This window comes from Meleagris gallopavo, chromosome 1 (assembly GCF_905368555.1).
Source record: "Meleagris gallopavo chromosome 1, MGAL_WU_HG_1.1, whole genome shotgun sequence".
Taxonomy (NCBI): Eukaryota; Metazoa; Chordata; class Aves; order Galliformes; family Phasianidae; genus Meleagris; species Meleagris gallopavo.
Window position 1 is genome coordinate 3,714,400 of NC_139404.1, and position 70,573 is coordinate 3,784,972.

The window sequence follows — 70,573 nt, forward strand, 5'->3', positions numbered from 1 at the left end:
AAGCAAGAGCACACTATGTACAGTCAGATGGAAGGAACGGTGACCCCAGGTGGTTAATTGCTACAAGCACAGTTTGCATGAGAAAGACCCGTAATACAGCATTTAGGCCTTTTAAAGGTCAGAAAAACGGTTGCTGCTTGTGAGAGCAATTAGTTAGGTCAGCTCTGTGAAATAGGTCGGCGTGCTGAGCGATTCCTGGAAAAAACAGCACTGCTTCTGCCAGCAAAAGATATTCAGGTGCCCTAAAGCAGAGCTGGGTGCAGAAAGGCTGGGGGAGGGGAGAGGGAACAAGAGCAGAGGAAAGATGTGTATACAGATAAAAAACCACAAGATTCTTTTTAATAAGGAAAAAAATTACAATTGGCCTTATAATTTAGATGATTTGTAACAGAAATGTGTGACAAGAAAAGAAGGGTAAGTGATGAAAAAACTCAGAAGTGGTGGAAACCTGTTCATTGCAGGGGAGTTGGGCCAGATGATTTTAAGGGTTTTTTCCAACTCAAACGATTCTCTGTTTCTATGAAATCTGGATAATGATGGAGAGAACTAGGAATTTCTTAAGCACTGAGGAAGGTGGGGTTGGTAAAAGAAGATGCTGGTAGTTGAGTGTACTCAAAATGGTCTCCGGGGTTTGGCTGCTCAGAAAGTGCTCTCTTTCAGCAGTGGGCTGAGAGAAAGAGAGACCACCAGATGGTCTCAGTCTCAGAGACAAATGGGGATGGCAAAGCAAGATGTTGCAAACTATTTTTAATTTTAAACAAGGCCGCAAAACCAGGAGATACGAGAGGCAATGGCCTTCAGTTGCACCAGGGGAGGCTCAGGTTGGATGTGAGGAAAAAATTATTATCAGAAAGAGCAAATTGGCAAGGCTGCCCAGTGGAGTGGTGGAGTCACCGTCCCTGGAGGTGTTCAAAAAATGTGTGGATGTGGCACCTAGGAACATTGGGTAGTGGGCATGGCAGGGATGGGTTGAGAGTTGGATTACATGAGCTTAGTGGTCTTTTCCAACCCTAATGATTCTGTGATTCCAAGATGCAGAAAAGGAATGCAGACTCAGTTCCAGCCTTCCTTAGGTCTATGCTTAACAAGGGCCACTTAAAATCCCTCAAAAATGCTCTTAAAAATCTTACTGTTTGAAGTTCTTCTGATCAGTGGAGGCTCTAAGTTCACCTATTCTGCACCTGATGCAGTTGGAAAATAGTAGAATCATTCAGAAACCGGAGAGAAAGCAGAAATTCACAGAGCCCTGTATCAAAATCTCCCTGGAGACACATTTCCTTTATTTCAGCATCTCAAATAAAACAGATTAGTATTAAGTTTTCAGCTGGGCACTGTTTTTTAATAAAACATATGGTGTTGTAAGCAAAGATAGGTCCGCTTAAAGAACTGCTATGATGTTTTTGCAACATAGTCCGTTTTAAAACAGTGGTAAATATCCATAGAACTCACTAGAATAAGCAAGCTCTGTGCTTTATTAATTTAATTCAACAGTTTCTCTGTGACTCATTCTTACCTAAACCCTCTGTTGAAGGGAGTAACATTTCATATGGTCCTTGTCAGGACATGGGGTGCATGAATAGCTAACTAATTGCTGTTAATCTGTATATTTCTTATATTTCCTTGAAAGTATGGTGAGGGAGGTTAATAACCAAAAGTTGTTTTTGTTTGTTTTGCTTTTTACTTGGGAAGAAATATATGGGGAACCTCACCCTTGGCATGGGAAGCAGTGCTACCCTATAACAAACAGATGCAGCTCAGATAGTCTTTGCACTTAAATCACTTTTGGCTTCTTTTACAGATTACTTACTGATTAGTATTTTCACTAAAAGTCATTACAGTGACATGATAAAACAGGCTTTTGCCCCACAGAGATAGCCAGATCAGCTCCAGTTTCTTTCTTTCAGACACGCTTATTTTCTGGCCCAAATCTTTTCTGCGGTGGAAAAGATACACACAAACACAGTATTTTTTGCTCTACCACCACCTCGAAGTATGAAAGTTTTCTCTAAATCTGGAGGATGCTCAGTGTAGAAAGAAGCTTTAGGAATGGAAGAATCTATAAAAAAGCATCTGCTGTCAGCTTTCAGAATTTCAGAATTAAGCCAAATGTGGGAATGTATTCACAGAGATGACAAAAATTACATGTTTGGCACAAAGGACTTTCCTATCCTCCACAACAACATCCAGCTCTGCTGCAAAGCAGAATCACAGAATCATTAAGGTTGGAAAGGACCACTAAGATCATCTAGTCCAACCATCAACCCATCAGTGTGAAAATATGGGGAAATCTTGGTTATGCCACATGTTAGAAATGATCATCAGAAATGTTTCCCCAAGACCTAGTTATGGTGACCAATTTTTTTAATCTACTTTTTATTTCCAATAAAAACGGGGAAGAGCTGACACGTGGCACACAATTTTTGTACCTTAAGTGGATCATATTTGACAAGGTCACAGTTACAGTCAAGAGAGAACTGCACAGTCCAGATAGTTGTTGAAGTTCTTTCTTGAGTCAGCGGAGAAAGTCAACAAGTGCAATTACAGGGTGATTCACCTCTTCTGGACACTGACATCTATATGATGAATCACCCATCCAAACTTCTCTCCATCCCCCCGTCTGCAGACTATTCAACCAGCATAACCAATTTAAACCAACCATGAGCCTCTTACATGGCTACAGCTGGGTGATGTGGATCCATCCCAAAAATCCACACTGAACTTCAAAAGGGAGCTTAAATTGATTATCTATTGGCTATGAACAGTCTCAACTGTCAACCATCCTGGGCATTGTTCATCATACTCTCATTAACTATTTCTTTCACTGATGCCAGTCTCTGTGATGAGGACCATAAAACTGAAGGGAACCTCTGGGGTCTGGTACTCAGCACTGGATAAAATCCATCAACTAACTCACTCTCTTACAAACTGATCATGCTTCATTTCAAAAGTTGGAGTGTATGTGAGTATTGAAAGGAACCTGATGTGCTCCTGCCTCTGTCAGAAGGTATCAGGAGGGTTTCATCCTCCAGAACAAATCCAAGAATCGACATCTCTCCTTTCTCAGTGTTTTGAATACTTCTCACCGTAGCTGTCTCCATGAATATTTATTATACTATGGCTCACGACCAACAAGTTGAGAATATGGGCTTTTTGTTCATATCCACAGAGATAAAGGAAATTCTGCTTTTCTGAAACACAGAATGCTTCTTTGCATCAAAATTCTAACTGTTGGACAAACAGCTTTAAGCTGCCTGTGTAAAACCAGGCCAGGACTAAGAGGCCAGGGTCACATAGTATCCTTGAAGATTCTTCATGTGAAATAATAACAATAATAGTAATAATAGTAATAATAATAGTATTTTTTAAAAAAGCTACCCTCTTCCCTCTCAGCTCAGTGTGTGTAGATCCTAAACCTGAAAGGTTCATGCAGATTCATACATAAAACATAAGCACAACCTAGCTGGGTCAGGCCATTTTCCACTAACATTCATGGATGTTACATTAGTTACAGGCTGCATCTCTGTTCATGGATTTTGGATCTATCTGTGGACAACTATCAACTCTGTAATCCCCATTTGAGCCTGTCAGTACCATTGTCCTCCACAACCTCATCTGGCAGCAAACTGAAGGAGTATTCTATACCAAAAAACAGCTTCCATTTCTTCTGTTTTAAATGGATCTACCCTGTCTTTTCCCTTCTGTTACTGTAGGACTTGGTGGCTCGTTTACTCTCACCTCCATAATGCAGTTAACCTAATTCATCAGCCCCATGTTTTCCCTCTCTTCATGTCAAAACTCCCAGATCTGTGCTGACATTCTTTGTAAGACTGCTCCATCCCTGTGATCATTTAATTGTCCTTCTCTGGACCTTCTCCAATTCCACAAAGTCATTTTTGAGATGCAGTGTTCACAATAGCATAGGCCACCCTACATGTGGCCCCACTGAGGTTTTAGATGGCAACAAAACATTGTTCCCAGCCCATTCCCAGTGATGGAACCTGACATTCTGTTGGCTTTTTTAGCTGTTGGTGGTATTCTCTAAAGTCATCAGATTGGCGTGCAGCAACAGTCAAAACACATTCTATTATTTCCTTGCAGGAATCCAACACCAAGTACATTATTATTAAAATAAAACAATATCTAATGAGCAGATCTGAAGGAGATGCTATTTTTAAACTTTTTTTTCTCCTCAGACTTGGTGTCTGGCTGAGCTTCTGGCTTATAGGAAAAAATTGCGTAAAAATGGATAAGCATACTGAATGGCACTGATTAAATGTCAGAAGAGAATGATGTAGTGAAAGGTGTTTCCCAAGTTATACTGTGAGTCTTCGCCTATTCAGTATTTTCAGGTTTTCTGGACCACGAATATAGATAATACTTGCTGTGTCTGCAGAAGGTACAAAGCCAGGAGAGCACATGAATATATTAAAGAGCAGGAAGAGAATTCAAAATGACCACAATACACTGGACAAAAAAAAAAAAAAAAAAAAAAAAAAAAAAAAAAAAAACTGGTTGCAAATTAGAGAACAGGTGTGAGTAGTACATGTAGACAGAATAAAACATCCTACCTGCAAAACTGAACAGCTGCATCACTGATTAGGTAGCTCTTCTTCTGAAAACAAATTAGGGCTCGCATGTAAAAAGATCAAAATGTAAATGTAATTCTGAAATGTAGAAAACATGCAAGCAGTTCTCTGTTTGATGCTGTGACAATAAAGCCATGGATAGGATGTTGTGCAAGCATGGACCAGCAGAAGACAGCTAAGAGGAAAGCAAAGAGGATGACAAAAAGGTCTGGAAAACATGACCTCGAAGGAAAGACTGGATAACTTGAGACTGAGAGAGGAATGATGATGGAGAAGGGGAAGAAAGGGACAAGATAACAGACCTTGGTAATGGTTGGTAATGATTGATGTGGAGCTGATTCTGCCTGGGCACAGCGTAAATGACCCTTCAATTTTTTTCCAGACCTAGATTCTAGGGTCTGTTAAGGATGCTCCTCCATTTCTGGACACAGCAAGCTACAATCAGCGCTCTCAACCTATAATTTTTACTCAGAGGAAGTCCTTCTGTATTATCATTTACTCTTATTTGCCATCTATCATTCTATGATTCTATGATCTAACCTACCTCTCTGGGCAGTCTCAGAGACCAACTGATTTTTGTACCAACCATTCGTTAGCCCAGAGAAAGTGCTTAGCCTTCCTTTTTACATGAGTCTGTGATTGTACTGGGTCTATACTTGTGTGTAACATAATGACGTTGTTTGCTGAAGTAGAAATCAGACCAAAACTCTGTGTAATATCTGTCTTGGGCACTGGATATGTGATACCCGCCATTATCTAACCAAGAAAAAGAAGGCTTTCCTCCCTAGACACCAAAGATGAAACTCTCCACACTTTTAGAATCTCACAGAGGAAATGTCTATACCCAAGCTGTCTGTCTAGACTCTTCTTTACTGTCAACTCAGACATATAGACTCAACTAGGGCATGACTGTATCTCAGAAAATGTTTTAAATAGGTCAGATGAAACATGCTCTCTAAATACCTGTTTTTCCACATTGAAAAAAAAGAGGATCTAGATGATAAACTCAGACATAAATACTCCATATCTTAGGCATCTGAAATCAGAGGGATGAGTCTGACCTCTGTGTTACTATCCTATCCTACCATTGGGCACTCGCACTGCCACAACCATAAGAGAACCTACCATAGTTGAAGACCACCATTAGAAATCTTCCTTCTGCTCATCATAAGGAAGCTTTCTAATTCTTCTTCAGTTTTAGAAGTGGGGCGAGTGCTTCTCCACAGGAGGCAGTTCGGTTGAGACAGAGTTAATCTCAGCGATATGAATTTTGTTGAGTCAGCCCTGAAGTTGACATCTCATAGGAAGCTGTTACAGATGTCCCAAAAACTGGGGGTAAGTACTACACCATAGAAATAAATGTGAGTGGTTGCATTTCAGTTCTTAGATATTTTTAATCCAGTGCCTATTCCCTGAGAGTGAAAAAATCCATACTGCACAGATTTTGAGGATTCCTTACAGAAATGTAAAAAAGAGCTTTTAAATGCAAATACTAGAGGTAGGAAATGTTTAGAAAAGTTTTTCAGCTAGGCTAAGTTGGAGGTTTCTAAATCTAACCGCTAACCAATAAATGTTAGTGTAAGAGTGAGAAAATCGCTGTGGTCCTGAGGAAGGAAGTAGAGTGAATGTAGGAAGGCCAGGATACATTTTGCATCAGCAAGGCTAAAGAAATAGAAAATAATATGACCTGGTCCTCTGTGAGCATAAATTATTAAAGCTGGCCTATTATTCACTGCAGATTAAGGAGTTGTTCCTTTGTTTCTGCTCCTAATGAGGCCCAGCATTCTTTTATGACGTCCCTTCAAAGAGTCCCCAAGCTTCTTCTTACAGCATCAAGAGCAATCCTTCAAATTATTGCCAGAGTAACCCAGGCTGAGAAAATGCTGCAAAAGTCAGATCTCATGCCTGGGGACATCATTTTAAAGCACTCTTTCCTGTGGATGCTTCAGGGTTTTCTTTTTGGAGTGTATTTATACTGCAGATTTAGCTGTTCTCAAATACTGCAATGACACCAGTATTCAAGGACATGTAGACAAAGATGATCTAAAACAAGGCAATTAAGTGTTGCTCTGGCTAATGAGGGAGAACTGATGCTAGTAAACAGAGCTGTAAGTCTGAAAAGAGACACTTATGTGTAAAATACTAAATAGTTGGCTGGTTTCCTTTCTGCTGGGTTAGATTTCTGTGACCTTACTTTATTGCTGTTACCATAATATTGTTTTCATGGACCGAGCACTATTTGTGCAGTGGAGAAGGTGTGGGGTTGGGATAGCTACTGTGGGATTAGCACATTTGGTCTGAGGATGCCCACCAAAGCTTAACTCTTGGCTTTCAGTTGCCACAAACAAACTCCATCTGCTGCAATTAGTAGTAAAAAATGTCTTGCTAGTTGTGCTGTTCAGGCCTCTGATAGTCAGTGCCCCTCTGGGGCTTGGGAGGACAAGGAAGGAGAAACGTGATCTAGAGAGGATCGAGCTGAATAAGATACATGTTAATGAAGTGCAGGAGGTATTTCCATAACACAACTTTTATCTCATGCCCTGTAGCTGTTCCTTGAAAAAAAAAAACAAACACAAAAACAACAAAACAGCTCTGTATTAGTCTGCTGAACAAAGTCAGTGAAGTCAACAAAATTCCACTTACCCTGAGGAAGTATGACCTTCATAAATAAAAGTTTGCACACTTTATAGCCAGACCTATTACCCTGTTTATGTGACCAAGGAAGGGCCAGCCTGGTGACTGCCGCTGGAGGCTGTAGAGTACTTGCTCATGCATGGCAAATGGCCTCACACTTTCTCCTCTGCACCAGGACAAAGCTCATTGTGACTATAGAGTATTTGGTCCCAAATAAGGGTCCTTGCTCCAGGACTCTGAGCTGAAACGGTGCATGCAATCAGCTTCAAAACTAGTTCCATTTCCCAACTGGATAAGAAATATGCAAACTTTGCTGAAGACCACTTTCCCTCAGCAGCATCCCATCACATCAAATGGTTTCGCGCTTCAAAAGGATACAGCAACACTTACAGAAAGCAAGGGGTCAGATGGAAAAACAACATGTCAGCTCCTTCACTTCTCCTTTGGATGTGCATAAACTCTGTTGGCATCTTAAATTTTCAAGTTCAACCTATTTTAATCACTTCATGATGATAATCACAGGTAGTCCTATTGAGAATAGAGTTCTATGAAGGCAGCATCTGTGCTGCAGGGAACTTGCTTTTGCAAGGGGGTTGGACTAGGTCTGCAGAGGTCCTTTCCAATCCCTACAATTCTGAGATTCTGTGATTAAACAATCTTACCATTAGGCACCCTATCCTAAAGAGCATGCTCCAATCTCCTGCATCTCTTTATTTCTAATTCCCAAAGATGAGCATTTCCTAATCTGGTCAGTTCAACCTGTGATTGTAACTTTCTTTAAACACAGAAATGTTTTGTAATGCAATCTACTTGTTGTTTTTAAGTAAAAGAAAATAACCTTTGAAAGTGAGGATTTTGAGGGCACAGGATTCACCCGTCCTGATGTTACACTGAGGTTGATGCCACTTGAGTTGAAGCAGTGAAGAGAGGACAGGAGTTTCCCAGGACTGCTTTAGTTTGTATTCATCAGATCCTAACTGGTGTTTGCTCACCTGCCTTCGTGACCATCCTCATTACATCTGTAACCTGCATGATGAAAACAGTACCATTAAAAATATATGTATGTATATAATAATAAATCATTAACTGTTTTTATGGATAACAATGGAAAACCCAAAACAATTGATATGACTAATAAAAAAAGCACAGAGAAGACTCCTTGTTTCAGAGTGTTTTGCCAACTTATTTAAATTTAGAAAAGGAAGGTACTCTAGATGCCACGTCAGGTACATGGAGGTCAGATATCACAGGAAGAACAGATATAGGACAATACTAAAATATAAAGCATAGTGAAATGATGGTATCTGCCTGCTTGGCTCTGTGGTATTCATACCATGTCCACCAAAAACAGCATATCTGTATCATCACTCTTAAGTGGAATTTACATTTGCATGAATACACTAAAATAGAAAAATTTCCTTTACAGTTCTTGGTCCAGTCATCAGATCACATAACCTGAACTTTTTCTCACTTTATTGAGAAAAAGACAAATCTTTCTAGTGACAGAGCTCAGAACTGGAGTATTTTCTGCTATCTTCAATGGACAACTGCCCTAGAGATTTTGCTAGTTGAACTCCAGAGAGAGAGGAGAGAACATGGTGGAACTGGGCAAGTACCAAAGACGTAGCTTGCTTTGGCTCTGTACACCTTCTCACCATGGCTCAAATAACTGAGAAAACAGATGAGCTAAGCAAGGGAAAGCTTGTTGAGAATGGCCTGCCACTGAAGGGAGTAAGTGTCAAAAGATAAGCCCAGAAGAGATGGCTAAGAGTGCCTCATACTAATTTTGGTCTCTCTAGCTCTGAATGTGGCCTGGGGAAAGCACTTCTCTGCACTCCCTCTGCCAAAACTCAATAACGTGTTGATAACAACATTTTTAGTAAAAATCGTGACTGTAAGTACAGGGATGTCTCTGTGTTATCCTGTTTAGTGTCATACAGCCTTTGAGCAAAGACAGCACAGTAGAAGTCTTTGTTCAGAGCAGTTCTAATTCTGAATAGCTAGAAAACAACTAAGAAGAGACTTAGTTGAAAAGTTTTCTAACTTAAAATTTAAAAAAAGAGAGAAGAGCTTCATTTGTTTTTGCTTCAGGAAGCTCTCCGCACCAACAGAGAAGAAAGTCCCTTTCTAAAATAACAAGAAATTCATTAGCACTTCTTGTACTGTTTTAAGGTCACCATTATAGATATTTTTGATAACACATCCTTTTACGTGCATGTGGTCTGCTCTGACGGTGGAGATAATGCTGTTTACAAGGTTCTTACCCAAAGAGTGGGTTATTTTTTTTTTTTCTGATGTCTTCCTTGTTTTTCAGGAACAGAAGGATAGAAGATGTTCACGGCTGGCTATGGTTCATTTATGTCTAAGGTCTTGGTTTTCTATAAACTGGAAAAAAGGAGAAAAACAAGAAACGTGGTGAATATTTCCTTCAAAAAGATGGAAGTTCAACATCCAATTTTCCTCATGTTGCCACGCATGATGCCATGGGACCAGATCATTAGGACTTCAGGGTACCCTATCTCTGGCTGCAGTGCTATTTCTTAAGAAAAGCAGGAATTGCTTGGTAGGTCTAAATTCCCCATCAGTGTAATTCAGTATCAGGTCCAATAATCCATTCCAATAATCAGGATATCTCCAAAGGAAGAAGCAAGAAAACTCACCTAAAATGCTGAATAGTCTGCCCTTGCCATCAAGCATGTATTAATTACCAGTCATTAGGATATTTCATAACATAGAGAATTCAAGTTTTTCTCTCTTGCATGGGCTGGCATCCTCTGAATAAACACATAGCACTTTGTACCTCATTACAGCAGTATGTTGTGAATTGTAGAATTACCAGAAACCCCAGGGCACACAAACCTCTTTACGAAATTACTGCTATGAACAAAAATAACTGCTGGGACGTAAAATGGGATATGGAAACTGTCCCAGTAAAAGTGGAAAGTGTTCTTTCATGGAATGTCTCCTGGAGATGATTTGTCTCCTGTCCATAGCTCATGTTTGAAAACTTACCGGATATCTTAATTTTAGAGAGCTATAATTGGATGAGATGAAATACATTGTAATCGTATAAGGTTTCTTACCAGATTTTACACGTCCATATATCCAATATAGACAGTCCTACTCTGAAGGGAGTGTGGGATATATCTGCTAAACAGCAGGGAAATGGTGCCTGGAGCTTGCTGTAGGCCAAAACCCAATAGCAGCACCATTCAGACCAGACTGGTCCATTCCCAGTATCAACAATGAGGATGTTTTAGTATACCTGTTCCTGTTTGGACAGAGAATTTTCACGTGGAGTGGAGTGGAGGCAATCTGGAAGGGTTTGCATTTAAGTCCTCTAGGACTCTCTAAGTCCTCAAGGATAGATTCAAACCAGCTGTCCTTCAACAGATTCTCAATATAACAGCTTCAAAAATCCACTGAAAGCATCAGTGTTATTCACTTGGACACTGGGGCCAAGGATACACCACATCCTTCACACAGGAAGAAAGAGCCATATTAAAAATAAGCAAAAACATGTCCCAGCACAAAAAGGCTCTATATATGGGAAAGAAGTTGAATTTCTGTTTAAAAACTGGCAATCCTTTGCACATTCCAGGTGAGATTTTGGTTCACTGAAAATATCCAACTCTATCCAATGACGTAGGAGGAGTGATCTGAACATCTGCCATGTGCTCCTCTATGGGGAAGGTGTCACCTGGAATCAGGCAGTAGGAAATTCACTGGCATGAGGCTGAGCAAGTGGCTTATTCAGGGAACACAGCAGGTGCTACAATCCACTTGTGCTTTACAATTCCCAAGCTATTTCTAAATAACTAAGCAGTGAGGAGGAGGGGGAATCCTTTTGCACATTTTGTCAATGATCAGAGCGCTGGATAAGTAATACAGGGCAAGCTCAAATGCTAAGTCCTCTCCTTGGTCTCACTTACCTGGAGAAGTATTGCAGTAAAAAAGTCAAGGAAATAATCATAGAAGCATAGAATCACTCAGACTGCAGTGGAGTGTCTATTAAATCTGCTGTTTGATGTAAGATTAGTTAACAGACTCCCTTGATTTTAGAGTTTTATCCAGTTGGGTCTTGAAAACCTTAAAGGATGGATATTCTACAACTTTTCTGGACAATGTATGACAATCCATGACCATCTTGGTGCTCGTCAATGTGATATTAACCCCAAGGAATCCTATTTATACAGAGAGAATCACAATGGATGTCTTCAGGGGTTTCAGAGTATTCTCTTTAAACCTTAATTCTTGGATTTAGCTGTTTTGGACCAAAACCGACTGTTCACAAGAAGTTGATACAAATCTTGCAGCAGGCGGAAGGGTAATCTTACCTATATGTAAATCATCAGTACAGATGCATTTCCAGAGCGATGTCATATCACTCATTAACAGGCCACTTTTCTTAGAATTTAACCTCAAATCCAGAATGATAGTGCAGTTAAAGAAGAAACAGCACCTGTAGATGTGGATGGAGCTTTCGTGCAGGTGTTTCAATGGATGTTGAATGTTAAAGTCTGAGACTCGTTCCATCTTTCGAGGACTCAACTTGAGATCCATTCATATGCAGAGATATTATGCCCAGAATGCTTCAAATGGTTTCCAGTCAGAATCTCAAAATAAAAGGAGATTAATTAGTGTCATTATTGATTGAACCTGCAGTATATTTGAGTACTATTTTAGGATGGAAAATCAAAGGAATTAGATGGTTTTAGAAGGAAATCAGCACTTTCACACAGCAAGAGGTTCACTGAATTTAAACAGTGGCTTTTTCTGGCATAAGATCTTCAAATCTGGAGACAAGTCTATATGTCTAATAGTGAACGATCTCCACTGTAGTACTTAACATCGTTTGACCTTTAAAAAGGAGTGGAAGCTCTTAAATTTTTTTTAAAAATATAACAGTTCAGCCAAGGTTTGTCTCTGATTGTAGGAGGAGAGTAAAAGAAAGACAGTACGACCAGAGAGAAAGCTTTCAATGCAGGCATGCTCAGTCATGGCTGGGAAGGGAGGCAAGCAGCTTGCAAAGCTAATCCCTTCCTTCTCTTCCAAAACCTCCCGCTCTGTTTCTCTTGGCTTCCAAAATCTTTCTGAAAGCTTCTCATTTTAAAGGCGATGAACAATTCAACAAAGGTTATGTATATATATATATATTGTATATAAAAAAAATTTTTCCCCTCTTTATTTTCACAAAAACAAACACTCCTGGAATGCCTCCAATTTTCTTGATGCTCCAGTGGGATTTTAAGCACAGAAGAAACCTGCATCTTTGGCACCAAGAGTTCCTTTATGGCTGACACAGAGGGGAACTGAATAGCTTCCCATCCAAAACCTTTTCCTAGCAGAGCAGCACAACCTTTTTTTTTTTCTTTCGATGACGGCAGACGTCCCATCTGCACTGAGTCTGGTCATGTGTAATATTTTCACTGTTATATTTTCAACATGTTTTCTGAGCTCTTGAAGCTCGAGACAGCGATGCTAGAACAAAACGGTCGTGTCGTCATTTATTGTACTCTTCCCCATCACCAGCCAAACAGAAACACTTCACTGCGCAGTGCCAGTAGCAACACAGCTTTCTATAGCTGTGATAAAAAACATTGAAATTAGTCTTTCAGACACGTTAATCTGTGATGAAATGTTTATCTTTTGGGATATTTCTTATTCATTCTCATAGTGGAACTGAGCCAAAATGTGAAATTAGGTAAAAATGTGAAGCCAATAAAAATTAGGTAAAAATTTTTCCGCAGTTTGGGTCATTTTATACACAGCAAAATATACAGTTTTCTTTGTTCTTTTGTAGGTATTTTCACCTGTTCCCTCAGCAGAAGGAAGAATATGTCAAATGTTTTGTATCACTGTTCTCTATTCTTTCAGGTCATGCCTCCTTGGAGATTTCCCAAACCTGAGCTGATCTTCCTGAGCCAGCATTAAATTCCTACTGGCCTCATATTTCGTTTTGCCATCCAGATAATGCTGAAAGCCACTGGGAAGATGACAGTGACAATCAAGCAGTTCTTTCTTAAAGGAAGAAATAAATAAGCAAAATATGCAGAATAGGTTGAAGGCTCTGCCTGAGCAAACAGCACAACGTGCATTGGGTTCAGCTGCCAGCGAAACCCTCAGCTGGAAAACATAGCTCCATCTCATGGGCTTCACCCACCTTCCGAACCCGACGGACCCCTCTCGAAGCAGCCCTGGTGTTTTTGTGCCCTGCTGCTGTCCCCGTGCTCCCCACCCACACGAACACCCCAAAGCTTGCGATGCACTGCCCTCTAATGTCATTTTAGCATACGAGCAGCTCGTGTCCTTCGAGGATACCTAATAAACAACGCAAAAGATCAACCCCTCCTCCAGGACCTCTTCTCATCCCACAGCACACAGATCCACGCTCCCTTAGAGATCACCATCAGGGTGAAAAAATGAGATCATGCTATTTCCCTTTCCCCCCCCTTTTTTTTTTTTTGGTATATTTTGGATGTTGGATGCTTTCTGGGTCCCCTCCAACTGCCTCTTACCCACTGACATCTGATGTCTTCAAGTTTATACATCGTGCTGTTGCTTCTTAAGGGTGATTGACGCCCAAGAGTGCAGATGGCCGTTCAAAGTACACATGTGTGCTGCATTTATATTATGTTTTCTTCTTCTTCTTTTATTTAGTATTTCCAGCAGCCTGTTTGCTTTCTTGCCTCCCTCAGAGCACTGAGTTGGCATTTCTAGCAAATTATCCACAATGAATGCAGCATCCCTTCAAAGGCAGCAGCTGATTTAGAGCCTGCTGCTGTGTGTGTTTTGTCAGTGCTATTTTCTCTTGCGTGCATTGCTTTGCATTCATTAACATTGGGTCCCATCTGCCATCTCATCACCCAGCCAGCTCTATGCCATCCTTCTGCAACTTTGTGCTTTCAGATTCTGGCTGATTCCACTGTCTCTCCATCACTTTTTTCTCCCGCCTGTAACCTCTCTACATGGGGACCTCTACACTTTGAAGCATGCTGAGATTCCTTTACCTGCCTGCAGTTGCTCCGTGCTTTCCTGAAATTAACAAGGTGGATTTTGTCATCTGCCCATATGCAGATGCATACAAGTATATTGTGGGTATTCCTGCAAAGAGGGACAGATACATTTTGATCCACATCAGATGCACTTTCCAGACTTACTTAACCAAGACTTGTTTCTCTAGCGGCTTATCTGATTCATTGCTTTAGTAGGCAGTTATTTATAGGTGTAATAATTCAGTCGTTGCCCTCCCTGTTGTGACTTGTTCCCAGTCTGCCTAGCATGAATTGAAATTTCCCATTATGATTGCATTTTCTACCTTTGCACACTCTAATCTCTTCCCAATGACTTTCATGCTGTGATATTGCGCTATGCAGTTTCGGTGCAGCGTTTCAATCCACAGTGATTTTTCTCAGTACCTTTTGATGCAATTAACCATTGGATTCCTTCCTTTAACATAGGATACCAGTCTTTTCTCAATGGGATTCTGTCACTGTAAAATCAGCATTCAAGTACCCTGCTGATTTTCTTTCTTTCACAGAGCTACAGAAATGTGCATCATATCATTTCCTTCCTTTAAAAATGCAGGCACTTTTAGGGCAAGGGGAAAATCATAGAATCATAGAACCATAGAATCATAGAATCACAGAACGGCCTGGGTTGAAAAGGACCACAGTGATCATCTAGTTTCACCCCCCCCTGCTGTGTGCAGGGTCACCAACCACCAGGCTGCCTAGAGCCACATCCAGCCTGGCCTTGAATGAATCCAGGAATGGGGCATCCACAACCTCCTTGGACAACCTGTTCCAGTGTGTCACCACCTTCTGTGTGAAAAACTTCCTCCTAAAATCCTAGAATCCTAGAATCCTTAGAGTTGGAAGGAACCTCTGAAGGCCATCTAGTCCAAATCCTAAAAAATGCTTAGGAGATGTTCCTTAAATAAACTGAGGAGCATTTTCTTTCTCACTTTCACTGCTATTATTAAAATAGATCCATCTGGAAATGCACTGCCTAGAAAGGTTTGCTCAGCAGGGGCCAGCAGAAATAGGAGGGGAAGAGTCCAGAACTTGGAAACAACTCTTCTCAAAGCAGCAGCCTTACTATCTGGCATTACTTTTTCATCTAACCGAAAGGAAATAGATTGCACAGTATCACAGATGAAAGCAGTGCTGGAGATAAGGCCTTTCTGATCAATAAAGAGATAGTGCACACAGTATATTGAGGATGAAGTGACAACGATATTCGCTTTGGTGTTTTGCTTTGTTTTGCAGACAGGGCTGCGTGTTTATCTATTTCCACCACTTTGTCATGTGATGCAAGTGGCCACAGTTCTTAGAAATCTCACCTCATCTGATTTGAAACTGACTTTTATGGGCTGGAGATCCATTTGCCCGCTATAAGCCAACAGTCAAAATGAAGGCCCTGAATAATGAGTAAAAGGTTTGGAGGTGAGCTGAATGCCCGAGCAGACAGATTATTCATTCAGTAAGCTACAGATCTTTTAAGAAGTTAGAATGGAGAAATGTGATACCACGTCCCGGGAAACACAGCTCGCACTGGGAACGAATGCAGCCCTGCCCTCTGCCGGCTGAATTCCTAATTCCACTTCAAACTTCAGCGTGACTCCGGTAAGAGTCAATGGCATCTTGTGAAATTGCAGGGACTATCATTCCATGCTCGATTGTTTCCCGAAAACATTACTGGGCAGTCCTAACCAAGTGCCCTGGCCATGCCAGAAGCCCCTAAAACACCGTTTTATTTCTGTCTGTGTAGGATTTTGCATAGGGGACACTACGGTTGGTGGGAGTGGGCTCCACTATCAGGCTTCCAGTTGCAGAGGGATGTCAGGAATGGCCTCAGCCGCAGCGATGGGAGGAGACAGGACTGAGGCTGTCTCTGGAGGGATCACTCTCCAGCACCATACTGGTGTATGCTGGGGCAAAACTGGGAGGGGAAAATGGAGGCAGAGAAGCCTGCAGAGAAGGACCTGGGAGTCTTGATGGATGGAAAGCTTAACATGAGCCAGCAGTGTGTTCTTGCAGCTTGGAAAACAAACGGTATCCTGGGCTCCATCAGAAGAGGGGGTGGCCAGCAGGGACAGAGAGGTGATTGTCCCCCTCTACTCTGCTCTTGTGAGGCCCCATCTGGAGTACTGCGTCCAGGTCTGGAGCCCCCAGTACAGGAAGGACAGGAAGCTGTTGGAGAGGGTCCAGAGGAGAGCCACGAAGATGATCCGGGGACTGGAGCACCTCCCCTACGAAGACAGGCTGAGGGAGCTGGGCTTGTTCAGCCTGGAGAAAAGAAGGCTGACCTCATTGCAGCCTTTCAATACCTAAAGAGAGGGGGAATCAACTCTTGGAAAGGGTAGATAACTGCAGGACAAGGGGAAATGGTTTTCAGTTGAGGGAGGGAAAATTTAAGTTGGATGTCAGGCGGGAAATTCTTTACAGAGAGAGTGGAGAGGTGCTGGAACAGGCTGCCCAGAGAGGTTGCGGATGCCCCGCCCCTGGAGGTGTTCAAGGCCAGACTGGATGGGGCCCTGGGCAGCCTGGTCTAGTACTAAATGTGGAGGTTGGTGGCCCTGCACGTGGCAGGGGGGTTGGAGATTCCTGATCCTTGAGGTCCCTTCTAACCCAAGCCATTCTGTGAGGCGAGGGATGCTTCTCCCTCCTCCAGCCGCCAGGGGACGTTACAACGGCGGCGCCGCCGCGGCGCGGTCGGCTCCCCATTGGCCGAGCGGAACGGGCGGCAGCGCGCAGGCGCAGACGCCGTCAGGGGAACTCGTTCCCGGCTGCCTCAGCGGCCGGCTCATGGCGGCGGCGCGGTGACGGGTGAGCAGCGGGCGGCGGGCCTCGGCCGGTACACCCCGCTTGGGGAGCCCGCTCCGCGTCCTGAGGGTGCGGAGAGTGAAGGCATAGAGGTGGGAGGGGTAAGAGGAGGTCCTCGGCTGCGGGTTGCTCTTCTCAGAGGGGCGTAGGCCTAGGGTGGGGGGGGGGTCGGGCTCCTCAGCCCCGCTGCGCGGCCTGTATGCCTCACGGCTTCGGCCCTCTCCCGCCTGCGGGGAAGGAACAGCGGGCTGTGCGAGGCTGGTTACAGGGCCTGTGTTTGCTGCCTCGGCCCTCGGTATGCTGCAGCCCATCCCCTTCAATTTGGAGGCGCAAAGTCCTTTCCTTTTCTGTCTGTTTATACTTGTTGAGTAACGTACCCCAAGCGTGTGCTATCTGCCCCGGAGTAGCAGAACTCCTGCTTCACTGGAGTAGACAGTGATAGGACAAGGGGGAATGGTTTAAGGCTGAGGAAGGGAAGATTTAGATTGGATTTCTGGGGGAGTTTCTTTACAGAGAGTGGTGAGGTGCTGGAACAGACTGTCCAGAGAGGCTGTGGATGCTCCATCCTTGGAGGTGTTCAAGGCCAGGTTGGATGGGACCTTGGACAGCCTGATCTCGTACCAGATCTGTGTGGTGGCCCTGCCTGTGGCAGGGAGTTGGAACTTGATCCTTCCAACCCAAGCCATTTTGTGATTCACAGACTGCACTTCCCTGCAGCAGTCAGGAATTCATGTTCTAACCTTGTTCTCACCCTGCTTACATCTTGTTCCCTTGTACTGTGTTCCTGTATGTATGGCATTCCTCGTGCCCATATGTGCAATAACCCCCCAATAATCCTGTCTTCTCCAGTATCTTGCAGTGAACTCTGTTCTACCAAGCCCTGGCTGTTCCTATTCCACTGCAAGATAAAACCTCATTTTTGTCTGTTATTTTTGCTGAGCGTGACACCTTTGGGGCTTGCTGTCAGCTCTACCTGAGACTTTTCCCATAGGTTTAAATGCATCTCAGATGTATCTTTAGCAAAGAACACCTATATGCTGAGTTCCCTGTCAGATCTGTGAAAGCAAGATCTTGCTGATGAGTCTGTAGGATTTCACTGCGGTCTGTTCATCAGTAATATTGCAGTAAATTAAACAACTAAAGCTCTTTGCAGGAGAGACTATAGTCCAGGCCTCATAGAGACTAAATAATGGCCCTGCAGGTTATTCCACAGGTGATGGATTTCTCTTTATATTCACATTTTTCCTTCTGCCTTTCATGCTAGAGGAAGCAACACACAAGGTGATATATTTCATTTCACGTTGCTGCTGATGTTGTTTTGCTAATTTTATATAAATGTATGTCTGTGTATTTGCAAGGTCTTTAAGTGTTGTGAAAATACTCTGGCAAATAGAATTACAGTAAGATATCCTTTTTGAACTTACAGAGCGGCAAAAAAGTAGCAGTATTTAAGAAGGTGAATGAAATGTTGATATGTTTGTGCCTATCAATTTTAACATCAGCAGAGAATAATTCTGTCTGGATCTTGAAGTTTTGAGGATTGTGATGCACTTGATGTTGAATTTCATTGTAAATCTCCAAATATTGGTCTGAGGTACAGTGCAACTTCAGAGTTTGAAGTGATTGTTATGTACTGCTAAAAGTGTAAATTTAGGGTGTTTTTAACACCTGTCAACTTTTGAAGAGTACTCGTTGCCTTTGAAGTGGTTATTTTTGCACAGTCTTGTAGGTCCTGTATGTCTGCTACTGTGCAGCGAAAAAAAGTGTTATTGCTTGGAAAATTCTCTCTGGCTTGAAAAGAAAAAAAAAAAAAAAAGAGGATATTTAAAAATATGATGACCAGACATATCCAAAATAGCAGCAGGTTGGCACTGGGCATAGTGACACCATCTGATTTACTTGTTATTGCTGTTGTTTTCTAGTTTTAAATTGAAGAGAAAATGTCACTTTACGATGACTTGGGAGTTGAGACCAGCGATTCCAAAACAGAAGGCTGGTCTAAAAACTTCAAACTACTACAGTCTCAACTGCAGGTGAAGAAGGCAGCTCTGACTCAAGCAAAGGTATGGACTCTTCCTAATTTTGCTTCCTGTTCTTAAATATTCTTTCATGCTCAGATCACTGAGAGTTCATGACCTTATAATACAGATTTGAGATGATTTTGTCCTATTGTCTTTGGGTTTCTAGCAAGGGGCCTCACAAAATGGGTGGGAGGCACAAGATGCCTTTCCTTCAGGTCTGTTCAAGGAAGTCTGGCAATGTGAAAATTGAACAAAGAATTGGTGTGTTTGCTGTGAGCCTCAAATCTTGTTACTAATTGAACCAAAAGCTGATCTTCACATTTAACATTGAAGATAATGAAGTTAATTATTTTTTTTTCTTGTTTAAAGTGTAAGTAAAGGTCGTGCTGCACTTGAAAATTGTCAGTGCTGCTTATTGGTCATTCTTTGTATAGTTGTTACTTATATACCTGCATCATTTTATGCTTTCTGTTTAAAGGGCCTTAGGTGCTAAAGTGCAAATCACTGTGCATTAGAAATTCTTAGAGAAATTGTGTGTGTGCATCAAAGGGAAAAGCAGTACAAGCCAATTCCTTGTGCTTCAACTGCAACAGAGCCTTTTTCTGCTGTATTTATTGTGACAATATTTCACCTCATGGCTTTACACAGTACTGTTATTCTGTTTTGATTCATGCAGGATGTCTGTACGTTCTTTGTGATCTATAAGGACTAGAGTGAGATTACTTAAATACTGGTGCAGATATGAAATGATTACTGAGACATGGCAATTTTTCAGTTGAATTAATGCTGATTTACACTGCTAAAATTGACAGCAGGATTTTGCTGTTAGTTGGAGCAACGTGAGTGAATGAAATTTGAAATGGCTGCTGTGTTAGGTATTTTCTTTGTCTGTATGTGTGCAAATACTCAGGCTGGATGTGACTCTGGCAGCCTGGTCTGGTGGTTGGAGACACATAGCAGGGTGTTGGAACTAGATGATCATTGTGGTTCTTTTCAACCCAGGCCACTCTATGGTTCTATGAAATAGAACAATGGTAATAGAACAGAACAAGTTTGGAAAATGGAGAATATATATCGATACATTTTATTGGATGGGAAAACGTGTCTTTAGAATAGGTTTAAGACCCTTCTTGAAAAAAATCTGCTAGGTTCAACCTGATCTGAAGAGATCCCCTGAGCTTTTAATGTGTGCTTTTCATCCTGGTGCAAAGCATTCATTTATCACTGTGTGTTTTAGTGCATACATAAGCAAAGTCTCTCTTGCTTAAAAAGAGGAAAGTGTGCTATTTTGTTATCTTATAGAAAGGAAACAAAGGATAGGAAACGATTTTTGTAGCTTTTTTAGGCATTTTATGTTTTGGCCATTTTTCAGAGTCAGAGAAGCAAACAAACAACAGTACTTGCTCCAGTGATTGACCTGAAACGAGGGAGTTCTTCTGATGAAAGACAGATCGTGGACACACCACCTCATGTAGCAGCTGGGTTAAAGGTAAGAACAAAACAGATAGGCTCCATCTGTTAACAAATGTTTCTGAATTGGAATACTTTGACAGCCATCTGCATTTAATTTTTAAATGGTCTTTCCGAGTGCTAAAAGAACTGATTGTTTTCCAGAATCGGAACCTCAACTCAGAGGTTCTTAAATTAATGAGCATTTGAGCTTTTTACAGACTTCTATGTGATGCTAATTTTAGGGTAGTATGGTTAGGTTGTGGTTGGACTCAATGATCTTGAAGGTCTTTTCCAACCTGAGTGGTTCTATGATTCTGTACAACGTAAAAGCATCCTGTTGAATGTACAATTAAAATAAACCATTGCTCTTAACATATTTCTTTTGGACAGCTTCAAAATGGTGGTTTGGTCAGGTAAATAATGAAGGTAATTGTAATTGCACCAGTGTTGGAACTGGACTTGTGTAATGATATGAATAGTTATCACTATTAAGTGATGGGTTGTGGTTGGAAGGAACCTTTGGAGGTCATCTGGTCCAACAGCACTACTCAAACAAGGACACACAGAACAGATTGCCCAGGACTATGATTCTATGATCTCAGCTGACAAACATCACTGTTCTCCTTTTTCTCTTTCAAGGATCCCGTACCTAGTGGTTTTTCTGCAGGAGATGTATTGATTCCTTTGGCAGATGAGTATGATCCTATGTTTCCAAATGATTATGAAAAAGTGGTGAAGCGGCAAAGAGAGGAACGACAGAGGCAGCGTGAGCTGGAGAGGCAAAAAGAAATAGAAGAGAGAGAAAAGTAAGGCATTTAACATATGGCATATTGGCAGTTAGGTGAAAAATAGGCTGTTAAATGTACATCTTTTTGGTTTTATCCCCCTGAAGAGTTTCAGGGAATTCCTTTAAGTTTAGCAAATAATATTATTTTTTGATTGTTTCATGTCAGTATACCCTGACATCAGAAATGCCTTTCAACACTCAGAGATAAACCTTTTCTCTTTTTACATGCTTCACACTGACCTGTGAATTCATTTCAGCTTTAAAGGCATAGCTAGCGCTGTCTTTGTGAAGCACAGTTGCCTGTTACTTTATTCCTGTTCTGCATTCAGTTTAAGTATACTTTCTGTATTTATTTCTCTTTTGTCTCTGGCCAAAAGAATACTAATCTTTAAGTAGCTCAGTGCTTCTTCTGTGGAATAAGAAATCTCTTTAATCTTATTAAAGGTTGAATGCAGATTCAAAGTTCTGTTGAAATAGGTGGTAAAACATCTGTCAGCCAGGAAATAAGATTACATTTGCTTATTCTAAGTGAAACTAATAAGCAGTTTCATCGTGGTACGAATCATAAAGTCTGTGGAATTACACTGTTTAAGCACGAGGATTTTTTTTTCTTTTAAAACTGATTAATTATTGCTTCAGATAGCCTTTGGTGGGGAATTTGAAAGGGATTCTCTTCAGTGCGGGATGATTAATTAATGTCTCTGCTACATTCCTGCTGCTTGCATCCAGCACCTCTCCCATTTTAGCCTTTCAGTCAGTGTCATCAATTTGGGCTAGACTTATTCATATGCTTCTTCATTTCCATACTTTATCCTTGATTGATTTGCAGGTGGAAAATGATCTTGTTTTGAATCCATTTCCTGTTTTACAAAAAAAAAAAAAAAAAGGATAAAAGCAAACAAACAACAACAAAAACTAAAAGGATGTTTACTTTCACTTTCATGGAAAACGCATTATAAAATGCTAATCTGATTGGCCAAATGCCATAAAATTCACATGGCAAAGATAGTATCATGGAGTTAAAGCAGAGTTGACTTGAATTGTTTCTTATCCTAACTTGCTGTGTCTCCTAGAAGACGTAAAGACAGACATGAAGCCAGTGGGTTTTCAAGAAGACCGGATCCAGATTCTGATGAAGATGAGGATTACGAAAGGGAGAGAAGAAAAAGAAGTAAGAGAGCTGTTTATTTTCTTAATAGGAGAAAGAAATGCAGGGAGGAGGAGGATATGGTCACAGTCCAGGTTTAATGTATTTTGTATTTCTCTTTTCTCAGCTGAGAGGCGTACTGTTAACATTCGAGCCATTGGAATAAACCCAGTGTTTTGTCCCATTATATCTATTTTAATACAGTAGGTTTTTTTTCCTTGGAGGCAGGTGTGTTATCAATTATTTGTGACTTTCCACTGGTTTGTCAGTACCTGTTTTAACTTTATGGTGTGGATTTCAGGAGAGAAGGAAAGTGTGGGATAAAATGAAACCACGAGAATCACTGTTGAGCTTTCACTATTGGTGCTTACCATTCCTGGTTTTGTGATTTGAATGCTCATAGAGCTAGTTAGCAGAAGATGTGCTGGGATGATACCTTAGCACAAACAAAATGAAATTTCATTCTTCTCAACAACGACAATTTTAGTGAATAATTCAGGTCCGATTTATTTTAGAAAAGTAAATTTCTGACAGGGACATGGAAAATATTTGCTCTGCCTTAGAAGTTGATGATTACCTTAAAATGCTGCATATTAAAATAAGGAAGGGGCTTTGTACTGTACTCTTATGTAACTTGAGCAGAGTATTGGCTTAATTGAACTGTTAAAGAACTGAAGGTTTGCTTCCCTTGTAGCCTTTAACTTTGAAATTCTGTGCAATATATTGACTCTAGAAACAGCACGTAGCACATGATTGCAGTATGATCTTCTTTGATGTGCTTTTCATTCGTATCACTCACACTCTTGCTGCTGCTTTCGGAGCCAGCAGCTGTGTTACACCTCAGTGCAGCTATTCCAAGCAGCAGGACATAATGACACATACATGTTCTCTTCCATTTTACTCGTAGGTATGGGAGGAGCTGCAATTGCACCACCTACTTCTCTGGTTGAGAAGGACAAAGAACGTAAGTACAACAAAACCCTGTTCTCTGAAAGCAGTAATATTTCTTAATTCTCACTCAACTTTCTATGGGGAACCCGTAGTAAAACTGTTTCCTGTCTCTATGCTAAAGATTCTTTCTCTATGGCTGTAGAAGTGGTTTAGCAGGCTGCTCTGTTGTAACCGTGTCCAGTTATTCATTTGTGGTGTAAAAAAAGTGATGTTGCAGACGGACAGACCTCAGTGGTATGAAGAGAGAATTCTTCCATTGCCTTTGGCTTTCAGATGTGCTTTATGAATGACCCTTTTCTAAAGCAATCAGGCACTGTAAACACAACTTTTAAAATCTTTGAGGGATAACCAAAGAACGCTCAGAAAAATTCTCATAAGCAAATATCATCTGTGCGTGAAAGCTGAAACTTTGAAGGTCTTACTTTGGAGGCAAAAGATAAGTTCCTATTTCCACTTTACTGGTAATAGATAATGCAAATAATACCTGTTGAAGAATTATGTGTGCAGAAGGGTTGACTTCAGTGAATTCAGGTTGAAGATCGCACTGTTCCACTAGGTGGCAGAATCTTGCTGTAAGAACAAAATGCTCAGGCTTCTTTTTGTATGTCTGATAAAGTTTCTAAATGACACAGCGTGCTGTTCATTGTTTTATGTCCTTAAAAATAATTAAGTTGTGCACGTAAAGGACTTTCCAGATTTTATGTGAAAGAAGATTAAAATAAAATAATGGAAGCTTGGCAGAGTAAGTGAATGGTATAATAGTGAAAGCATTTGAAGTGTGTAAACACTAGAAACAGAAATCGTTCTGAGTAAATAATTAGGAGCGATTGAGTAGAGTCAAGGAAAAATAAATATAGGCTGGAAATGTTAGAAATATCCTGAGGGGAGAGCTCTGTGAGATGAGCTTACAAAGAAATCTTTGTGCTGCTGGTTACTTGATACCCAAAGCTAGACTGGAAAAACCTCAGAAAACAGTGCTGTAGCAAAAGTGCAGCAGTTCAGTCCATCTTAAAGTTTAAAAGGCCATAAATACACTCAAAAGTGTATTCTGCATGTTTTCTTCAGTGTACTGTAGGTTTTTGTTGTGTTTGTTGTTTGTTTTTTTTTACATTTTTTCAATTTGACTTCTCAGTGGAAGATAGTAATCTAATCTAATCTGTATGATATGTGTCTCTTTCCCATGCTGTGTCAGTTCAGAAATTATCAGAGAGATCTGTATAAATATTCTGAGTTGTGCTGGTTCTTTTTTGGAAGACTGATTTCTCCTTTGTGTAAGTGTACAGTGTGCTTTCTTTACAGTCCTTTAGGCCTAAGATGTGTGTATTGACATAATGTCAGAATTGTGTTCCTGATGAATGGAACGTTGAGTTTGTTTGTCCCGTCTGGATAGACTCGCTGTAGTGCAGGTGGCTGCTTAATGTTTTTCTCAGTTAATGAATGTGTTACAGACTTACAGATGCACGATGTGTATTATTTGTTCTATGACAAAAATCCAGAATAACTCTAAGTTTAAATCTTGGGGCAAGAGGAAGAAGATAAGGGGATGTTAAAGCTCTGTGTGCATAGGAAACGTTCTTCTGGTTTGGGTTTATGTGAAAGACGTTTTTGTGTAAAGCAGAAAAGGTACAACTTGCAAGTAGAGATCTTTCTCTAAATGAGCTGAGATTGAAAGCGTTGTATTCTAGCATTTGTAACACGCAACATATTTTAGTGAAAAAGCAAATGTCTCTTTTCTTCAGCTGTAGCATCATTCCCATATGAAGATGAGTCGAGACCTCGGGCACCATCTTCCAAAGCAGCCATTCCTCCTCCAGTGTATGATGAGCCAGACAGACCTCGTAGCCCCACAGGACCTAGCAACTCATTCCTTGCTAACATGGGGTAAATGTTTGACATACTTAAACTTGGTGGAAAAAAGCATTAGAAGGTGACAGGAATGAAAAGTTAAATAGTTTTCAGTAGAAGTAAATAACACATTGTGTGTATATGGTTAGTCTGAGTGCATGTAGACGGAACTGACAGGATACAGAAAAAGCAGTGGATTTACTTGAATGAGAGAATGCATTTGAGGGAGCTGTGTTCTTAAGACAAGTTCTGAAGCCACATTCCAGCATGAAGTGTTTATGGGTTGTACAATCCAAGCTAATGTAGTCTGCAGGAAAGCAAAGGTGGCTTGTTAGTTCCACTAGGTTTCTTTTCCAGCTTTGTCCTAATTTTGTTATGTGTCTATTTCAACTCCAGTTCGTTTCTTCAGAAATTCAAAGCATATTTGCATGAGTGTGGGAGCAGCTGTGGTTGCAAATCTGTCCATTTACTTTTCTGCCTGGCGTTCGTGTTGTGTGTGATGCTTGTATTTCTACAGTGGGTGGCAAAGTGAAGTCAAATGTATAGTTAAAAATAGCCCCGAGACCTCATTTGAAAGTTGTAATGCTTCGCTGTGTGCTCTCTTCTCAGTCATACTGGGTGTTGCAGAAGTGCAGACTTGACGTGATCCAAACTGCATGCAGGACGAACACAACCATAAAAGTGTAGTTTATTACACTGTTACGCTACATTTATTTTTGGAGACAGTTTTTCAATTCGTTTTTCAATCAAAACATTTTTCTGGGCAATGTTAAAAAAAAAAAAACAACCAACAACAGCAAAAAAACATAGAATTGAAGTAGTACTGGGGGACACATTTACATATTGCTACCTCTTCTATTTAGCACTGCACTGGGACCTTCACTTCACTGAAGGAGGTGCTGCTATAGAAAATATTTTGTCTATACAATTGACTACTGTTTATTCTGTGGCTTAGTGTTTCAGCTTTCAAGCATTACATAGCCAGGCTTTTGTATATGTCATGTAATCACTGATCCAGTGTTTTCTGTGTAATTTTAAATGCCTCTTGGTAGAATGGAGGTGACTTAGAGTAGATTATTTACTGTGTGGTGTAAATTACTGTACCATGACATTTCTTTCATGCCTTGGCTTATCCAGCTATGTGCTCCAAAGAAATGCCAATGAAGATGGATGGTATTTTTAATAGATTGCAGAATTATTACCTGAATAAGTTCTTGAAAATTCAGAAAGAAGAGCTGTGTCAGTTAATACTGAGAATATCTGGGTTTGTCATAGGAAGTGCTAGCAAAACCATGTGCTTTGGACACATGGTTGCAGACTTCAAAACAGTAGGTAGTATAATGTGATCTAATGTGGGAAGCAGATGGTTCCACATCTGCCTTTTCTCTCAGGCTTTTGATAGCAGCCACTGACAAAGATCAGAAACTGGACTAAATGGATCTTGGCATGATGTGTGACTTGCTCTGCTACTAGAACCTTGAATGTGTTGGGAAAAGTGTGAGCAACTGTTGAGTACTTGCACACTCTGGAGAAATGCAATGACAACGCTGTTGTAAGAAACCTTTACTAACTGATGTTTTTTTCCTTTTTGCAGAGGGACAGTAGCTCATAAAATCATGCAGAAGTATGGTTTCAGAGAGGGCCAAGGGCTGGGAAAGCATGAACAGGGGCTGAGCACAGCACTCTCTGTAGAGAAAACTAGCAAGAGGGGTGGCAAGATCATTGTTGGAGATGCTACAGAGAAAGGTAATCTTCTCTTGCACCAGTAAGTTTGTGAAAATTATTGTGGGAAATAATAGTTCATGCTCAGTGGGAGTTCCTGGATTTTTGTTAGCTAGTAGTTCTAGCAGAAAATACTGCTTAGTTGGAACAGTGCCTCATGCTCTTTCTTGTGGAAACTTACCTTTATAACATACTTTTAAAGTGATCTATTAATTATTTTAACTCATTGTCCCCTATTAGCCATCCTTCTTAATGTTTGTAACCTTCTATTTGTACATTCACTTCAGTGCTGTATTCCTGCTGGCTTTTTTCCCTATCATGTGTGTTAGATAATGTCCTCATTTCCCTGCTGTTGTTTGATCTAGAGACAGCATCTCCACTTACTGGAACAGCATTTCTGCCTGGACACAATTGTTGGAAGTCAGGAGATCTGGTTTTTAATTCTTAGAGGATCTGATGCAGTTTTAAACTCATGAGTGATTTCCCTCAAGGAAATAGTACATTCTCTGTGATCTTTGTAGCAGTGATTTTTGTGCATATTGTCTTTCCAAGAAGCTATAAGATCTCTTCCTACCAGTACGAAACTATACTTACTGGCTTTTATTTCACTGTTTGCTAACAGTAAAAAGCTGATTAAAGCCTTCATATGAGCATTAGTCTAAAATGATTCCATGATTAACTTTTTTTTCTCTTCCTAGCAGATGCAACCAAGAAAGCAGATTCTAATCCATTGACTGAGATACTGAAATGCCCAACTAAAGTGGTCTTACTAAGGGTAAGTTGTGATTAAAGGTGTGTCTTGGTATTTCCAGCATACACAACTGATTTAAATGCTAAAACCTGCATTCCTGTTACAGTTACTCTGTACAGTTTGGACAATTCTGAACTGCACCTACATGGTGCTCTGTGTGTTGTGGAGAAAATGTATGCTTTCCTGTGATACAGTTTGTGACTGTAAATCAACAGTGGTTTAGATTATGCAGCAACAGTGTCACAGTGTCTTAGTATTAGGGAACTGCCTGGGCTCTGGAATGTGACAAAATGATTCTTGACCTGGTAAACAATAGCTTAAATTATTCATAGTCACTGTTGCATGCATCTGTGATTTATCTACATTATTATCTATGCAGGCTGCATCCAACGACTTACGTTTATTGTTTAAACTTTCAGAATATGGTGGGTGCTGGCGAGGTGGATGAAGATCTAGAAGTTGAAACTAAGGAAGAATGTGAAAAATATGGCAAGGTTGGGAAATGTGTCATCTTTGAGGTAAGACAGAATCTTTCTCTCGTTCTGGGTACTCCAAAAGTGAACTGGCCATTTGTCTTTCATGACTGGCACACTACTGCTGTGAAGGAGCAGCATAGATTAGAGGATTTCAAAGGGTCCTTTGTTGTGTTGCGATTCTATGTTTCCAATTTTTGTGAAGTGCAAACTCTGAATGTCAGAAATAGCAAAGTCCTTTGAGTGTTGTGTTCTTGGAACATTTTTTAGTTCCTCCTGCTAACTTAATCTTTTCCTTTGAGATGCTTATAAGTTTAGATTACTGAAACTTTTCACCCTAACTGATTTGAAAGGTTTCCATAGAGAAACAGGACCCAAGTTCAGCAGTCTTCAACCTCCCTTTGGCAACTGGAGATTTTAATTATATTGGCTTAATTTTACATTCTGCTTTTGTGAAGAAGTGCTGCATAAAACAGTGGTTTTGTTACTGTTCTAATCAGATCTGTTGGTTTTTTTGTTTGTTTGTTTTTGGGTTTTCTTTCAGATTCCTGGTGCCCCTGATGATGAAGCTGTAAGAATATTTTTGGAGTTTGAACGGGTTGAGTCTGCAATTAAAGGTAGGCTACTAAACTATGTCATATGTATTTCCGTATTCACCTCTTCAAAGAGATTAAACAGCCTCACTCATTAGACTCAAATTTTTAGTCGCTGAATTGCTGCTTGCTGACCTGTCTTTTGTTGCAATTATAGCTGTTGTGGATCTAAATGGAAGATACTTTGGAGGCCGAGTGGTGAAGGCTTGTTTCTACAACCTGGACAAGTTCAGAGTACTGGATCTGGCAGAGCAAGTTTGATTTTAAAAATCTAGCTCGAGGTGTCACTGTTTTGGCAATCATGTTTTCAGCAGTAGGCTGGGAAAAAAGAAGAGAAAGTAGCTTTCCTAGCAGACTGGAAACAAGCCTCATTGAATGGATTTTTCGCATTCGTTGTGACTTCATTTTTTGTAATATAAAGCCCTTTGAAATTAAGATTCACGTCTGTGTGTTTTTGAATTGCACAATTCCGCTTATTGCTCTGGGAATCCTTGGTTTTTTGAACTTTTCATCCATGACTTCATTATTTTGAAAACCAACTGCTGAGGAAATGCTTTGTATTCCTGTTTTCCTTGTTCTGGTGCTTCTTCACAGTTTCCCGGTGCAGCATCCGCAGTAAGTGGGAAGCTCTGGAAAAGGACTGTGTGCTATTATGCTTCTCTTTCCCGATATTTCTCTTGCTTGTCAGTCCTCCATCTCTGCACACTGGAGTGATTTGGGGTTGTTGGGCAGTTGGCAGCTAGTTTGTTCTTTTTTCACTTCAGCGCAATATTTACTATGCCAGAATGGAGACTAAAGTAACAAGGAGTGAGTTTGTGTTTCTTCCCTAGTCCAAAGAAAACACATTTAATAGAGGGAAGTGAAAGAAGAAAGGAAATTAAAAAGCTTAGGCATTTGAATCAGAATGAGTGGACTGTTAGCAGATGCTCTGTACTGTCAGGCAGTCTTTGCTAGAAAGCCAGCGTTAACTGATTGCAGGTAGTTATTGAAATGCTGTGTATAGAATGGAGAGAAACTCATCCTTTTATCTGGCCAGCTATCAGATTCTCAATTCCTCTAATGTAGTTAACTAACTTTTTAATTGACACCTAAGAAGAAAGCAATGGAAGAAAATTCTCATAGAAAAATGAAGAAATGACTAATTTCTTCACTGCACTTCAAACACTGCAGCTCTTTCTAGTCTGATGTAAAATAGTATGTAGCATTCTGCTCCTAGTTTCGTGTTCACCTTTTGTTTGGGAACAGTATGTGACAGGTGGCAAGAGAAGGCTGTGCAGTGATGGTGGTTGTCTGTGTGCTCCGTTGCATCTACAGTTGCCACTGAAATTGTATAGGTATTAAAATAGAAGGGATCTTTGAGGGCATTTTAGCTGCTCAAAAGCTGATGCTGGATGTCTTTTTCCTGTTATACACATGTACTTGGGGGAGGGGATATAGACCTGTAGTTGATCAGTGCTGTGAGTATCTCCAGTTATTACCTTTTTATTAAGTTTTGGCTGCAGATCCATATGACAAACCCTTCGTCTTGTTTCTTGCTTATTTTGTCTGCTTGTGTTCCAACAACCTCTGTACAAACATTTGCCTGTAAAAGAGAAAGCAATTTTTTTAAAAAAACTTGTATTTTACCTACTGTGTGTCAGCTTCCTTACTGTCTTCTTCTGTTACACAAGAAGGTGGTCACTTCTATGGCACGTTTCCACTGTTAGCAGTGGCTGTAATTCACCATTAGAAAAACCTCACTGCAGCAAAGGTGAAGAACCAGCCTGACTAATGCTGAAACCACAGGTCTTGGGGCCATAACAGAATTCAGATTCTGCTATTATCTCTGTTATTAGTTTTCTCTTTGACCTTGAGCAATATGCTTTAAAGCCCTTTCTACTATGTAGTAAAATGAAGAAATTAGCTTAACAGCAATTAGCATATATTTGCTTACAAGAGTTAAATAATTTGTATGTCATGCTGCAGAAAGTTACCTGCTGGTAATCCATTTATTGTGATCTGAACTTAACTTGAAATAGGAACTGGCTTTTATTTCAGCAAATACTGCTGTTCAGAATGAATAGCTGTTACCATTTCCTGAGTACAGACTTTTCTTCTAACTAGCTCACACACCAACTTCTCAGCTTCCAGTTTAATGTGTTCAGAGTCTTCTGTTTGCTGAGAATTGCTTTATTGTTAAGCTCTGTGCCATTTAGTTACAAAGATCATTGTCAGTGTTTAAGACTAAGGCCTAACACTTATCTCTGTAAATACTGAGGAAGTGGCTTATTGGTTTAGTGATCTGCATAGGGGAGACACATAAATATTCTGTAAAAAATATTTATCTGTACCGCGGGGTCACTAAGACAGCTGACCTCCTTCTGAGGTGTTAGCAGATGCACATTGCCTTGGTTGCATCTCAAGCTTCATCCTTTGTAGGAAGTAATTTTGCTGGGTAAAGCAGAGTTAAGTGATGTTGGAGTGTGGTTTGTGAGCAGTTGGCCTCTAGGTGCTGCTACAGGAAATGCAAACACAGAGGCCGACGTGGAAGCCTGAAAAGGGTCAGACATACCATGGTCCTTAGTCTAAGGTCTTACGCATGACTTACTTGTAAGTAAGTTAAGGTAGTTAATAGAAAAGTAGTTAAGGTAGCTAATAGAAAAGTAGTTAAGGTAGTTAATAGAAAAGTATTCTCTTTTTTGCAAATGCGTATTCTTCCACTTAATCTATGTTGATGTGTTGGCTCAGGCTTTGTCAGATAAGACTGGTCCTTGCATGCCTTTAAAAATGTAGTTTCTGAATTCTCTACTTCCTACCTCCTCTGGAAGCTGTTGTTACTGTCTTCAGGTTCTCAAATTCCCTTTCATTTAACACTTTCAGCTCTTTCTGCTTATGCATCCTTTCTTCCTTTCATAATTTGTCAGCACCCTGTCAAAAAACTCCACAACACTTGGAGTTCTGTTACACCTATGAACTTTTACTTGCACTTGTTTCTTTGTATTTTTGTACTTGAAGTTAGGCACCAACTTTTTTTCTGTAAGGTATATTGTAAACATAACTTCATAACTGTAGTCTAGAGCAATAATATTTTCGTTTCATTTTGTGTGATGCCTTAGAAAATCATGATTACAGTAAATGAATAGAATGGTGGCCTGTTACATTTGCCTGATTGGCAGTACAGTATTGGTTATATTACTTAAGTGAACAGGTTTGATATTTTTCAGTCCAGTTTTCCTAAAGTTAAACTTGAATTCTGTGTTAGCCTTGTAAGGGCTCTGATTCTCTGAGGTGCTGAATTACTGAATCTCCTCTAAGGCTAAGCACAAACTGTTCATTACTTCCGAGAATCTAGATTAGATGCCTACTTAAGGAAGATTTGGCAGTGTCTTGATGCTAACAGCAAGCTGAGAGGGACATTTAGGACATATCAGCCAGGAGCTGAACAAGATGTCCATCGCGTGTTACCAACCCTGAAGTCTAAAGAACAGAGATTTGCATAGTGGCATAACCATTTGCTGCCTTTTTACTTTTCTAAATTGTAACAGTGGTTGTTACTTTAAAAGCAGGGAAGCATTGACTTGATGCCTTTTTTAGTGTTTATAACCTCCAGGTTTCATTCCTGAGTGGTAAGAGCTGTTTCAGAGCCCATCATTATGAACATTGGTTACGACTGTATTTTCTTTTGTGCACTGTTCTGAATTTAGCTTATGCTGAATTTCATCTGTCAGTTCATCACTTGCCCACTTAGTGTCAGACTAAAGAAATCTGATGAGCCTTGTGCTCACAGGGAATGTTAAGTTTTAAATTACTGTTGTCAAAATGTAAGCTTGATGTGCTAATACAATATGAAGGATGAGAGTTGTTGCCTGAAAATGTTATCTAAACAGCTGTGCAAAGAGGGAGGGAGACAGTTAAAACGTGTCTTGCCCAAGGTCATGCAAAAGGTTGGTTGCAGAGCTGAGATTATACCCTATAGCTGTATATTTGCAACTATGCAACTAAAACCAAAATTCCTTCTGGAGGAGTTGCTTTTTATTTAAAGGCAGAAAATGGTAAGTGCTCTTAGCCTTAGTTAGACTTTATAATGACCTTTTTCCTTAATTACCCAGCATTCATCAAAATAATACACTTTGTACTTCTGAAGTTCTTTTCTGTGAGACAGAACTGTGATGTAGTAAAATAGTAAGCAGTTGTTGATTTTATAGAGAAGGAAATTGCGATAAGCCGTGCAGCAGCAACAGGAATGTCAACCACAGGAGCAAGAGGCTGAAATTCCAGGTCCTGCTCAATCAGCTTGAAGTTGTTAATTCTACAGGTGATTCTGCTTCTGTGCTATGTTGATCCACGCACAGGTAAGTTGCAGCTTACCTCATGTTGCAAATTACATTTTTTAGAAGGTAAAAATATATATATATATATTGCTTCTTCCATTTCTGCCAGCAGATTCAGCGATAGGAATATAGCACTTAAAATAGCTTCTTTTTTATTATTACTTGCTTTTTCTTTTTCCCAGTTTGAGAAGTACCAATGAACAGGCATGGCCAGCTAGAGTTGGTAGTGAAAAGTGATATGCCACCAAAATCCAGGAAGTGCTTACATTTGTCTTCTGGATTTCATGGGAAATCAGTGCTACTGGACTGTCAATGCAGGTCCTTCAGTGCCTTTAATTTCATAGAATTGTAGAGTGACTGAGGTTGGCAGGGACCTCTGGGTCCTTCTGGTTCGACCTCTGCTTAAATAGGGACTCCCAGAGCAGAGTGCCCTGGACCACCCCTAAGCAGCTTTCACAGGTCTGCAAGGAGGGGGACTACAACCACTCTGGGTGCTTTGTCACCCATACAGCGTAGAAAGTGCTTCCTGATGTTCAAAGAATCTCCTGTGCTCTGATTTATGTTCACTGCTCCTTGTCCTAGAGCAGGGCACCACTGACAAGAGCCTATCCCCATCTTCAACATTCCCTTCAAATATTTATAGGCAGTGATGAGATTCCCCCGAGCCTTCTGTTCTCTAGGCTGACCAGTCCCAGCTCTTTCAGCCTTTCTTCATAGGAGAGCTATTTCAGTCCCTTTATCTGCATAGTTCTTTACTGTATACTCTCCAGTATGTCCATCCTGGACTGTAGTGGGGAGTCCAGAACTGGACCCAGTACTCCAGGTTCTTCACCAGTGCTGAGTAAACCACGTGTGACCACATGCTGGTCACATTCTTCCTAATGCAGTCCAGCATAATTTTAGCATTTTTGGCATCAACAACACACTGAGAATCCTAGGGAAGATGATTTCTAAGGCCTTCCTGAAGTCCTGGTAGACAGTGTCCACTGCTCTCCCCTTGTTTACCACGTCACTTCACCATACATGTTAATTAGTCAAACGTACTTTCCCTTAGCAACATCATGCTGAATGCTGCTGCTGATTTTCTTGTTGCTCATATGCCTGCAATTTTTTTTCTAGAATTTGCTGGTCCAGAATCTTAAATATAAATGAAAGTTCTCTAAAGAATTTGAAAAAGAATAAGAGCATCCATACAGCTGAGGGCCGCTTTCAGATGTATCTAGTGTTGATAACATTTTCCTGAATGTAATTTTGCTTCTTTCCCTAAAAAATCAAGAGCTCCTTACAATTGCAGAGAACCAATCATGCTGATTACAAGCACTCTGTTCCAATAACTGCAGTGCTGTGTGATAATGATGGGACTCTAAGAATTCATACCTTTAAGTATGTCCCTAGAAGAGGAACAGAGATTTGATTGCATTAGCACTGCACTCAATTTGTTAATTTGCTGCCAGCAGAGAAATGAGAATATACAGTCTCATATGAACTGCTACTTTGAAAACTCTCCTGTTTCTTCAGGTTCTGTCTACATTTTTTAATCTGCATTTGCATGTAGGAGGAGACCCTTCAGCAGATACAGGCACCGTGATGAGTTGTTGTACTACTGCTTCTGTTTCCACCCACTGGCCAACCTCCAGCTCCTGTTTGGTGGCAGTCAGTATCTGAGCTGGGGCTTTTCCCCTGTGCTAGAGGAAAGAATTGAGCTTTTGTGAAACGTTGGATCTGTCAGCCAGGAGGTTTGGCTTTCTGCTGTGCTGAGCTGTGAAGGAGAGGGTTTTTCAAATACGAGTTTGAGAATAACTCTGAGCTTCAGAATTTTATGTGTCCTACAGGCAAGACTTCCATTAAATGACTTCTCTCTTGCCGTCTTATGTTTCTCACTCAGAGGGTGGAGACACACTGGAACAGGTTGCCCATGGAGGCTGTGGATGCCCCATCCCTGGAGGCATTCAAGGCCAGACTGGATGTGGCTCTGGGCAACCTGGTCTGGTGGCTGGACGCTGCACATAGCAGGGGGTTTGAAACTGAATGATCACTGCGGTCCTTTTCAACCCAGGCCATTCTGTGATTCTATGAAGACTTCATTCTAGTTGCAGTTTGGGTTATGTGAATGGTCGTTATTGTACTCACTGCTTCAGGGCCTGCCCTCTGTGATTCACAGGTTGCCCTCTTCTTGGAAAACTTCCATGAACCTTCAGAAATGGGAAGGCTTTGAGATGAGTTAGTGGACTAAAACCATCAATAGGAAAGCATTGATGGTATCGAATATCCAACCTCATGAGTAAACAGGTCTTATTGCTTACTCCTAGGCGTATTTCACCCATTTTCTTTTGTTGGAAATACTGCTCACACTATTCTGGTCACTCCAACAGCCAGCTTTATGTCACCAGCATACCTTCCTAAAGACTGAGATTTTGGTTCTAGCTCAACATATGGACCTCAGAATGACTAGATGACGTGATCGATCTCTCTCCCTCCCTCACAGCATGTTGCTGTAAGTAGAAAGGAGACACAGCACATAAGAAGATCAGACTGACCCTTGTAGCTGGAATAACAACAAAAAAGCGACCCAGAAAGACAGTCTCTGCAGAATATTGTTTGCACAGCACCACTAACATCTGATCATTGGTTGTTACAGGACTTCTGCACAGCCCAGCTGAAGATGGGCAGGCAGCTCCACAATGCCCTTCCTTTTTCTGAATGTTGTCTTGCTGTGGTGCTCACAGCTGAGGAGGGGGGCAGCACTGGTGCTTGGGGTAATGAATGAGATACATATGTGGATGTTTTGAGGTGCTGTGAAGACTGGTCTGTGAGAGAGGAGGCAAATCTCAAGGGAAGTCTATATCTGTGCCTGTTATGCATTTGCACAGTGAGTTTGAAAATGAAACTTTACCTCAGAGGACTGCAGAATTTTTCAGCGTTGCAAGAATTGGTTGATTGGCTTATAATGTCAGCCAGCTCCAGAGCATAGAAGCCTTAACTCCTGAGCAGCTCCATGCTTTCTTATCAGTATTTATGCCTTGTGTTAGGAGCAACAAATGGGGAGCTGCTCCTTTCTCCTCTTCACCGAAGGACCCATGAAATCTGAAACATTCTTGAAATGACTGCTCATGTTGATACGATTGCCTTTCTCTTTCTACAAGCCAGCAGGTATATGTGCTATATGCCTTCAATATCCAGGGTGATTTTACATGCTATTTATTGCTACAAGTCTAGTGTTACTTGAGTTGCAGTGCACCAAATTAGTGGTAAGGAGGAGAAAATGGATTGAAGTCTGCTGGAAAAGGTTGCACAAACCTACCATTTCCACTTTGTTCCTCAGGAGAGAGAAACATGACAAAGCCCCTGTCTGTATGCTAGACACGGGCTGGGAAATGGACACTGAGGAAGATCAGAGCAGGTGAGACCCAAAGAAAACAAAGCAGTTAGTTGGAGAAGGGATAACATGCACACTTGTGCTTCTCTTATCTGCTTTCTTCAGTTTCTGTACCACACAAATATTTATGGTGTTTCTTTTTAAGTAACGGGAAGTAGGTTAATCCCAAAGCACAGAACTTGGTTCCCTGTTCCTATTGTGTTAGTTTAGGAACGCAAGAGTTCAGCCGTACATCTGCTGCTGGTCACAATGCAGCATTAATGCACCCTAAGCCTGATAGGTGGGGGACAGAAGCTGTGCTACCTGTGCAGGACCCTGCTTTGGCAGGCATGAAGGCTGGTGCTCCCCTACATCTTCTAGCAAGTGTAGCATCTCCAGTACTAAATTTTGTTTAGTAAACCAGATAAAGCAGGTGCCAGAGACTTTGCAACAGTGTTTTAAGTTGCACGTGCTTTACTGGCTGATAAAACACAAGAGTACCTCAGCGATAAAAAAAAAAAAAACAAGAAAGTATTTCACAGGAAGACAACTAACCCTTTTCTTGTTTCTCTTCTACCTCTTATTTCTCCTGTAGGAAGAACGTGTTTTTCCCAAAGCAGTTTTTAGGCAACTTACAATCCTTTTGTTATTTTTATTCTTTCAGTCTCTAAGGTGTGATCTCCTGCCTCCATGTGAGACAGCTCAGGAATCCATATGGTCCTGCCAAGGCAAAGGTCTTCAGCTCCTCACAGATCTCTCCACCTCTTGCTGCGGGCAGAAAGCTGGGTAGTGTTTTTGGACTTTGCTGCTTCAAACTTGTAAAACTTGTATAGCAACTGTGAACCAAAACTCAAGTGATACTCTAGCAAAACAAGCCTATGCTTCTCCAGCACCTGCTTCTCTTGCGAGGATGGGAAGGAAAAATGGATGGGTTTTGAGTTGTTTGAGGCACTTCAGGAGAACGCTGGGGTTATACAATTGTAGTGGAGCATTCTCGTCACTGGGAGAGGATATGAGCTGGAATAGATCCCAGTGGCTCCTCTTCCCTCTTTGTCTATGTATGAGGCATATAAGGACCTTGATAGGAAAGTAACTTTATGGAAATGAAATGCACTCAAAGCAGGATTCAGGTATTTGCTTCAAACATAAACGTAAAGAGGAACATGCAGCCCAGCTCCCTACAGTGCACAAGTTAAAGCTCTGCACGTCATACCATATAGCACAACATGGCTGGTTTTGCAAATGAAGTCCCCAGAGCATCACATTCACCTGCAAAGGCTCAGCTCTTCAGAGGATGTCAGGAATTAAGGATTAATAAGGAGAAAAAAAAGTTAAGTCCTGAAAATATGGCCATCTATCATGGTGCTACTCATGTATTTTCTTCCTCACTTTGCCAAAGTTTTGCTTAGTTTTATTTCTATGAAACAGTTTACTTTATTTGTGGACAAAGCCTGATGGTCTTTCCTCCAGTGCTTTTTCAGTCAAAGCTCAAGAAACATTAAATAAAAACACAAGAAGACTGAGGTTGTTATCGTTTATTTTTGTATTATGAACACTGTGACATTGGCTCAGATAAAATCAATGCATACATCTTTAAAAAAAAAAAAAATCAGAAAGAAAAAGCATAGAGCCTGGATTCAGCTTTCAGGGGGACTTGGTGAGAAGGAATCGATTATTTGTCACCCTGGATGCATCAGAAAAAGGATGTAGGTGTTTCTCTCAGCGTGACGCTCTCCCTTCAGTGCCAGGGAGGAGTGTTGTAGCAGTTCAAAGCCATGGAAATCAATGGAAATGTCACTGGAGAAGTGAGGCTGGGTTTGCATGGAAAGAGCACGATCACATTTAGGAACCTGCTCGAGCAGGCATCTGCAGGAAAGCCACTAAGGTATGTATCTGGCAGTGGGTGGTACTGCTGCAGTACTTACTGCATGCAGATCACTGATGGGTAATGCTGTCCAGTTCCTTACGGTGCTCTTGGACCTTTCTTTCTCAAACCCAAAAGCCAATTACTGCGGGCAGAACATGAGACTGGGGCTCAGAGCTGTGCAAGGGACCAAGAGCACCTTTACCTAAGTCTTTGACCTGCATCACTCTAATCCAATCTTCTCATGACACCTTTATAGAGCACCTAATCTTTGTGATATGAGGATGCCAGCCCTAATACCAGGCTAGCAAAAATAATCTGTCTAGGTCAGGTTGCAGTGCACGTGGAGCCTGACTGGAAAGTCTCCAAGAGCTGCTTGTTTCCAGCCTGTGCTGCACATTAAACTCTTGACAACCTGATTGTGTGTTGTTTACTCTCCCAGTAGAAACACTATTGTTACTGCCAGTGACATAGTAAGAAGCCATAGGGCTCTCTGCAACTTTCCCTTCTGCTAAATTTTCAACGCTGAACATCAAACTTGTTATCAACAGCTGCAAAACAGAGCTTAGTATCAGGTGTCTCTGTACCTGGAGCACAGGATGGTTGAAAAAAGCCTTGGAACTGAGGATGCAGGCTGAAATCAGAAGGCTTGGGGCTATAAACAACACACAGCTGGGCCAGTGGCTGGTCACTAAAGTACAACCTTGGGAGCAAGGATAGATTGGCTTAGGAGAACAGCAGTGGAAAAACAGCTGAGCAGGGGGATAAGGTCTGGGGAAGCAACACCTTCAATCACAGTGTAATCCAGGGGTTGAGGCCAGGGGCTAAGAGCCTATGCCCAGAGAATCCAGCATCTTACAAAAGGATGAAATAGAATTATGCAAGCCTGACTGATCATGTAAGCATGACCCATCATGCATTCAGTGCCAGCTATTATAGGCACCCTCGTCTTTCTTGGGTTTGTGCCACACAAGTAGTTTTAGATGATATAAATATTTTAAATGAGCTGTTCACATTATTCTTTGTTCATAGTGCACAAGCCTCTTTGCAAAGTGGATCCTTGTGTCTCAGCATGAAATGACCGCATGGCTCCAGCCCAAGAACAGCACTGACATCTCTGGCTTGCAGACAGTGCATCATCTTGCCATGCTGCTGATGGGAAAGGCAGGTCAATTCAGCAATGATTTCCTGGCTGGACCATCACTGATGGAAATATCCATTCCTCATGTATAGGTTAATATCTCTCCACTTTCCTTAGGTACGTGCAGAAATGCTGAGCATCTTAGCATGGCAGAGCACCCCATCTCCCATGCCCCTTGAAATGTGCAAATACTGATGAAAAAGAGCAGTTTTGGTTTTTAGCTGGAGTTTGTCAGTAGTCTGGGCTGCATCTCCACCCTGTTTTCTGCGCAAATTCTGCTTTCCTGGCTGCAGACCTGGCTGCAGTCAGCATCTCAGCCAAACATGGGCTTAAAACCTGGTATAACGGTAAAAGAGCTCTTCACTGAATTAATTTTAACTGAACAACTCCACCAACATTTGAATAGCCATTAAATCATGCTTTTGTTTCCTTTGGAGACAGCTTCTTACAGGCCACGGCTGGGAAAGGTGCTGGCAAATGCTTCTGCTGTTGGTGCCTCTCCCAGCATGGAAGCCTTGGGAAGATCTCGAGAATCCATCTACACCATCCCTCAGCCGCGAGGCAGGATCAGCGCTGGCTAGGACCACTCCCAGCGTGTTTGCCCAACCTGTTCCTAAAAGCCTGAGTGATGCCAAGCTGCCTTCTCTGCCCGTGCAGTTTGGTGTTTGTGCTCCACCAAGAGAAGAGCCATCCTTGCTTCCCCAACCCAAACCATATGTTGTTTTGATTCCATCTAAATCCTATCTTGACATCATCTTTCAGATATTTTTTTTTTAATATTCTAAATGTTATGTCATTCTTAGGTTGAATATTGGGTGAGGGATGAAAATCCTAGCGTACCAGAAATCCCCAGACTATGTTTGGAGACTTTCCTGTTTATTTAAACTGCTTGGCACCACGTAGATGCCCGAGGTGCTTTCTGTGGGTGAAAAACAGTAGGATGTAATGCAGAGAATGAGGCAACAAGATCCTTCGACTCCTACAATGGTCTTGGCTGGAACGTGCAATTTGCTTTCTAGAGATTGCCCACGAGGAAAACATGTAAAAGTAGAACAGACACATGGAGACGCGGTTCTGTCCAGGAGCCTTCTGGCCCAACACACAGAGCAACTGGAGCAAATCCCAATTATCAACCAGGTGTTTTACTTATTTGGCACCCCGTTTGCAGTTGGGATGTTTAAGCCTTTGCACCACTCCAAATGCAAAGGGGGTGGTAAAGTTTCTTTCCCTCCCTGATGGAAGCAAGGTCCTCCCAGGGACCTTAACCACTAGCCTCTAACATAGATCCTGGTCACTTCTGAGATGTTCCTACTGAGATGTTTTTGGAGCATCCAAGAAAGATCAAGGTTGCAGAACAAAAACAACTGAGGATTTATGCACTTTCCAGACTATGCAAGCATGAGCAGGATATTATGGACAATAGATCCAGACGTAAGCATTCAAACATGGATTTTGATAAATGCGATGTCCAAGTTCATAGTTGGGTCTAAACCTGATTATACCACATTTTGGGGTTATTATTCCAGAGATGAACTGATAATCAGCATTTATCCTGAGAAATACAACTATCAAAGTCTCTGTGTTTTCCAGAGATCATCAGTTAAAGGAACAGCACTCATTTCAGCAGAGTACAGCACTGATGTTGAATCAAGCTCCCAGCTCACTAAACCATATTCTTCAATCCACATCTCCATGCTTCTTGAACACCTCCAGCAATGGTAACCTTACCACTTCCCTGGGCAGCCTGTTCCAATGCCTCACCACTCTTTCTGAGAAGAAGCGTTTCATCATACACAATCTGAATCTCCCCGAGCACAGTGTAAGGCCATTACCTCTCATCCTATCACTGTTACCTGGAAGACTGATCCCCATGTCACTACAACCTCCTTTCAGGGAGTACCAGAGATAAGGTCTCCCCTGAGCCTCCTCTAGAATAAACAATCCCATAATACTTGTGCTTTAGATTCCTCACCAGTCTTGTTGTCTTTTTCTGGATACACTCCTGGGTCTCGATGTCTTTCTTGTAGTGAGGGGCCCAAAACTGAACACAGTACTTGAGGGGCAGCCTCACTGGTGCCAAATATAAAGGGACAATCATCTCCCTGCTCCTGCTGGCTGCACTGTTTCTGAGACAAACCAGGATGCCATTGGCCTGCTGGGCACACTGCTGCCTCATGTTAGTGGAGCATCAACCAGCACCTCCAGATCCTCTTCCTCCACACAGCCTTCCAGCCATTCTGCCCCAAGCCTCTAGCAATGCATGGGGTGGTTGTGACCAAAGCACTTGGTCTTGTTGGAGTGCATCCCATTGGTCTCAAACCATCAATCCAGCCTATGCAGATCGCTCTGTAGGGCCTTCCTACCCTCAGGCAGATCGACACTCCCTCCCAACCTAATGTCATCTGCCAACTTACTGAAGATGAACTCTTGTCTCCTCATCATCATTAAAGCATTGAACAGGGCTGGCCCCAGTACTGAGCCCTAGGGAGCACCACCAGTGAGCCTCAGCCCACCTTATTTGTACAAGGGTGGCCAGAGGATGCTAAATAGAACACTTGGGTTCCTGGTGTTGGGAGAAGCAGCGTTTTCTCAGTTTGGCCCAAATAGCACTGAAAAACAAAGATGAAATTGATGCTCTGTTGCTCTCAGCTCAGCAGCCCTGCTGTCTCTGGGATGGGAAGGGTTAAGAGCTGTAAAATCCAAAGAACTTCCTCCTTTCGGCAACGCCTGCCTCCAAATGACGCCGGCTTCTGCCGGGCTTTGCCCAAATATGTCCATTTCCTTCTGAAGAAAAAGAAAAAAGAGAGGAAGGAGGAAGATAAAATTAAGATACAGAGCCGGACGTTGCCACGGATAGCGCAGCCCTGCATCCCATCCACCCATGCCGTTCCGCAAAGGTAGAGACTGGGGATTAGGGGTGGGCAGCACGCCCAGATGGGCTTGGGGAGTTGGGGAGGGGGCTGAGGTGTCCCACAAACCCTTTTTTAGGGTGCAAGATGGGAGCACTTAGCTTGGCTGCGTGTCCAGGGCGCAGAGATGCTATGATGCTGGTGTGGGGGGGGGGTTGCAGAAATGTGTGCCCTTGGCTGTGGGTTTTTAGTTTCTCTCTGCTTTTGGGGGTAAATTTGCTCTGGGTGGTGTAAGAGAGAAGGAGGATAGGCTAGCAGGAGCTTTCTGTGCCAGTGTATGAGATGCATGGAGGGTGTTTTGGGGTGACGCAGGCTGAGAACTGGCAACCTGCATGCATTTGTGTCTGTCCTTGGGAGATGCTCAGCTGGAGGAACTGTGCCGCCTGAATCCTGGGAGGAGAGAGGCTTCTGAGAGGGGTATTCCACCTCAAAGCTCTCCCATCATGCTCTCCCATCCCCAAAAATCTCTTCTTCCCATTTAACTCCGTTATGTGGAGAGCATTTATGCTGTTACTCAGCTTGGCAGCATGGGGCAAGGAGGACCCAGCTCAGGTTGCATATTAGGAAAAATTTCTTCCCAGGAACCGTGGTGAGGCATTAGAATAGGCTCTCCAGGGAGGTGATGGAGTCATCGTCTCCCTGGAGGTATTCAAGAAAAGGGCAGGTGTGGCACGGAGGGATATGACTTAGAGGGAATGGTAGTGATGGACTGATGGTTGAACTAGATGATCTTAGTGGTCTGTTCCAACCTTAATGATTCTATGATTCTCAGCCCTGATAGCACCTGTTTGCTGCCCTGCAGGTGGGTGGATGAGCTTTCCATCCTTCCCTGAGCTGCTGAAAAATGGAGGCCTTCATGTCACCTTCTTCTTATCATCATGTGTCACATCAGGGTGGTGTTGGCATGATAGGGATGCTCATGGTGGCTTCTTGTCCCAGGAGCTCTATTGGGTGGAGAAATTGGGTGAGGAAAAGCCTTATCCAGGAGATAAAAAGGTGGGGGTAAATTAAGACATGTAAGGACATAAGGAGAGGATGCTGCTCAGCCTCTAACCCATCTTCTTTGCTGAAGCAGAGCAGTGTCTCCTTGCTGATGTGCCGCTGGGGAAGGGGCACAGGGTACCATTGCAGGTATACTGCACGCTGAGGCTGGTGTGAAAGAGCAGCAGGAATGGACTGAAAACTAGGAAGGGGTGGCTGGATTGGGTTTTCTCACCTCTCCCTGCTGTGGGGAGGATGTTTGGGGTGTGAGGCAGTTTGCCCGCAGTCATGTTCACAGCACCCATGATCTCAGGCTCAGAGATTGATGTTGCCATTTAAGGCTTAATGAGAAGTGATGTGGTTCACACCCTCGCATCCTGACAGCACAGTAGGCTGCAGGTCTTGGTTTAATTTTAGGCGATAAACGGATTCATTTAGAGCAGAAGGAGAGAGAGCAGGCGGCAGGCAGTGGGAGGAGAGCAGAATGCATCAGGCTTTGAAAATGAAAAATCCTGGTTGGTGAGGATAGGGAGCAAAGCGTGGCCACGATGCTATGTTGTGGCACAACTACCGTGCATGTCCTTGTCACCTTGCTATGGAGAATTCAGCTCTGCAACTCTTGGTCGCTGTCCCAGTCACAGCTCCTTTACAAACCTCCTCTCGAGGTCAACCTTGAAATGTCAAAGCAGCTGCCAACAGCTCCCTCATTAACTTGGACCTCCTCCAAAAAGACCTTGGGAAGGTCCAACACAGCTCAGAGGGCAGTGCAGATGTGTTTTGTTCATGAGCCATTCAAAAGAGCCCCCCAGCAAGGAACCCTTCTTGCAGATGAAGACTGTAAGACTTGCTGAGACTAGAAAAGCTGAAGGTGGTGGCCCCAGAGGGTTTGGAGTCAGGATGTAAAGCTAACCCTCCCAAGGGAAAATAGGGCCTCCAGACAGCTTGGCAAGAAGGCTGAGCCTTGGGGAGCAGCAGCTCACCCCAGGGTTTGCTCAGGGCAGCTGAGAGCTGCACAGAGGAGGCTCTGCAAACCCCAAGTAGCCTGAGGCATGTGGAAACTGGGGCTTTCATGTTAGAGGCCTCCAGCCATGTTTTCATGTGGAAACAGAGTATCCTGGAAGTAAAATGCAGATTTCCATTTATCTGGCTTCTCAGTCTTACAGTTTTGGCATCACTTTCCTGGGTTTCCCTGACAAATCCATGCTGAATCCTGCACATGTAGGCTCTGTTCTGCTTCCTTTCTCTCCAGGCACTGCAGCCAGTGGCATCACCTCAGGATCTGTGATTCATGCCTGAACTACAGTTGCCATTCAGCCAACCTCAAGGCATTTGACAGTTTCAGATGATAAAGAAAGGTATTTCTAGCGGGGATGCTCAAGCACAGTTAGAAGCAATGGGCTCAGAGAAGAAATTGATTTCTTAACACTACCACATCGGCTGGGAGCACTGAAGAAAATCTCATTTCTTATCTCGACAAATGCTGGCCATGCTGCAGTTCTGCTGATGGGAGTTTTGGGAGCTCTCAACTAAAACACCCTTCACCTGGCCTGAAAAATACAGCTTTATTACTGATGGGAGGAAGGCTGGGAATGAGCAAGTGATAAACAAACAGGATCTTGGCAGAGAGTAGGACATTTGTCAAAGGACAAAAAAATTTATTGTAGTATTACAGACTGGAAAGGGCCTGGAGATCAGGTTGAAAGCCAGAGAGCAGAGACTGAACACATGATGCTGGTATCAATGGGCTGCCATGGGTATGACTCCAGAAATTAGCCAGTATGAAAGGACTTGATGGATGCAAGGTCTACAATAAAAAGTGTTTGACACTGTGTCCAGGCCTGGGGCCCCCAGCACAAGAAGGATGCAGAAGTGTTGAAGGTGATCCAGAAGAGGGCCATGAAGATGATCAGAGGGCTGGAGCACCTCTCCGATGAAGAAAGGCTGAGGGAACTTGGGAATTGGGAAAGAATAAAGACTTGGGGCTGATTTATGAGAGGACAAATGGTGGCTGGTGATGATTTTGAGCATTAGTGGTCTTCTCTGGCACTGCCAAAGATCATACTTCTTGAGTGCTGATGGTATTTAAGGTCCCTTCCAACCAAAGCCTTTCTGTGATTCTATGGGAGAAGAGGGCTTGAATGGGCATGGGCTGTGGTTTGGAGAGGTGATGGGGAACACCACAACCCTGGAAAGGGGCTCTGTTGCCTAAATCATAGAACCATAGAACCAATTGAGTTGGAAGGGACCTTTAAAAGTCATCTAGTCCAACTTCCCTTCAGTGAAGAGACATTACAGCTAGATAAGGTTGCTCAGCGATGTCAGCAGCAGCTTTGCAACACTGGTGCAACTCCATAGACATGATAAACCTCCACACTGTCTGCTCCCTAGGCTTGAAGAAGTCCCATTTCCAGACAGGGTTGCTGTGTGTATCTGGGTGAAGTCCCCCATGAGCATTCCTTATGGTACATGGAGTGGCCACTGCATGTCCCCATTCTGCACCACACTGCAGCAGGACCATGTGCGTAGTCTGGAGGAGCAGTGACAGCTAGCAGAAGTGGGAGAGGAAGGATGGATGCACAGGAGTTTGGGAGCTCCTGAGAGATCTGTGTCTGAAAGTTCAGCTTTGCTGGGCTGGTGATGGGAAAGGAAGTGGTGCCTTGTGGTCTCTGCACACTAGTTGAATTAAGCATCTCTCCTTAGTCTGAAAGCAATATGGAGGGCATCCTTGCATATAGCACAATAGGTATATGTTGCTCAGAGACATTGTGGATGTCTCATCATGGCATTCAAGGCCACGTTGGATATGGCCATGGGCAACTTGATCTAGATGGTGGCAACCAGCCCTCTGCAGTGGGGTTGAAACTGGATGGGTTTTAAGGTCCCTTCCAACCCAAGCCATTCTATGATTATGATCCTATGAATATAAATCCTGTATATATGTATTCAGATTACAACACACCCTGCCGCAAACCTGTCTACTTCTCCAGACTGATTACAGCAAAGGGTGGAGATGTGCTTTTCTGCAGATATTTGGTACTTACACAGCTAATTTTGTCACCTTTCATCACTCTGACTTGCAAACGCACACGCTGCTGTGCTTGCTGGTCACGTCATCCACTACTTGCTTCTGCGCTTTCCTGGCAGTCCTGTGCATGTGTTGAGCACTTCGTGTCAAAGGGGAATTTACAGGCATGTATGAATTACATCTCCTAGTGACACAGCTGAAGAGAAGCAGAGCAGTTGTCGGGAGCTGCTTGGGGGGGGTTGGGTGTCATCCTCCACTGTGGGGTCAGTCTTGATGTCTGCAACCACGAGGGCATCTGCTCAAAGCCATCTGTTCAAAGGGCAGGGAGGAAATGGGTGGCCGAACTTTCTCCAGCTTTCCTGACTCACTGGCTCGTGCTTTAATTAAAGCGTCACCTTGTTTTCATCAATCACCTTTCCTGGAAGACTGGAAACTCCCTTGTGTCCCTCTTTCCCAATGGCCTGTGCTTCTCAACAAAGTGTGCTCCTTGTGGCTCTTTGTTTCACTTCTGCCCCTTGGGCAAAACAACTCAAATGCGCAGGTGTCCATCCCCAAAATCACACCCATCCTAATATATCCCTGTTCTCCAAGAAAGCACTCAGTGAGCGCCACCTCTCCACTGTGGCATTACACTTTCCTTAGCTTTTTCTAGCATTTGTTAAGAGCTTTTAATGTGTTGAAGGATGCACTGTGCCCAGTGGTTGTGTTCCTACTGGTGCTGGTGCAGCTTTCGTGGGGCTGTGCAGTAAGCACCACCAGGGCAAGTCAAGCAGCAAAGCCCACTTGAAATTGCTCACAATTGGGATAAGAGGCTTACAACAGGCTATGAATTCTCGTGAGTGCTTTTGGGGACCCAGCTCACAGAAACCAGCTACTGGGGACAGATGGGTTTTTACAGCCTCTCAGACTTCCCAAGTCTGGGAATTGATTCCCCTCCTATGAATAGGAGGGGAATCAACTCTTTGAAAGGGTAGATAACAGCAGGACAAGGGGAAATGGTTTTAAGTTGAGGAAGGGAAGATTTAGGTTGGATGTCAGGGAAATTCTTTACAGAGAGAGTGGAGAGGTGCTGGAACAGGCTGCCCAGAGAGGTTGTGGATGCCCCGCCCCTGGAGGTGTTCAAGGCCAGACTGGATGGGGCCCTGGGCAGCCTGGTCTAGTACTAAATGTGGAGGTTGGTGGCCCTGCACGTGGCAGGGGGGTTGGAGCTTCCTGATCCTTGAGATCCCTTCCAACCCTGGCCATTCTATGATTCTGTGATTCTGTGAAATCAGGTAAAGACACAGCTCCTGATAGCACTGTTTTATCTCCTGGCCTGGGAGCAGACAGCCATCCCTCTAGCCTGCCTTCCCAGGGCCAGGAAGCCACCAAGCTACTTGGGGCTGTTGGTCTCCTGCCTTCCTCCTGCGTGGATGGAAGACTGTCCTCTGCTATATTTAGAATCATAAAATCATAGAATTATTAAGGTTGGAAAATGCTTCTAATATAATCTATTCCAACTATCAACCCATCCACACATGCCCACTAACTGTATCTCTCAGTGCCATATCTACCCTCTTACTGAACACCCTAAAGGACAGTGACTCCACCACCTCCCTGTGCAGCCTGCTCCATTGCTTTATCACTCTTTCTGAGAAGAAATATTTCCTAATTTACAATGAACAGGTGTTAATACAAGCTAAGTGCTTTTTACCTGTGCCACCAGCATGGGAAGCCCAGTCTACCTAGAGAAGACCAATCTCAGTGGTCACCCTAGAAAGGAAAAACTTACCTGGACATGCCCAACCCCATCCTAACACACCCTCAGTTATGAAAAAAATCCATCTTGCCATAAGGAAAAACAACCTCTCTGATTCCCAGATCCTACCCTCCACCTCCTTCACATCTTCTCCCTGCTGCCACGGCAGCCGCCTCACAGTTTCATCCCCGCATCTTCACCCGAGTCAGGAACCTGCTGAGATCCCTTCTTGCGAAGGCAAAGCTCTGGAGGTGTTTGCATAAAATCAGATGACCACGGGCTTTTAGCAGAAGAACGTGGGAGGATTTCAAAACCAGCAGCCAGCGAGGCGTGATTGCTGCTCGCCTGCTGCGTGCGTGCACACACGCACACAAGAGCCGCCTTTGGTCTCTGTAGGGCTACTGGCTTTTTTTAAAACACAGACACATATTAGCAGCAGGAAGGCTGGAAAAAAGGCCATCATGTATGGTCCTCAGGTGACCAATTTTCAGTTTCTCTTATATTTTCCCCCAAGGGACTCATGGAATCATAGAATAGCTTGGGTTGGAAGGGACCTCAAGGATCATCAAGCTCCAACCAACTCCTAGTCCTCCCATGAGAACATTTCCCCATATTTTCCTCTAAAGCTGGGCAACTTATCATATATCTACCTTCAATCTTCCTCACTATTGAGAATGGTTAGATTTTCTTCATAACACTTTTTTTTTTTTTTTCCCAGTCTGAAAACTCTTCCCATGCTTCCCCCTCTAAGATTTCTCCTTCCCAGAGCACAAACCCGTTCTCTTCTTGCTTTCCCACAAATCCTAGTTAGGAAACATCTCCTTGGTATTGCTCTCCCTGATTCAACCTCTTCCCAAAATCAGAAACTGAATCATAGAATTACTAAGGTTGAAAATGACCTCTGAGATCACCCAGGCCAATCATCAATTCATGCCCAGCATGCCCACCAACCATGTCCATCAAGTGCCACACCTGTCCTTTTCTTGAACACCTCCAGGCATGGTGACTCCACCACCTCCCTGCCAGTATTTTTCCTCCTTCCTTTCTTCGTGATTTTATCTTTTTTTTTTTTTTTTTTTTTTTTACCCCAAGGACATCATTCTATAGGTTCATATTTGGATGCTGAGATTTTTTTTCTCTTTTTCCCCAGCGTATCAATCCTCATCTGAGGATGACCAGATACATGACTTGTGGCAGGGGAAAATGAGGCACGGGAGGGTGCAGCAATCTGCTGGTGGCTGTGGCTTTGGCTGCTCTTTGGAGATCTGCAGGACCTGAGCAGAGACACAGGGCTGCAACAGGCCTGTGCTATTTTGTGCAAAGACAGCAATTCGATACCATGAGACAGCGAGTCTTGCGCACTGTACTCTGTGTGTGCCCACAGCAGTGCTAATGTACTCAGACAGGCTGTCCCCAGCCCCACAGTGACGTGGGGCTTTACCAGGGGGGTTGATGCGACAACACTGGGGGTTCTGCTGATAGCTCTGCTCCAGGGTTAATGCTGTGCGTGGGTCTGGCTGCATCCCATCCCAGTCAGAGCACTGCTCTGGGTGCCATCTCCATGGCACGTATGGGTGCAGCCTGGCATTGTACACTCATGCAAAGAGCTGCTTGGTTCTCAGCCTCAATTCCTAGATCTTTTTTCCTTTAAGATAGTGCTTCTCCAAAGGAAAACTGTGATTGTTACACACAGGGCAAACGAGCTGGTGAGAAATCCTCCTCTGAAACCTGGAACATCTCCAGTGAATTTTGGGAGATGCCTGCAATCCTGGCTTTCTCAGCATCACATGCACCTAGCAGTGCTCGCAGTCATGCTGCCAGCTCCTTTCCAACAGCAGTGTGGCAGCAGTCCAAATCCCTTATCTTATCTTACCTTATCTTATCTACAGAGCCAACGCTCTTTGCATCAAGCCTGTCCCTACTGGAGCATGCGGCACTGTGTCCCCTGTCCCAGGGCGGGGATGTCCTGGTTTGCATTGCTGCTCAGTGCCTACAGCAGTGTGACACAAAGCTTCTACCCTTTTGGGTAGCAGCAAGGGATTAAAACCCCATCTGAAGAGGTTTGGGCTGGATATCAGGGAAAGCTTTGTTCATCCAGCCCCAGACTGGATTATTTGAGATCAGGGTGTGAGATGGACAAACTTCTCCTTGCAAAATGACCTGGGTAGGAATGAAGCTGCTTTGGGGATGGGGAATAGGCAATGAATTTGCTGGAAAAAGGAAGCAGTGCCCTCATCACCATGATTCTAGGCAGGGCTGCAGCAGGGCTCAGGTTAACACTCAAAACCCTTCCAGCCAAAATGATTGATTCCCCTCCCTGAGCCAAAACCCCAAGCACTCCGCATAGCAGCTGGCTTACCCAAACTGACCCGGGGAGAGCACTTTAGCAGGGCAGAAGGGTAAACTTGTTTACACGTTCTTTTTTTGGCCATGCAGAGCTCGCTGCCATGCGAGGGACGGCCCAATGCAACACTCCCAAGCACGTGTGAGCCTGCAGAACTGCATGGGTTGTGCACGCCCCACTCGCGTGCGCGCTGGGAGGAAATGCTGCTTCTGCTTCCCAACCTCGAGTCCCTCCGGCTGCCAGCACGCGATGGGAGCATGAACAGCAACTGCTGGTGCTTGGGTTTCTTCTGCTTGGGAGGGAATTCTAGGAAAGCTTGAGGACCATTTGGTAAACAACAGGGAGAAACTGCAGTACAGGGTGTTTGTTTGCAAGCAGCCTCAGGAAACTGAGTTATCCTGCCCCTAAAAGTACAAATGGGCACTGCTGCATGAGTGAAGAATAAAAGCTCCTAAGTCATTGATATATATTTATTTAGGGGAAACTTGTTCCTTTATAGGGTATGAGCCAGACGAGCATCCATCTTGATGCCAATAGGAGACCCTAACATGCCCATGGCAAAGACTTGAGTTGTTGGTTTTAATCTTGCTCGATGATTTTCTTATAAAACCCTCTGATTAGCAAAGGATTTCTAATGGAAGCAGCAGGATGTGGCTGGGGCTGAGATTTGGGCTTTGACAGCCCACGGGAGCTCCAGAACTGAGGCATCACAGAATCATCAAGGTTGGAAAAGACCCACTGAGGTCATCCAGTCCAACTGTTGACCCATCCCCACCATGGCCATTAACCATGTCCCTCAGTGCCACATCTGCCCTTTTCTTGAACACCTCCAAGGACATTGACTCCACCACTTCCCAGGGCAGCCTATGCCTACAGCAGTGCATCACCATTCTTTCTGAGAATAAATTCTTCCTAATATTAAAAAAAAAAAAAAGCAGTTGTTAGTTATTTTCCATTTATGTCAATTTTCCAGCTGGAATGCTGGGTGCAGCTGACAGCTAATGACAAGGCTTTGGGGTGGGAAGAGGAAATCTTAAGCAGCTTTGCCACCGAAATCTCTGTGTTGTAGAACTGTGCCCTGAGAAGGATGAGCCGAGGCAGAAGAGTCACCTGTCAGCAGTGATTTGTTTGTTTGTTTCTTTGAGGTTTCTTTGCCAAAAGTGGGCAATGAGTTTCCACCTCAGCAATTGGGAATAACACGTGCACAGGGGAGCACGGTCTGCAAAGTCTTTGGTTCTCTTAAGCATGAAATTGCCTCTAATTGCTGCTGTATTTCTTTTTCCTTTTTTTTTTTTGGTAATTTTTGGGTGCAGCTGAGCTGCTCAGAAACCAACCTAAGTCAAACACATCGGCGTTATGAATCTGAATGTGATTTTATAAAACTTTAAAAAGCGCTCAACAAATTGTTGCTGCAATGACAGCAGTTTTCAAAACTCCTTGGTAGAGGACACGTGGGTGGATACTGACCTTTCCTAGGTAGGGATTTACTGTTTGAATGCCGAATTTTGGAAAATCTGTAATTACCTTTTCTGGTTTGGGCTGTGAATTGCAGCTGTGGGGTTGGGTTGGTGCCTTGGCCACGGTGGCTAACAGCAAACAAGACAAAACAAAGCAATGTGGGATGTGGCTGGTGTGCACCAGTGCCAGGACTTAGTCACCCCTCTTCATTGATGACTTGAGTCTGTCTGAATGCAAAAGGACCAGGTTTTTAAGCAGCATCAGAAGGCTATCACATGTGACCCAGCACGTGTTTCACAACCAAGGGAGCTATGCTTGTCTGGGTTTGGTGGGCTGCACGGAGGTGGGCTCTCAGGTCTTTTTAGCTGCCTTCATCTCACATTGGTGGGGTCCTCAGTAGCGACGACTTTTATCTTTATCTTGCATAGCCGGCAGCTGTGGGAAATGCTCTGGGCTCCGTGAGTGTCAGCATCCCAGTGGATGCAGGAAAATGGGGTTCCCACTGACTCAGTGCATGGGCTGGGCAACCCAAGAGTCCGTCTGACCCAAAAGTCTGTCTGACCCAAGAGTCTGTGCAACCCAAGGGTCTGTCCGATCCACAGGGCACTCACAAGGGCCTATCACTTTGGTGCCCTGGATTATGCAAGCCCAGGCGACAAAAGCATGACAGGAAGCAAAAGAAGGTCGTGCCTTCAGCCTGAGCACCACTCACTTTCTTTATTGGGAAGTTGGCAGGAGAGCCTGCCTGGGCGGCTGTCGAAGCTTGTGTTGACTCAGGCTGTGCTCTAGCAGTTGTTTTAATGCCGCCTGAACACTGAGTAAACAGCCGGGCTGGGAAATGTGAAACTCTTGCTCTGACCTTCCTGTCTCTGAAGGCTCAAATGGAGACATGCTGGGCTCACTGACACGTTGTGGATGAACATTTGAGATAAACACATATCTCCTGTAGTCATTCGCTTGGGTTTTGAGGAGGAGGAAGGTAGAATTGCAGCCTTCTTCAGGCAAGGAGTTTTGCTCTGGGTTCCTGATGGGTAATGTGACCAGAAACATCAAAGCAGTTATAATGAGAATGCATTTTCCACTCTTTTCCATCATATTTAGTAGGGACAACTCATGGTCAATGGAGTAGCCAATGTGCTTCCATCTGAGTTTTTCCTGAGAATCTGTTAACAGCTTGTCACTGTGAGAAAAAAAAGAAAAAACAAACAAAACATATTTGAGAAAATATGTTTGGCAGCAAGCTCCCCGTACTGTTTCAACCTGTCCCAAAATTCCAGATAAATATTTTTCATGTCTGATCAGAAAATGGAAAAACCAAAACTGGGATGTCCATTGTGTGAAGAGCATGTCCTTAACCAGAGTCTTTCATCTCTTGATTATTTCTGTTCTTGGTTCAGAGAATTCAGAAATCTTTATCATTTCACAGTGGCCTTTCAGCTGGTTGGTTCTTGGACATTTTTTCAGTGTAAGCTGTGGATTTTCCTAGTCTGAATTTCAACCTATTGACCATACCCTCTCCTAGGTTTTCACAGATGTCTTAAAAGCAGTCCCTGTAGGTCTCAGGTTTAAAAGCAGAAGTGGGACAATGAGAGCTCCTTGCTTCTTGATGGCTTGCGGTTTCCATCAGTCAAATGGAGAGGTGAACCTTTAGAGAGGCTGACCCAAGGAACAGCTCGACCCAAGCAGTGGTGTTGTTCCCAATCGTGGCTTTTGGAGCTGAGATATGTGGGACACTGTTGGGCAACAATCACCTGTATCACTCCAGCTCTGCAAGGAAGCAGGGACGAGCGAGTTGTCGATATGGCAGATGTGCTCACAAGGGCGTGGAAACATCACCAGCACGTACACAGTTTCGAAATGCAACTCCTCATCAAAGCTTCTTCCTGACTCCTGTGTGAATTGTGCCTTGAGGAATGAGGAATTGTGTTTTGGATCACCTCATTCTGGAGCCCACCAAGCTTTGCGTCTGATAGCTTTGGCTGTAGGCAGCATTAATATCTACCTCCATGCTCACAGGCTGCAGACACCCCCAGGACACAGCTTGGCCTGATTTACAGCCAATATCCGCAACAAGGCAAGTGAATTGCTCTGGGAGTGTCCGTTTCTTTCCATGGGAGGTAGAAATGGACAAAGGTACCCAGATTCTTGTAGCCTCCCAGATGACATAAATCCTTTCCAAATACGGTGGGTGTGGGCAGAAGCCATGCTCCAAAGAGAGCAGATCCTCCTGGGATGTTACCTGGTAGTAAACAAACCAACCTATATCAGTAGAATGGTGTTTTATCACCTACTGATAAAAGAACTAACACTGGGACCCATACTGATATCAGCAGGGGTTGATGGCAGAGATTAAAAGAATATCCTTTTAGCCAGGCTGCAATTAATCTGCACCTACAAGTAGCTCCTCAAGCTTCAGGAACGGCAACCACTCAATTTACCTCCTCTCTCCTTTCTCCCTAACCCCAGCTGCCCTGGGGCTAACTTTTAATATTTGCAGTTCTGTGACTGTGTTGTAGTTTCTCCCACTTCTGTGAGAGATTCCACACCGTCTGCCAGCATCTGACTTCAATGACATCAGTACTCTTTGAGAAGCCCAGTGGTTGCTATGGTGATGCTGAGGTTGTCCCTGTTACATCACAAGGTGAGTCAGTCCCAGAATGAAAGGCCACAGCCTTTGCCATTGTTTTAATAATCTGCAACGATGAGATAACGATCCAGGCTCTTAATGAAAGGCAGGTGCAAATAAGACGTTAAGAAATAATTCGATAGCAGAGTCCACAGGATAATGAGAGGCTGTGATTTCCGGAGGGTGACCATCTTGTACTTTTAAATGGGTTGAATGGGTTGCTCTGTAGGGTGTTCCCTATGCACCTGGAGGGCTGCATCCCATATGCACTACTGGGCTGGCAATTAAGCTCCTAATTAATACAACCTGCCCCAAAAGAGTGGTGTTATGGCTAGATCTTTGATTTGCTTTATCACTTGGGATTAGGTGTGGATGTGGTGTGGTCCATTTCTGCTGATGCGCCTGGAGAAGGCTCTGTGGCAGCATGTGGCAGGGTTATGCTGGCAGCAGGGCAGGTGCTGTCTGATCTGGGCTCACTTGGGATACAGTAAAAGTGTAAACACTTTTCTTTCCAACTAGCAGGATTTTGTGCTGGATGCTTTGTCTGAGGGGACTGTGGCATCTTGGTAAGGGACCAGGTCACCTGAAGTCAGATGTATCATCTTGTGGCATCACACACTAAATCAACCCCAGGGCTTCAGTAAGGGATTTCCCATTGGAAAAAGCATGGGGACGAAGTGGGAGATGTTGGTTTGATATAACTGGAAGTCTCTGGGAGGAGGAAGTGCAGCCCAGTGCCAGGCTAATGTGAATATTGTGGAGTCAGTAGCACTTCCACCACCTAAAGTTTGGCTCTGGGGTATCTGCACCCTTTGACCCATTCTGTAGGGACCAAGCCTGAAGTTCTACAGACACATTTCATGCCAAGAAGAAACAATATCAGATTCCCAAGACTGGAATATTCCCAACTGCTTGCCATGCAATTGCCCTCTGACCATTTGAAAACCCCGTGTATGTCTCTGCAGGGAGTCAGCTATCTGTCTGATTTAGCAGTTTATGGGGTAAGATCTGTTTTGCTCTTGCCTTGTGAGGACAGGAACTTTCACAGGACATTGCTCAAACCTCTCGGACCCATTTCTGAGCAGACTTTCAGGCAGCGTTGAGAAATGTTCCTGCTCTGGTAGACATTGCAGGTTCAGAATGTAATGTTCAACTTAGTTTTCTTTCTTGAGAATTACAGGAGAGGTTCAGACTGTACTTTTCTCACCCCAGTTAGTGCCCCACAGGGTGCTCTCATGGGTGAGCCATAGGGACCTCCTCCTGGTGATTTCCGTGGGAAAACATTATAGTAGCTTGGAAGTAGAGATGCAGTTGTATCTGATTCTTTGGTTTAGGCAAGATGGGTCCATGAATGAAATGTCATCCCTGAGATTTTAAACAGGAACATCAGGGTGAAGGGCTCCTTTGCAGTCCATCTCACACCCTCATCTGGCCCTATGGTGACCTCCCAGGGACCTGTCACCCCCCCTCACAATAGGATCCCTGAGGATTTTGCTTCTAGCTTGGGGAACTGGGTTTAAACCAGGCTCTCATCCTTCCCACACATTCATCATGGTCAGGCAATGCATCTGCAACTCCCACTTCCCAAACTATCTGCCTTTAACTCACCCAGTTACCACCAGCATCCCACCCACAGCATCGCTGTCCTCCCTTTGCAAAGCTCTTTGCTGTAAACCAGGTGCTAACTAGGTGTGAATCCTCATCCTTTTGTCTGAAAAGGAGAAATAAAACAAAACAAAAAAAGCCCTCCAAGACGGAGGGTTGACTTCAGGCAGAATTTACTGTCCTGAAATAGTTTCTGCATTGCACCCAGTGCAATGGCAACTGCACACAGGAGGACTCAGAGCAGGAGCTGAGCAGAAGCAACCAGAAACACTTTTTCAGTACAGCCCAAAAAAAGTATTTAAAGAAAGCTTTAGGGCGTATAACTTTGCTGCAAGGTACTGATGTGAGTTTTCTTTTTTTTTTTTTTTTTTTCTGCACCTATTGCTGCAAGAGAGCTCACATGCACAAAGCTGTTTTTTTTTTTTTTTTTTTTTTTTTTTTTTTTTTGCCACTTGTTGCTTGGTCACTTCTAAAAGCTGTATTTCATTTTAAATGGTTTTAAGTTGGGGGAGGGAAGATTTAGGTTGGATGTCAGGGGGAAGTTCTTTACTATGAGAGTGGAGAGGTGCTGGAACAGGCTGCCCAAAGAGGTTGTGGATGCCTCATCCCTGGAGGTGTTCAAGGCCAGGTTGGATGGGGCCCTGGCTAGCCTGGTGGCAGGGGAGTTGGAGCTTCATGATCCTTGAGGTCCCTTCTAACCTAAGCCATTCCATGATTCTGATTCTATCTTTGCAGCTTCAAGCTAAGAGCAGCTCCCAGCACGGCACTGAGATGGTGTTGGTACACTGCAGTTGGGCAACGCGTTGTTCCTCTGTGGGGATTTCCCCCTCTTGATATCAGTGCTTGTTCCTCAAGCCTGAACCCATCTGAATTATTTTCCCTTCTCTGCTTGCAGCTATTTTAAGAAAAGCCACTCCTTGCAGTAGCGGATGTGCGCTGGGCAGCCCGGAGCATTTGCTTGGTGTATTTCAATGCTTGGAGATTGCTTACTGTTGGGGAAGGATTATGTTCCCTTAACACACCAAGTTCAATTGCAGAGTGCAATAGGTTAAAACCTGGACAGCCTGTCCCTGGATGGAGGAATGGGTCCGTTGGGTGTTTGCATGGGGTTGGGAGACTGGAGCTCAGCCCCAAGCATGCAATGTTCCAATGCAAACTCTTCCACTCTGCTTGCCTTTTGCAAATGCTTGCAGGGTCCCCCCAAAAAGCACTGCCAGCAGCAAGTGGAGGACACAACCTCTTGATCCCTGCCTTCATGAAAACCCCCATTTCCCCAGTACATCGCAAACACAATTTTCTTGGTTCCTCCAAGGTCCTGCTGACATTTTTTGGAAATGAAAGAGTTTGTTTTCAACTCTTGTTTATAAATGGCTCTCTGCTATCCCAGATGAGTAATTTTCTCTGTTGCAATGTGGTGTCTTTAGGGCAATGGCAATGTTTTGGGCAGCTGCTGGTTGAATTTTGCAATCAGAGAGAACTGTGTCCAATTCAAAGGTTGGTAAACTGAGGCCGTGCTGGGAATTGCTGCCGAGCCCATACAGACCTGCATCCTTATGGTGACAGCAGCCCAACTCTGACCCACCATCTCCAAATTTTAACTGTGCAGAATGATAGAATCATAGGATCAGGTTGGATATTGGGACTTGCAACTTCATGGGTATCTCCATCTGATGTAACTCCATTTGATGGTTGGATGAGATGACCTTAGCGGTGTTTTCCAGCATTAATGATTGTATGATTCCATCTGTCTTCCCGGACCCCCCTGAGCATCACGCAAACTGTTCCCCATCACTTCAATGCCACATCACAAATAGATGTGCTGCACTGAGTGTAGTCATGAATAGCTCTCACGCTTTCCTTTCAAGTTTCCATTAAAGGAAAAAAGAAAAAAGAAAATAAAAGAAAAAGAAAGGGAAAGGATGATGAATCACAGCTTAGTCAGAGTTGGGGCTGCCGTTCCCTGCATTTTGATGGCACAGGAGCAATGCCAGGTTGGCTAGCTACCATCCCTAAAGGGATGGGGACTTGAGGTTTTGATTTTGGGTCACATCACATTGGGATGAGCTGCTCGATCAGCAGGGACACAAAGCAGGGAACGGAGGAGTCTGGGCTTTGGCAGCAGAGATGCTAACAACCTATCATCGCCATAGGTTTTGCTCTCATGGAATTGGGATTTCAGACTCCCACCTGCACCCCCACTGCCTGTGGACCCTTCAAGGCCACTGCAGCCCATCCAGCACCTGCAGATCTCAAGTCATTCCCTTTTTACACCTCCCCACACATCTCGTGCTGCCCCACCCTTACAAATCAGCTTGCCTTATAAATAGTAATGATGCTCCTTCCAGCTGACCTCCCTGGCAGCAGCTGGCTGCTCATGCCTTTGAAAACCAGGCCACTTATTTAGGAGTTTAAGGATGGTCTGGCTTTCCGCTCCAGTTATCCGGCTGTCTTTAACCAAGAATTACAAGGTGGATCTAATTTGAAGCGACGGTGATTTTCGCTCAGTCGGAGGTTTGTTCTCCTCCCACTCCTCTCAATGTTCCCAGGGCGGTGATTTTAGGACCAGCCGTGTAAAGCCACCCAGCCATCCCCACCTTCATGCCTTCCCACATCCCAAATCTCAGCATCCTCTCCAGTTCCCTCACAGCAGCTTCCCCCTCCCCCCCTCTTTTTGCCTGTGAATAGCAGGGGGAGGCACCCTGTGTTTTTTTGCCCCATCCATCTTAGTTCCATATAGGGAGACAGCTAAAAATATATTCCTTCTGGGTTGGTTACAAAAATATACACCAGCTTTGCTACTAGAGGAGGAAAACATAATAATATCGAATACTATATATATAGAATAATATAGAGGATTATATACAGAGGAGGGAAATAGTACAATACCTGGTATATATATAGAATAATATGGGGGATTATATAGAAAGGAATATATAGAGAGGATGAAAATATCATGGGTATATAGAATAACATAGAACATTAGATAGAGAAGAATATAAAGAGAGAATTATATATTTATATATATATGTGTATATATATAATAGAATCATAGAATGGTCTGGGTTGAAAAGACCAGAATGATCATTCAGTTTCAATCCCCTGCTATGTGCAGGGTCGCCAACCACCAGACCAGGCTGCCCAGAGCCACATCCAGCCTGGCCTTGAATGCCTCCAGGGATCCAGGGGCATCCACAACCTCCTCGGGCAACCAGAATATATATCCAGAATAGGATAGAACCCCAGATGCTACTTCTTGGCATTTTAATCTCCATGCAATATTTGCACTGTTAATACCTCTACAAGCAGACGTGTGGCGTTTTCAGCCATGAGATACATCAGCTTTACACACTGGCCACCCAGGACCCCTCTTAGGTCCCCCTCACTGCACGGGGGCTGCATACCCCCGAAGGGGGGGATATTTAATTATTGGAGTGGGGAGGAGGGCGGAAAGAATGTTTCTTCGAGTTGCTAATACAGCTTGACACGATCTTCGTTTAAAGTGGACAGGTCAACCCGCGGCCGTGCAGGTTAACTGTAAAGACGCGGGGATGCATCGCGTAGTAAAGAACCCCGCGCAGAGCGCGCCGCCCCGCTCTCCTTCACTCCGGAGCCGACAGCGCTGCGCGGAGCGGGGAGGAAAGAGGCGGAGCGGCGCGGGGATCCCCGCGGGGGGAGGAGGCGGCCCTGCCCGGCTCAGCCATGTGCGACGTGAGCGACGTGCGGCGCCCTCAGCGCCGCCGGCCGCCGCCCCCCCCCGCGCGGGATGCGCGCACCGCAGCGCGCCTTTACGCGTCCCGTCCTTCTGTTCCGCGTTACGTTATTCGCAGCCCATTTCTTTCACGTTATTTTCGCTTTGTAATTTTTTTTTTAATTCAGTTTCTGCTTCTGTCTTTTTTTTTTTTCTTCTTTCTTTTTAGCTTTGCTCTATTTCACGTTTTAATTTTTATTTCTTATTTTAGGGCTTTTTTTTTGCTTTTTTTTTTTTACTTTTCATTTCTCCTTTATTTGCATTTTATTTCTGCTTCATTTCGTCATTTTCGCTTGATGTATTTGCATTTTTCTCCTTTATTTGCATTTTATTTCTGTTTTACATTTAATTCCTGCCTTTTTTTTACATTTTATTTCTGCTTTATTTTTTCATTTTCTTCATTTTTTCATTATTTTATTTTTCCTGTAATTATTCTTCACTTTTCTTCCTTTTTTTTTCTGTATTTTTTCCATTTTTCTTCCCTTTTTCTTTTTTTTGCAGTTTTTTTCATTTTTTCTTCCTTTTTGTGCAATTTTTCTTTTTTTTTTCCCGCATTCTCTGCCTTTTTTTTTTGCCTTTTTTTCTTTGCATTCACCTTTCTTTTTTAGAGTGCCGCTTTACCTCGTTGCATTTTATTTCTGCTTTTCAGTTCAATTCCTGCCTTTTATTTACACTCTATCTCTGCTTTATTTATTTACATTTCACTTCTGCTTCATCACATTCTTTCCTGCTTTTTTTTTTTTTTTTTTCCCTTTGCCTTACTGCCATTCCGTTTCAGCTTTTACTTTCCTCGTCCACATTTTTCCTTCTGCTCTCTTCACGTCCCTCTTCCACTCTTTCATTCCGACACCCCCACCTTCACTCTTCTCTCCCATCCCTCCCCACCACCTGCACCCCACCCAGCCCCGAACAAAGCCAGGGGGGCACAGCGGCACCGCCTTTGTCTGCGCTGCAGTGCTGGGGACGCTCACCAGGCGGCAGCTCCGCTCCGCCCTCCGCAGCAGCGCATCGCAACTCCCCCCCCGTTCCGCCCCCGGGGGCGTGGAGCCGCTGCCGGTTCCCCCGGGCTACAAATAGGAGGCGCCGGAACCTCACCGGCTTCAGTGTGAGGAAGGGAGAGAAGCGGTGTTGCTGCCCGGTGTTCCTTCTGACCCCTTTCCTGCTGCTGCTGTCGGCTGGAAGGGTTTGATTTTAAAGCGGAAAGAGAAAAAATCTATCTTTTTAATTTACTGTAGTTATTATTTTCCGTTTTGCTGTTAAGATCAGCGCTTCGCCGTTCTCCTGTGCATGCGGTGACCGCGCAGTGCCCGCACCCCCATCCCTTCGCCCTCTAAGCAGCGAATCGTTTTTATTTTACCTTTTTCCCCTCCTTTTTTTTTTTTCCCCCTCTCCCTTTTCATTTTTTTTCTCCCTTCCCACCCGTACAAACGCCCCAAGGTGGCCGCGGAGCAGCGCAAAAAGACCTTTGTTTTAACCATGCCCATGGAGCTGACGCAGAGCCGCATCCAGAAGATCTGGCTGCCCCATGACAACCACCCGGCGCTGCCCCGCCGCTGTGAGTACGGGCACGGGGATGGGGGGGATGCTGGGGGTGGTCGTAGCATCGCAGTGATGGGATGAGAGCAACCCCGCATCCGTCCTGCGCGATGCTGCAAGCTGGGGCGAGCCCTCGCGATGTCGGCACATCCCCTTTATATTCACATGCGGTATTCGCATGCGGTAGCGTCTCTATCATCTGAGCTATACAACGCGGCGTGCGCTGTGCTGTGTTCGCTACCCATGCGGTGCGATATGGCCCTGCCTCCGCTCTCCGCCGGCCCGTGATTCATTTCCAGCCCCGGAGGTCGGAGGAAGGCGCAGCGCTCCGGGATGCGTGTGGCCTCATTCCCTTCTTCCTCCGCCCCGTAATGCCGATGGGATTATAAGGCTACGGGGCAGGTCGCTAAGATGGGCTCCCTGTTTAAATCCGCTGGGATTTTCGGGTTGCTCTGTGCCGTGTGTGAGGTTTGGTTTTTTTCTTTGGATACTTGGTGATCAACTCGGAGTCTTCAGCAATGAATTCAAAGCCTGTACGGGGGAGGTTAAAACAGCGGGTTTAGAAAAATGAGGTTTGTTCATCTCCGTGCTGTGCTAAGGGTGAGATGGGAGGGTTAGAGAAGAGCACGGAGGTTAATCTTTTTAAGTCCTGCACTGATACTGGGGGTGGGCATAAAATAGCATTTCCGAGCCCTGCACCATAGCTCTAAGCATCAGAGCTCCGTGCTTAGAGTAAAATAGAATAGTTATTTTTATAACTAAAAGCGAACGCGTGGGTGCCTCTGTGGCATGGATCGCAAGCACGGCTCTTCGCTCGCCCTCAGCTGACAGCTGCCGCTAGGGCAGCTCCGTGGGATTCCCCAGTGGGCGGCTGTGGGAATCCATAGGGCCGTGGGGGAGGGGGGGGAAGGAGAGAGTAGAGGTGGCACTTTGCAGCCCTGCAGGAGGATGGAAGCAGTTGGGTGAATCAGTGTTTCCGATGGTTTTCTCGAGGTTCCCTTTGAGCCGCTTTGCGTTTCGCTTGGCTGGAAAAGTTGGCCCGTTTGAAGGAAAACAAAGCAACAGATTGTGAGCGGCATTCATTTGCACGGCGGTTGCCCCGCGGCTGTGCCGTGAGGGATGCTGTGGCCCTTGCACATCTGTGGGAACAGCTCTGCGACATCTGGATTGCCGCAGGGCTTTGCTTTTAGTGGGACTGGTGGTGTGTGGGGGGGTGAGGAGTGGGAATGGTGTAATGCTTTGCAGCTGGAGTGCGGTGATGTGATTTTTTTTTTTTTTTTTCATCAAGGGCTGACACCTCTGAAAGGAATTCCTAAGTTGTTTTGGGCTTTTTTTTTTTTTTTTTTTTGCTGGTTTCTGATAGGGCAGAGTTTTCTTAACGTTGTAAGATATTAAGCGGTTCGTTATGAACTTGGCTTCTAATTATTTTTCTTTTGGGGTGGAAACGAGCCACATTTAGGCGTCGTTCATTGCGATCTATGGAAAGAGCCCCACTGGGCTTTTGGAAACTCAGCGGTTTCCCATAGGCAGCGTCCATTCCTCGGCGGTAACAAAGAACGGGGACACAAAGGCTGGATGTGAGGCTGCTGCGGTCGCGGTGAGGAACTCGCAGAGCATCAACGGGAAACCGCCGAGTGGATGCTCTGCGCGTGGAATAATTGGCCCGATTGTTCCCGTCCTCATGGCAGCTCGAATGGATGCGGCGATGCCTTCATCCGGCCCTCTGACTGCGATCCATTCAATGGGGGTCCGGCTGCACGTCGCTCACGTAGGGGGCTGGGAAGGGGCCGGGCAGGGGGATGCAGAGGGGAGAGAAGGCAGAGGGCCTCAGTCCATCGCATGGCTCCGCACGTGGGATGTGGAGAGATTGCATGGGTGTGGGTTCTGTGGGCTCCTTGCTGGTGGTGTGTGGTGTAGGAACGCGTCCCTTGGAGGTGTCAGAAGAATGGAATAGGAAAAAAACTGGAAAAAAAAAAAAAGGGAATCTGAGTGGTGTGGAAGATGCGGAGTGGGTTTTTTGGGAGGGAGAGGCGCATGGGAGCGCTGCCTACAAAGAGGCAGTAAAAGCACATGGATTTGGGAGGTGGCTCTTTTTTATTTAACCATTTATAGAGGAAAATTTCCCTTTTTTTTTTTTTTTTCTTTAATTCTTTTTCCTTCTGCGCTCTAGTGTGCTCTCAGCAGCTCCCAAGCACAAGGTCCTGTGATATTTTCTTACAGGTTGGAGTAATTGGGCTTGTTGAGCTTGGAGAAGGCTCTGGGGAGACTTTGTTGTGGCCTTCCAGTACTGGAAAAAAAAGTTATAAGCAGGAGTGGGAGCATGATCTAATAGTGACAGGATAAGGGGAAATAGTTCTAACTAAAAATGAAGAAATTTAGGTCAGATCTTCAGAAGCAGCTCTTTGCTCAGAGGATTGTGAGGCACTGGGATGGGTTGACCAAAGTAGTTGTGTGTGCTCCATCCATGCAGGTTCTTAATGCCAGGTTGGATGGGGCCCTGGGCAGCCTGATTTGGTGAGTGGCAGCAGCCCATGGCAGTAGGGTTGGAACTGGGTGGGCTAAAGGTCCCTTCTGACCAAAGCCATTCAATGAAATACACTGCTGGAGCCTTTTGAAAGTCATCCCTGACCTTGGCTTACCTGGACATAATGAGTAATGAATATGCATTGAAAACCCTGATAGCTTTCCAGCGTGGTGAAAAGGAATGATGAATTGGGTCTTTGTGAAGCACTGGGAGCAAAACACGGGTTCTGTTTCATCCCTGCTGCAAAGTTTCCTAGAACTCAGGGCTGGCTTTTGTGATTTTGGTGTATTTGGGCTCAAGTTCCTGATAAGTAGGTGCATGTGCTGAGCCCACCACTGACTTCTGGGAAGTGCTTCTAGGTTCCTAACCAGGTTCTTTTTCACAGTATGGAGGGACCTGGCTCTTCTATTTGATAGCAAACTGATCTGGGGAGAGATTCCTTCAGCTGTTCTCTTTGGTTTTGTTGCCCCCATGCAGGCAAGAGCTCTGTGACTGCCTCAGTTCTATTTGGAGCCGAAGGTAGGAACAGTACCCAGCATTGTCCCTGTCCCTCGTTAAGCACCATTATTTTAATTGCTCAAGCTCTCTTGGCTCCATTCTTTGATATCTTGTGTCTGCTAGCAGCTAGAGAAAGGAGGAGCTGGTCTATTCAGGTGTTCTTTTCCTTTCCCTCTCAAGTTGTTAAAGCACATGAGACATATTTTCTCTGTACTTTCACACTCAGAGAGCAAAAGCCTTTGGATGCCTGCAGCCCCCTGGTACTCCAGTGTGCAAAATCAGTGCCTGCCACTGAGATCAGTGGGAGCTGCCGTGGGCTTTTGAAACATGGCACCCAAGGGGACAGGTTGCACAAAGGGACCCAGCGCACTGTCCTGAGGAACACAGAGCACTTAAAGGGGGTAGGGGAGAGGAAGGAACCCCACCTTTTGATAGTTTTCTCATCTCCTTTCTGTTTTGTTGAGGCAGCCAAGCAGATGATGAGTGGCTCTTTGCAGTTCTGGCATTTTAACGTGTGGCTTTAATTTGGCTGTAGGATTTTTTTTGTTTGTTTGTTGGAAGGGAAATGCCACATGTTTCGCATACTCTCTGCATACCTCTTGGTTTGTTTTCCCATCCCCGAGACCCATCCCTCCACGCTGCCTCCATCCGCTGGCAGCCACCAATTGTGCTGCATCCCAAAATCCCACCTGCCCCATAGCTAGGAGAGCAGCTCAGCTCACAGCCCATAATTAAGGCACATTTTTATGGCTCTGCCATCAGCCATTCACTCCCTGCATTCCTTTCCCATGAGGTTTCCAGGATTGAAGGGTTGATGAGAAATCCCGTTGGAGGGGCTTGCTCCTTGCCGGGCGGGCTCAGCACGTGATGCTGAGTGGTATGAAAGGTGCCTGCCTAATCCAAATTCCATTAGGCATCGTTAAGATCTTCCCTTCCTGCCTGTAAAGCGCTTGGCTTACTGCCTTGGTCTCTTGATGGTGCAGAGCCATGTGAACATTAGTGACGTGGGAGGGCAGTGAGATGTTGCCATGTGTTCTTTCCTATGAACCAATCCATTGCTCCAGAAATTACTTTCTAAAGGATTTATAGAGAAAAGTGACTCTCCTGCGTACCTTTGTCACCATTCTGTTTGCGTTTTGGTCATGCAGTTTTATTGAATTGGAGTCATCTTCAACTTTCCAGTCATCACTCTGGGTTTATTTCCACCTGTTTGATACAGGACCCTCTTTATAACAAAAAGTAACCAGCTTAGGTTTAGGAGAAAGAGATCATTCTCACGTATCTCTTTTTATATACTGATGGCTCTAATCAAATTAGGGCCATCCTCTGGGTTTTCCTAAGATCAGCCAACCATAGGGATGAGGGGTTGTGTTCCCCTTGGTCGGAAAACAGAGACATCAGAGGATTCTGCAAGATGCTTTGGGAAGCCAGCTGTACCTCCACTGCCATCAAGATGTTCTCCTTTGTCCTTCTGGGTCTGAATTTGGGTCAGCGTGGCTTAACTGGGGCAGTTGTCTCACTCATGGCTCATAGAGCCATCCACCATATGCTCCAGCTCTGATGTGCTCATTCAGCACATTCCATTCTGAAACTGAATCGGTGGATTTCCCTGCTCAAGGTTTTGGTCACTTGAGGCTCATGGGTGGAAGGTGCAGGGGAGATGGTGCAGAGGCTTTTTGGTCTCCCTGTAACTTCAAAAGGACCTGGAGGAGGCTGGCTCAGCAATAAGGAAGATGAGCTGGTGGATTAACAGCTGCTTGTGTTTTGCTTTCTCTTCTTTCTCATAGCCTGTGGGCCACAGCTTGCCAACTCTCCCACTGTGATAGTGATGGTTGGCCTCCCAGCCCGGGGGAAGACTTACATCTCCAAGAAGCTGACTCGCTATCTCAACTGGATTGGTGTCCCAACAAAAGGTGAGATTTTCACAGGCTGCTGGGAAAAGTACCAGCTTCAGTCCTCAGAAGGTGCTACAGGACCTCAGTCATATTGCTGGTGGGACATTGTCCCACATGGAATGGGAGATGTCCCATTTTTTCCCATTCCTTTGAAACAAAGAGATATCCTTGAGCCTTTTAAAGTCTTTTACTCTAAAGATGTCTTTTCTCAGTCTGTTGCTAAAATGTTATTCCTGGGAGCTGTGTGCTGATTTGATTGTTCTCCTGGTTTTGATGATTTTTACCTTTCTCCTGCAGTTTTCAATGTGGGGGAGTATCGCCGTGAGGCAGTGAAGCATTACAGCTCCTATGACTTCTTTCGCCCCGACAATGAAGAAGCTATGAAAGTCAGGAGGTGAGCGTGGAGGAAGTGTCTGCTATTGGTGTCCCAGATGGGTTGTGAAGCTCACAGTGGGATTACTGTATGGTTTTGGGGTGATGGATGGAAAGGCTTGGCTGGATCTTGAAATTTCCCTGCTATAGAGGCACAAATTGAAGCTGTTGGGGTTTGGTGGGTCAGGATTGCCAGTGCATCCCTACGTCACTGGTGTCCTGATATCACCATCAGGCTCAGTGGTGGAGGGCATGAGCTCTGCAGTGGTGTTTGCCCTTTGCCTCTTCATCTGGAAGCTGCAGAGCAGCTTGGTTTTTCAGTAGGCTGAGGGTGTCACCTAGGAGGGAAGAATGTAGATTTGGGGCCTCCCTCACTCACCTTCTTAGCAGGGATCTGTGTGCTATTTGACATAAGCATCTTGTAGAACATCATTTAAAAAAAAAAAAAAAATAAATAAAACAAAAATTAAGAGCTGCATTGAAAGCTTTGAGGAAATGAGGAGGGTATGGTACTGGTATTCAGTCCTTGCTCTTCCCGTGCCGAAGAAATGTGCAAAAGCATATGGACAGGAGATCATCCAAAGTATCCTTTCATGGTACTGCTCAGCTATCTACAAAGTGTAAAATACTTAGTTTTAACTGATGTTTAAATACGTGGCTCTGGTCCCTTTTGCAGGCAGTGTGCTCTGGCTGCCCTGAGGGATGTCAAGCTGTATCTGACGGAGGAGGCTGGCCAGATTGCGGTAAGAAATGCCCTCTGTGGTGCTTGGCACTAATGCTGAAAGTTCTGAGCCCTGTGCAGCTCAGGGCAATGTCACCTGCAGGAAAAGGGTCCATATGCTCAGAGATTGGGAGAAGGTTCCTAAACATTCCCTGAAACTAAGCAGATGGGGGAAGGATGTTATAAAATGCCCTTGGTGAGAGAGAAAAGCGTGTGGCTAGAGTGAGCTCAGCTTTTATAAAATAACCACTGTTCCACTTAGATTACTTAGATTGAAGAAGAGCTCGGTGAAAAACCAGGCATCCTTGTGTTAACCAGAGTCTTTGTTTTTAAAGGTTTTTGATGCCACAAATACCACACGGGAGAGGAGAGGGATGATCCTAAATTTTGCCAAAGAAAATGGGTTCAAGGTTGGTACCGTTCTGCTGCTGCCTGTGTTGTGTAGACCACATTACATTATTTATTATTCTTAATGTGTAGTTGATCACTGATGCGTTATCCTCATGATGCTCTGTTGTAAGGGGGATTTTGCTGCTGGAATGGGAGACCTTTCCTGGTCCTGAGTCCTGGGGATTGAAAGGATAGAAGTGAGGTGGAGGGAATGCTCCTTGGGTGAAGCAGGGAGGGAGTCTGGGTTGAGCAAGAGCTGGCTGAATGTTCCATACCTTACTGCTGGCTTTTAGCTGAGCTTTGCTGTGCTTTGCAGGTGTTCTTCATCGAATCTGTCTGCAACGATCCCAATGTTGTTGCCACCAATGTCATGGTAAGAGTGAAAGCCACTTGCTTTTGTTTTCTCTTGTGTAGGATTTTTTCACCTGTGTCCAATTGGTTTCTTTTCAAAAGACATCCTGCCAGACTCAGCTGAGGGTTAGGAGTTCTTTGTTTTTTTTATGATATGTTTGTCCTGGGATGAGAAGGGAGCTCTTGCAATTCTGTTGATGTCCAATGGTATCAAGAAGTGTATAAAGTATTTAGGACACCTTGGTGACCCCAAATTCCCTTTTGAAGCGATAGGTGTAGTTAAGGGCTTATATTCCATCAGATTGCTTGGTGGGTGTGGTTTAAATTCCAGTTAGATTTGGTGACTTCAGCCACATTCACCTTCACAGTATCTATTAAGGTCTGTTTTGAGAGGAATAACAGCTCAGCTTAGAGGCTTTGTGCCGCTAGCTGACATCTTGAATGGGGGAGTGACATAAAACATTGCTTATCAGCTCCTTTGGGAGCTACTGGATCTTTGATTTCTCTTCAGCAGAAATGAGCTTTTGCCTGGTAGGCTTGGCTAGGGTGAGTAGATGCTAATTGGTCTACCTGGGCATGATTAACTTCAATGGAAGTGTCCTTTCCCCCCTTGGGCGGTGCTCCAGCCTTATCTCCAGCCTGCCTTTTGCAAGTTGTTTTACAGTGTCTAGGAATGTGTCACGGGATATCCAGAGTCTATGAGAGGGTTTTCGTGGGCCTTTGCCCTGCCTCCAGGACTGGCTTCACAACAGGCACCAGTGTAGGGGCATTTGTACATGCTGGGAGCTCCTGCCCTCTGATGTTATCCCATTGGTTTCAGGATTGGTTGGGAAGTTAACTGATGTATAACACTTCTGCTCAAACCCAAATCTCCAGGAAAGACATCATGTTAAAGCAAGTTAGACAGAACTTAGTCTCTGTGAGTTCTCCTCGTCCACTTCTAGTGTATTCTAGTGTGTAGTCATGCAATGGTTTATAGCAAATCAGTTTTCCTTGTGCTTAACTTTGAATCTTTTTCACCTCTATCTTGTAATAAGTGATGGATGTAAAATGGCTCAGCCAACAGCTGGGTCATGACAGGATTTTGAGATTAGCATGGTCTGGCTATCTGAGCCCTACTGTGCCTCTTGCCCCAGGTGGGTCAGCAGCCTGCTCTGCCTGCTTCCTAACCTCTCCTTTTGGTGTGTTGTCTCCCCTATTGTAGGAAGTAAAACTGTCCAGTCCTGATTACCGGGACTGTAATTCGACCGATGCCATGGAGGACTTCATGAAGAGAATCAATTGTTACCAGGCCAGCTACCAGCCACTTGACCCTGATGACTATGACCGGTAAGAAACTTTCCTGACTTATAAAGAGCCTGTCTTTGAATGCCTTTTGTTTCCTGGGAACGGGGTAATGAAGTATGGAGCAGTATTTCACTTGGTATTCAAACATGTGACTGTGCTAGCATAGTGTGTGGCCGAGGCTTGCTGTAAATCATGCTTCTTCCTTGAAAATGTTGTGCTGTTTTCTCCAGCCTGGTGTTAGGGAGTGTGTACTGGTTTTGACCATATTCATAGGAATATAGACATCTTGAACTGGAAGAGACCTTAAGGATAATCTAGTTCCAGGCTTAAATACAGATGAAGCAAAGGGATGGGCAGGTGGGCTGGAATGTTTCTGGGATGCTTTTGTCATGGTGCCAGTTAAAAGAAGGGGTTGTTTAGACAAGTTCAGGGTTGACCCAGGGTACACAAGTAAGGCTTGCTCACCCTTTGCTGTCCTGCATGGCCACGTGGGCAGTCAGTCAGTAACCTTTCAGCCTTTCCACTGCTCACAGACACATCCATGTGCTTTGTGTGGATAATTCTGGTCCAGCTCAGTGCTGTACTGAGGTGGGATGTGTTTCTTGCTAGGCTTAATCCTCTTTACTGCTGCAAGGAGGGAAGCTGATTACACTCGTGTTACTTAGCTCTCCATGAATTGCTGTGACCTACCAACTTCCTGTTGAAAATAGCCTGCAGAAAATCCTTTTAGCTGAGTGATTATATTGACTGAGATACCTTACAAGGCTGTTTTGTGGAGTGATGGTTTTCCTTTCTACTTTTCCCACTGACACCTGCCCCACCCCTCATTCTTGCTGTGTTTTCCCTAGGGAGCTTTCTCTCATCAAAGTCATTGATGTTGGCCGGCGGTTCCTGGTCAACAGGGTTCAAGATCACATACAAAGCAGGATTGTTTACTACCTAATGAACATCCATGTCCAGCCCCGCACCATTTATCTTTGTCGGCATGGTGAGAGCGAGTTCAACCTCAAGGGAAAGATCGGAGGTGACTCAGGCCTCTCCAACAGGGGCAAGAAGGTAAGGAGGAGAGGAATATTTCCCTGGGATTTGGGTATAGGAGATGCCAT

General features: G+C 44.0%; 2 protein-coding genes and 1 long non-coding RNA gene across 10 annotated transcripts in view; all 3 read left to right on the forward strand.

The window, feature by feature from the left end:
- The first annotated feature begins 16,929 nt into the window (after positions 1-16,929).
- RBM17 (RNA binding motif protein 17) lies at positions 16,930-29,224 on the forward strand. 5 transcript variants are annotated; one of them, XM_085214722.1, is made up of 12 exons: positions 16,930-17,050; positions 18,970-19,110; positions 20,441-20,557; positions 21,160-21,326; positions 22,384-22,478; positions 23,362-23,418; positions 25,145-25,286; positions 26,845-26,996; positions 27,671-27,747; positions 28,143-28,241; positions 28,741-28,813; positions 28,947-29,224. In XM_085214722.1, the coding sequence occupies exons 2-12, from the start codon at positions 18,988-18,990 to the stop codon at positions 29,048-29,050; spliced, it is 1,206 nt and encodes a 401-aa protein (XP_085070848.1). In that variant the 5' UTR covers positions 16,930-17,050; positions 18,970-18,987; the 3' UTR covers positions 29,051-29,224. The 5 variants fall into 5 exon arrangements, with proteins under 5 accessions (XP_085070848.1, XP_085070549.1, XP_085070775.1 ...); XM_085214423.1 differs by having other exon boundaries at positions 16,931-17,050; positions 22,381-22,478; XM_085214649.1 differs by having other exon boundaries at positions 16,931-17,050; positions 22,381-22,478; positions 27,674-27,747.
- Positions 29,225-33,136: 3,912 nt separating this feature from the next.
- On the forward strand, positions 33,137-41,421 carry LOC116216412 (uncharacterized). The gene is made up of 2 exons (XR_004159089.2): positions 33,137-36,499; positions 37,119-41,421. It is a non-coding gene; the product is annotated as an uncharacterized LOC116216412 (long non-coding RNA).
- An 18,047-nt stretch (positions 41,422-59,468) lies between these two features.
- The window catches only part of PFKFB3 (6-phosphofructo-2-kinase/fructose-2,6-biphosphatase 3), a 22,411-nt gene continuing 11,306 nt past the window's right edge, over positions 59,469-70,573 (forward strand). For 2 of the 4 annotated variants that reach the window (XM_085214318.1, XM_085214240.1), the window contains exons 1-8: positions 59,470-61,448; positions 66,239-66,364; positions 66,644-66,740; positions 67,395-67,461; positions 67,775-67,849; positions 68,146-68,202; positions 69,385-69,509; positions 70,316-70,523. In XM_085214318.1, the coding sequence (XP_085070444.1) occupies positions 61,370-61,448; positions 66,239-66,364; positions 66,644-66,740; positions 67,395-67,461; positions 67,775-67,849; positions 68,146-68,202; positions 69,385-69,509; positions 70,316-70,523 (834 nt within the window). In that variant the 5' untranslated portion in view covers positions 59,470-61,369. Of the gene's footprint in view, positions 61,449-66,238; positions 66,365-66,643; positions 66,741-67,394; positions 67,462-67,774; positions 67,850-68,145; positions 68,203-69,384; positions 69,510-70,315; positions 70,524-70,573 lie in introns of all 4 variants that reach the window. The other 2 variants (XM_085214162.1, XM_085214096.1) reach the window with 2 other exon arrangements.

What these genes read in the sequence shown, in the direction of transcription:
- RBM17 (XM_085214423.1), top strand. Translation starts at nt 18,988, where the DNA reads ATGTCACTTTACGATGACTTGGGAGTTGAGACCAGCGATTCCAAAACA. An exon ending in GAAATAGAAGAGAGAGAAAA is followed by an intron (nt 21,327 to 22,380) that starts GTAAGGCATTTA and finishes TGTGTCTCCTAG; the next exon opens with AAGACGTAAAGACAGACATG. An exon ending in CTAAAGTGGTCTTACTAAGG is followed by an intron (nt 27,748 to 28,142) that starts GTAAGTTGTGAT and finishes TTAAACTTTCAG; the next exon opens with AATATGGTGGGTGCTGGCGA.